Below are 72,089 nucleotides of genomic sequence, written 5' to 3' on the forward strand. Positions count from 1 at the left end.
CAGTCCCGAGCTGCCCCTCAGTCCCGAGCTGCCCCTCTGTCCCGAGCTGCCCCTCTGTCCCGAGCTGCCCCTCAGTCCCGAGCTGCCCCTCAGTCCCGAGCTGCCTCAGTCCCGAGCTGCCCCTCAGTCACGAGCTGCTCCTTTGTTATGTAGGGTTCTGGGTGAGGACTATTCGGCCATGGTCGGCGGTTAGGGTGGATTATCCATGGACGCTAAGGGGAGGAACATTGACATTTAGGAAGTGGGGTCCACGTCCGGAGCCGGAACCGCCACCATGGACAGGCCCACCCGGACCCTCCCTATGGTTTTGAGGTGCGTTCGGGAGTCGCAACTTAGGGGGGGGGGGGTTCTGTCACGCCTTGGTCTTAGTATTGTGTGTTTTAGTTTATTAGTTAGTCAGACCAGGGTGTGACATGGGGTTATTATGTATTGTATTTCCGTATTGGGGTTTGTAGTGTTTGGGTTGGTAGTTGATTAGGGGTGTGTGTTAATTAGGTTGGCTGCCTGAGGCGGTTCTCAATCAGAGTCAGGTGCTTCTCGTTGTCGCTGATTGGGAACCGTATTTAGGTAGCCTGTTTTTCGCCTTGTATTTCGTGGGTGATTGTTCCTGTCTCTGTGTAGGTTGCACCAGTCAGGCTGTATTAGGTTTCGTTCTGTTTTTTTGTTGTTTGTATTTATAGTTATTCGTGTATAGTTCGTTCGTTTTGTCTTCACATAATAAACATGAGTAACTTACACGCTGCATTTCGGTCCGACTCTCCTTCAACAACAAAAGAACGCTGTTACATCCCCCTTGGCGTTTTTCCTATTTTGTTGCATTACAACATGTCATTTAAATAGATTTTAATTTGGATTTCATGTAATGGACGAACACAAAATAGTCCAAATTGGTTTAATAAAATTTAAAAATAACTTGTTTCAAGATTTTCCAAGAAATTAAAAACAGGAATCTGGTAGGTTCATTTATATTCACCCCGTTGCTATTTATCACCTAAATAAGATCTGATGACACCAATTACCTTCAGAAGTCACATAATTAGTCAAATAAAGTCCAACAAAGCCCTTTGAAATTAATTTAATTCAGAGAGAGCGAGAGGGAGAGAGAAAGAGAGAGGGAGAGGGTGAGAGAGAGAGAGAGAGAGACACAGAGAGACAGAGAGAGAGAGACATAGAGAGACAGAGAGAGGAGAGAGGGAGGGAGAGGGAGAGGGAAAAGAGAGAGAAAGAGAGAGAGAGAGAAGGAGGGAGAGAGAGAGAGGGTGGTGAGACAGAGAGAGAGAGAGGGGTTTTAGGCTGGGTTTCTGTACATCACTTTGAGATATCAGCTGATGTACGAAGGGCTATATAAATAAATTTGATTTGAATTGACATAGAGAGACAGAGAGGGAGATGGAGAGGAGAGAGAGAGGGAGGGAGAGGGAGAGGGGAAAGAGAGAGAGAGGGAGAGGGAAAAGAGAGAGAGAGGGAGAGGGAGAGAGAGAGAGAGAGGGTGAGGGAGGGAGAGGGAGAGAGGGAGAGAGAGAGAGAGAGAGAGAGAGAGACAGATAAATTGTATCATTACAATGCCTTAAAGTTACTCAGAAAACATGTTACATTGTATCAGAAAGTCAACCAAGTTGTTACTATCGTAAATATGTTTTTTTTTACCAGAGAAATAGTGATGTTTCTCACAGGTCAGATGCAATCATTTAAAGACTTCATACTGGCAGTGTTCAAGATAAAACTATTATGACATCACACAACAGAACACTACAACTGGAACGACACTCTCAGAAACGGTTGCACACAAAGAAATGTTCAAACCACCTTTTAAAATACCCTGTTTCTTAATGAACATGTTTGTTATTTTGCGTGCCAGTTCAGTTACTGTCAGTCCCTCCCTGTTTCCACCAGTAACTCTGTGCAGAACTGTGAACTCTGGCTTCAAGTTATTACAAACATTTTGAGAATGACAATGAGAGAAGAGCGCTGCAATGTTTGTTCTTAGAAAAGCTGCAGTCATTTGCATCATACAAAGTTCTGGTGACAGAATGGGGAAGTGAGAGTTAATTAAAAAGAGACGTCTCTCTTTACTTGAATCTTTCTGGTCTGAACTGAAACAGGATACTTGGTTCAGTGTGTGTCAGCTAAATATGCATCTTCTACTGAACACTAATACATTGTATAGATAGAGAGACATGGGTCAGTCAGTACAATTATATAGACAGATGGGTCAGTCAGTATGATTGTATAACAGATGGGTCAGTCAGTATGATTGTATAACAGATGGGTCAGTCAGTATGATTGTATAACAGATGGGTCAGTCAGTATGATTGTATAACAGATGGGTCAGTCAGTATGATTGTATAACAGATGGGTCAGTCAGTATGATTGTATAACAGATGGGTCAGTCAGTATGATTGTATAACAGATGGGTCAGTCAGTATGATTGTATAACAGATGGGTCAGTCTGTATGATTGTATAACAGATGGGTCAGTCAGTATGATTGTATAACAGATGGGTCAGTCAGTATGATTGTATAACAGATGGGTCAGTCAGTATGATTGTATAACAGATGGGTCAGTCAGTATGATTGTATAACAGATGGGTCAGTCAGTATGATTGTAGAGCCAGATGGGTCAGTCAGTATGATTGTATAACAGATGGGTCAGTCAGTATGATTGTAGAGACAGATGGGTCAGTCTGTATGATTGTAGAGACAGAAGGGTCAGTCAGTCAGTATGATTGTAGAGACAGAAGGGTCAGTCAGTATGATTGTAGAGACAGATGGGTCAGTCAGTATGATTGTAGAGACAGATGGGTCAGTCAGTATGATTGTAGAGACAGATGGGTCAGTCTGTATGATTGTATAACAGATGGGTCAGTCAGTATGATTGTATAACAGATGGGTCAGTCAGTATGATTGTATAACAGATGGGTCAGTCAGTATGATTGTATAACAGATGGGTCAGTCAGTATGATTGTATAACAGATGGGTCAGTCAGTATGATTGTATAACAGATGGGTCAGTCAGTATGATTGTATAACAGATGGGTCAGTCAGTATGATTGCATAACAGATGGGTCAGTCAGTATGATTGTATAACAGATGGGTCAGTCTGTATGATTGTATAACAGATGGGTCAGTCAGTATGATTGTATATCAGGCCTACAGGAAGTCTTCTGTCATTTTGAATACAGAACATAATGGAATCATTTTTCTAGAATTTCTTGAAATTATTCTTTACAGTAAAAGGCTGTTTCTGCTGAGTGTGAGTAGAGATAGAGTAGAGAGATAGAGTCTACAGTAGTCTAATGAAGTTGGTGTGAGTGTGGGGAGAGATACAGAGTCTACAGTAGTCTAATGAAGTTGGTGTGAGTGTGGGGAGAGATACAGAGTCTACAGTAGTCTGTAGTCTACACATCCTAAAATCTGCAATTAAAAGTTGAAAGACACATAGTTGATTTCAATAATTACTTACAAACTAGTTGGTTATGATGTAGAGAACTTAATTTAATCTGAACAGTTGTTGTATTTGATGTAATGTATCATATAGTATATCGTCCACTTTAATATCCTTCCTTTGATATGCAAATCTCCAGTAAATGTATTCTGAGTATTTCAGAAAATAGCAGCGCTGCTGAACATCCTGGAGGAAACAGAGTTACAGAGAATTGAGGAAGAGGAACCTGAAGGGCAGCATGTTGGTTCTTAGAAAGATATTCAGAGTGAATGAAGGAATAGAGGGGGAGATTCCCCGTCAATTGGCAATGGGTCTGATGGACCAGCTCTCTGTATAAAAGACAGATCAGATCAGACCTCAGACATAGAACCAGAGCATCAGCTAGACTTCTGACACAGAACCAGACCAGAGCATCAGAGACCAGAGCATCAGAGACCAGAACATCAGAGACCAGAACATCAGAGACCAGAACATCAGAGACCAGAGCATCAGAGACCAGAGCATCAGAGACCAGAACATCAGAGACCAGAACATCAGAGACCAGAACATCAGAGACCAGAGCATCAGAGACCAGAGCATCAGAGACCAGAACATCAGAGACCAGAACATCAGAGACCAGAGCATCAGAGACCAGAGCATCAGAGACCAGCACATCATAGACCAGAACATCAGAGAACATCTCAGACAATACAATCTTCAGCATCTCAACCATCTCTGAACCATGAAGACCCTGACTGCTCTACTCCTCCTGGGACTGCTCTGCTCCCTCCATACGACGTCTGCAGGTGTGTGTGTGTGTGTGTGTGTGTGTGTGTGTGTGTGTGTGTGTGTGTGTGTGTGTGTGTGTGTGTGTGTGTGTGTGTGTGTGTGTGTGTGTGTGTGTGGCAATACTGTTTAATACGCTGTTGGAGACACACCTGGAGATCTTTATGTTAACTGTGGTTTGTTTACAGGTGTCATCGCGTTGGAAATGGCACCTGAATGCTGTATGACATTCAGCGCGAGGATCCCTCTTCAACATGTAGTTTCTCTCAGAACAACCTCCAGTAGCTGCCCTCGCAAAGCACTGATGTAAGTAAGCATAGTCTACTGTAAACTGTAAACATCTGGGCTAGCCTGGTCCCAGATCTGTTTGTGGCTTCACGTCAACTCCTTGTCATAACAAACACAACCAGGAGTGACAAGGAGTTGGTATGATAGCACAAACACACCTGGAACCAGGCTACATCCAGGCTACACTGTACAAGACAAGATGGAGCCGTTCATATCACAGATTGGATGTTCTGAGAGACAATTTGTTGTGTATCTGTTGCAGTTTCACCACAAAGAAAGGGAAGACATTTTGTGTTGACCCTTCTGAAGCCTGGGTCCAGAGTCATGTGACCAAGATTGAGAGCAGATCGACTACTGCCAAGACGACGATGATGTCATCAACCACCATCACCCCCTAACACCTCAACCCTTGTTGGTGCACTTTAAAGGGAATAGGTTGCCATTAGTGACGCAAACCTTGTCATGCATGTCTGTACCCTCTCTGAGATTGGTATGGATTAGGTTCAGTGTAATGTACTAGGTTATTATCCTATCTGAGATTGGTATGGATTAGGTTCAGTGTAATGTACTAGGTTTAGGATATACTAATTGTTTATTTTTCTATAACTGTAAACATATTTGACATGTAACTATTCAGTAACCTATTTTATATTTTATAAAGCCGTTGAAAACTTCAAACATCCTGTGAAAGAGTGGTTCATATGATTCAATTAATGTATAAATGGATATATATGGGTTGTAATTAGGTCTATTCTACTGGTATATATATTAATGGGTTGTAACTAGGTCTATTCTACTGGTATATATATTAATGGGTTGTAACTAGGTCTATTCTACTGGTATATATATTAATGGGTTGTAACTAGGTCTATTCTACTGGTATAGATATTAATGGGTTGTAATTAGGTCTATTCTACTGATATAGATATATATGGGTTGTAATTAGGTCTATTCTACTGGTATATATATTAATGGGTTGTAATTAGGTCTATTCTACTGGTATATATATTAATGGGTTGTAATTAGGTCTATTCTACTGATATAGATATATATGGGTTGTAATTAGGTCTATTCTACTGGTATATATATTAATGGGTTGTAATTAGGTCTATTCTACTGGTATATATATTAATGGGTTGTAACTAGGTCTATTCTACTGGTATATATATTAATGGGTTGTAATTAGGTCTATTCTACTGGTATATATATTAATGGGTTGTAATTAGGTCTATTCTACTGGTATATATATTAATGGGTTGTAACTAGGTCTATTCTACTGGTATATATATTAATGGGTTGTAACTAGGTCTATTCTACTGGTATATATATTAATGGGTTGTAATTAGGTCTATTCTACTGGTATATATATTAATGGGTTGTAACTAGGTCTATTCTACTGGTATATATATATTAATGGGTTGTAACTAGGTCTATTCTACTGGTATATATATATTAATGGGTTGTAACTAGGTCTATTCTACTGGTATAGATATAAATGGGTTGTAACTAGGTCTATTCTACTGGTATATATATTAATGGGTTGTAATTAGGTCTATTCTACTGGTATATATATATTAATGGGTTGTAACTAGGTCTATTCTACTGGTATAGATATAAATGGGTTGTAACTAGGTCTATTCTACTGGTATATATATTAATGGGTTGTAACTAGGTCTATTCTACTGGTATATATATTAATGGGTTGTAACTAGGTCTATTCTACTGGTATATATATTAATGGGTTGTAATTAGGTCTATTCTACTGGTATATATATTAATGGGTTGTAATTAGGTCTATTCTACTGGTATATATATTAATGGGTTGTAACTAGGTCTATTCTACTGGTATATATATTAATGGGTTGTAATTAGGTCTATTCTACTGGTATATATATTAATGGGTTGTAACTAGGTCTATTCTACTGGTATATATATTAATGGGTTGTAATTAGGTCTATTCTACTGGTATATATATTAATGGGTTGTAATTAGGTCTATTCTACTGGTATATATATTAATGGGTTGTAACTAGGTCTATTCTACTGGTATATATATTAATGGGTTGTAATTAGGTCTATTCTACTGGTATATATATTAATGGGTTGTAACTAGGTCTATTCTACTGGTATATATATTAATGGGTTGTAACTAGGTCTATTCTACTGGTATATATATTAATGGGTTGTAACTAGGTCTATTCTACTGATATAGATATTAATGGGTTGTAACTAGGTCTATTCTACTGATATAGATATTAAAGGTTTGTAACTAGGTCTATTCTACTGATATATATATTAATGGGTTGTATAACTAGGTCTATTCTACTGATATAGATATTAATGGGTTGTAACTAGGTCTATTCTACTGATATAGATATTAATGGGTTGTAACTAGGTCTATTCTACTGATATAGATATTAATGAGTGGTAACTAGGTCTATTCTACTATACTGATATAGATATTAATGGGTTGTAACTAGGTCTATTCTACTGTACTGATATAGATATTAATGGGTTGTAACTAGGTCTATTCTACTGATATAGATATTAATGGGTTGTAACTAGGTCTATTCTACTGTACTGATATAGATATTAATGGGTTGTAACTAGGTCTATTCTACTGTACTGATGTATATATTAATGGGTTGTAATTTGGTCTATTCTACTTATATAGATATTGATGGGTTGTAACTAGGTCTATTCTACTGATATAGATATATATTAATAGGTTGTGTACATGTTCTCAATCTGCAGCTGTTTAAATAAATCAAGTACTCTGAAGAATTCTCTGATATTCATTTCAGCATTCTTAATGTGTTGAGAATATACACTGAGTTCCCCAAAAATGAGGAACACCTATGTGATATTGAGTCTCCTTTTGTCCCTCAGAACAGCCTCAGTTAGTCAAGGCATGGACTCCACGAGGCATGGACTCCACGAGGCATGGACTCCACGAGGCATGGACTCCACGAGGCATGGACTCCACGAGGCATGGACTCCACGAGGCATGGACTCCACGAGGCATGGACTCCACAAGGCATGGACTCCACAAGGCATGGACTCCACAAGGCATGGACTCCACAGAGTCTCATGTGTTCCACAGTGATGCTTGACTGTTGTGTCAAGTTTTTATTTTGTTTATTTAACTTGGCAGTGAAGAACAAATTCTTATTTACAATGACAGCCTACCGGGGAACAGTGGGTTAACTGCCTTGTTCAGGGACAGAACGACAGATTGTTACCTTGTCAGCTCGGGGATTCGATCCAGCAACCTTTTGGTTACTAGTCCAACGCTCTAACCATTAGGCTACCTGCCACCCCTAAGTTGGCTGGATGTCCTTTGGGTGGTGGACAATTGTTGAGACATACGGAAAACTGTTGACCGTGAAATGTTCCTAATGTTTTGTACACTCAGTGTATGACTACCTCTGTCATACACCATTTCAAATCCCTCACATCGATCGCATCACAACTGACTGATGCCATCTACTGGAGCAAAACGGAACTAACTTCCAAGACATTTCATTTTTTTATTATGAACTGGTATAATGCTGTAATAACAGTGTGTTACTTTATGAACTGGTATAATGCTGTAATAACAGTGTGTTACTTTATGAACTGGTATAATGCTGTAATAACAGTGTGTTACTTTATGAACTGGTATAATGCTGTAATAACAGTGTGTTACTTTATGAACTGGTATAATGCTGTAGTAACAGTCTGTTACTTTATGAACTGGTATAATGCTGTAATAACAGTGTGTTACTTTATGAACTGGTATAATGCTGTAATAACAGTCTGTTACTTTATGAACTGGTATAATGCTGTAATAACAGTCTGTTACTTTATGAACTGGTATAATGCTGTAGTAACAGTCTGTTACTTTATGAACTGGTATAATGCTGTAGTAACAGTCTGTGTGTTACTTTATGAACTGGTATAATGCTGTAATAACAGTCTGTTACTTTATGAACTGGTATACTGCTGTAATAACAGTCTGTTACTTTATGAACTGGTATAATGCTGTAATAACAGTGTTACTTTATGAACTGGTATAATGCTGTAATAACAGTCTGTTACTTTATGAACTGGTATAATGCTGTAGTAACAGTCTGTGTGTTACTTTATGAACTGGTATAATGCTGTAATAACAGTCTGTTACTTTATGAACTGGTATACTGCTGTAATAACAGTCTGTTACTTTATGAACTGGTATAATGCTGTAATAACAGTGTTACTTTATGAACTGGTATAATGCTGTAATAACAGTCTGTTACTTTATGAACTGGTATACTGCTGTAATAACAGTCTGTTACTTTATGAACTGGTATAATGCTGTAATAACAGTCTGTTACTTTATGAACTGGTATAATGCTGTAATAACAGTCTGTTACTTTATGAACTGGTATAATGCTGTAATAACAGTCTGTTACTTTATGAACTGGTATAATGCTGTAATAACAGTGTGTTACTTTATGAACTGGTATAATGCTGTAATAACAGTCTGTTACTTTATGAACTGGTATAATGCTGTAATAACAGTCTGTTACTTTATGAACTGGTATAATGCTGTAATAACAGTCTGTTACTTTATGAACTGGTATAATGCTGTAATAACAGTCTGTTACTTTATGAACTGGTATAATGCTGTAATAACAGTCTGTTACTTTATGAACTGGTATAATGCTGTAATAACAGTCTGTGACTTTATGAACTGGTATAATGCTGTAATAACAGTCTGTTACTTTATGAACTGGTATAACGCTGTAATAACAGTCTGTGTGTTACTTTATGAACTGGTATAATGCTGTAATAACAGTCTGTTACTTTATGAACTGGTATAATGCTGTAATAACAGTCTGTTACTTTATGAACTGGTATAATGCTGTAATAACAGTGTTACTTTATGAACTGGTATAATGCTGTAATAACAGTGTTACTTTATGAACTGGTATAATGCTGTAATAACAGTCTGTGACTTTATGAACTGGTATAATGCTGTAATAACAGTCTGTGTGTTACTTTATGAACTGGTATAATGCTGTAATAACAGTGTTACTTTATGAACTGGTATAATGCTGTAGTAACAGTCTGTTACTTTATGAACTGGTATAACGCTGTAATAACAGTCTGTTACTTTATGAACTGGTATAATGCTGTAATAACAGTGTGTTACTTTATGAACTGGTATAATGCTGTAATAACAGTGTGTTACTTTATGAACTGGTATAATGCTGTAATAACAGTCTGTTACTTTATGAACTGGTATAATGCTGTAATAACAGTGTGTTACTTTATGAACTGGTATAATGCTGTAATAACAGTGTGTGTTATTTATTTTATTGAACCTTTATTGAACTTGTTTAACCTGTTTAATAACAGTGTGTTACTTTAGTGCTGGATCAGAACAGTTGTTCTCCAGGACCGAAGAGGAAGAGCCCTGGTATAGGTCAATAAAAACACAAGGATCATTCACATTTTTATTGGTTAGGTTATCCAGCTACCTTACCGTTCAAATAGTTAAAATTATTTGAAATATAAATCTTCAAGGATAAAAGCCAAACTAAAAGTGTAACTTCAAAAACAAAACAAAAAAATATTATTTCACGAATGAAAAAACAAACAAACTCAAAAGCACCTAAACTAAAATGTAAAGCACAAAACGTCAGACAAAACCAAAACAGTCCAATTTGTATCACTATACATATCATCATAATAATAATAATAATAAACATATTAATAAATGAATGTGTACAGCATCGATACAAAACATGTGCAGGAATAGATTAGACAGACTGGTGACACACATCATGATGGTTCTCACTCAACTGATCACTCTCTTCATCTATTTATTTAACTTCTTTTCTCTGGGATTTCCCAGGGCTTCTCCCAGGGGTGGTGGGTGGTGTATTCTGTCGTAAGTAAGGCTTATGATGACCACGACGACGGCGGGTCTAGACACCGAAGGTGTTCTCTCCGCTGTACGCCACGTATAAAAACCCGTCCTCGTCCTTCTCCTTCTCGTACAGCTGTCCCATGGTGATGCTGCAACGGGAGGTCACAACAAACACTTCATTTACAAATTTACAACGCATTACCAAAGATTTCAGACCCCTTCACTTTTTACACATTTTGTTACAGTCTTATTCTAACATGGATTAAATAAAAAAATTAAAATACTCATCAATCTACACACAATACCCCATAATGACATCACAATACCCCATAATGACATCACTATACCCCATAACGACATCACAATACCCCATAATGACATCACAATACCCTATAATACCACCAAGTAAAAACAGGTTTTAAGAAATGTATGAAAACGTATTTACATAAGTATTCAGATCCTTTACTATGAAACTCCAAACTGAGCTCAGGTGCATCCTGGTTACCTTAATCATCCTTGAGATGTTTCTACAACTTGATTGGAGTCCAACTGTGGTAAATTCAATTGATTGGACATGATTTGGAAAGGTACACACCTGTCTATATAAGGTCCTACAGTTGACAGTGAATGTCAGAGTGGAAGGACAATGATCTCTGCAGCACTCCACCAATCAGGCCTTTATGGTATGCTGTGTGGATGTTTTTCAATGCCAGTGACTAGGAGACGAGTCATGATTGAGGCAAAGATGAACGGAGCAAAGTACAGAGTGATCCTTGATGAAAAATTTCTCCAGAACACTCAAGACCTCAGTCTGGGCTGAAGGTTCACCTTTCAATGGGACAACGACCCTTAGCACACAGCCAAGACAAAGCAGGAGTAGCTTTGGGACAGGTGTCTGAATGTCCTTGAGTGGCCCAGCCAGAGCCTGGTCTTGAACCCGATCGAACACCTCTGGAGAGACCTGAAAATACCTGTGCAGCGATGCTCCCCATCCAACCTGACAGAGCTTAAGAGGATCTATAGAGAGGAATGGGAGAAACTCACCAAATACGGGTGTGCCAAGTTTGTAGAGTCAAACCCAAGAAGACTCGATGCTGTAATCTCTGCCAAAGGTGCTTCAACAAGTACTGAGTAAAGGGTCTGAATACTTAGGGAAATACTTTAAAAAAAGAAACATTTGCAAAAATTTCTAGCAAAACCTTTTAGCTTTGTCATTGTGGGGTATTGTGATGTCATTATGGGGTATTGTGATGTCATTATGGGGTATTGTGATGTCATTATGGGGTAGTGTGATGTCATTATGGGGTATTGTGATGTCATTATGGGGTATTGTGATGTCATTATGGGGTATTGTGATGTCATTATGGAGTATTGTGATGTCATTATGGGGTATTGTGATGTCATTATGGAGTATTGTGATGTCATTATGGGGTATTGTGATGTCATTGTGGGGTATTGTGATGTCATTATGGAGTATTGTGATGTCATTATGGGGTATTGTGATGTCATTATGGGGTATTGTGTGTAGCTTGAAGAGGAAAAAACTATTTTTTCAATTTTGGAATAAGGCTGTAAACGTAACAAACTGTGGAAAAAGGTCAAGGGGTCTGAATACTTTCTGAATGCTCTGGATTTGTGTATAACTCAAACTAAAGGATATCCTGTGGGAGCAGCAAGCCAGTTCTAACCCAGCAGCCACTAGTATCCATGGGCTCAGACCAGGACCCAACCCAGCAGCCACTAGTATCCGTGGGTTCAGACCAGGACCCAACCCAGCAGCCACTAGTATCCGTGGGTTCAGACCAGGACCCAACCCAGCAGCCACTAGTATCCGTGGGTTCAGACCAGGACCCAACCCAGCAGCCACTAGTATCCGTGGGTTCAGACCAGGACCCAACCCAGCAGCCACTAGTATCCATGGGCTCAGACCAGGACCCAACCCAGCAGCCACTAGTATCCATGGGTTCAGACCAGGACCCAACCCAGCAGCCACTAGTATCCGTGGGTTCAGACCAGGACCCAACCCAGCAGCCACTAGTATACGAGGGTTCAGACCAGGACCCAACCCAGCAGCCACTAGTATCCGTGGGTTCAGACCAGGACCCAACCCAGCAGCCACTAGTATCCGTGGGTTCAGACCAGGACCCAACCCAGCAGCCACTAGTATCCGTGGGTTCAGACCAGGACCCAACCCAGCAGCCACTAGTATCCGTGGGTTCAGACCAGGACCCAACCCAGCAGCCACTAGTATCCGTGGGTTCAGACCAGGACCCAACCCAGCAGCCACTAGTATCCGTGGGTTCAGACCAGGACCCAACCCAGCAGCCACTAGTATCCGTGGGTTCAGACCAGGACCCAACCCAGCAGCCACTAGTATCCGTGGGTTCAGACCAGGACCCAACCCAGCAGCCACTAGTATCCGTGGGTTCAGACCAGGACCCAACCCAGCAGCCACTAGTATCCGTGGGTTCAGACCAGGACCCAACCCAGCAGCCACTAGTATCCGTGGGTTCAGACCAGGACCCAACCCAGCAGCCACTAGTATCCGTGGGTTCAGACCAGGACCCAACCCAGCAGCCACTAGTATCCATGGGCTCAGACCAGGACCCAACCCAGCAGCCACTAGTATACGAGGGTTCAGACCAGGACCCAACCCAGCAGCCACTAGTATCCGTGGGTTCAGACCAGGACCCAACCCAGCAGCCACTAGTATCCGTGGGTTCAGACCAGGACCCAACCCAGCAGCCACTAGTATACGAGGGTTCAGACCAGGACCCAACCCAGCAGCCACTAGTATCCGTGGGTTCAGACCAGGACTCAACCCAGCAGCCACTAGTATCCGTGGGTACTATGCTAGAAGCATGTGTTTCAGACATAAGGAAGTGGATGGCTGCAAACTTTCTACTTTTAAACTCGGACAAAACAGAGATGCTTGTTCTAGGTCCCAAGAAACAAAGAGATCTTCTGTTGAATCTGACAATTAATCTTAAAGGTTGTACAGTCGTCTCAAATAAAACTGTGAAGGACCTCGCGTTACTCTGGACCCTGATCTCTCTTTTGAAGAACATATCAAGACGATTTCAAGGACAGCTTTTTTCCATCTACGTAACATTGCAAAAATCAGAAACTTTCTGTCCAAAAATTATGCAGAAAAATTAATCCATGCTTTTGTCACTTCTAGGTTAGACTACTGCAATGCTCTACTTTCCGGCTACCCGGATAAAGCACTAAATAAACTTCAGTTAGTGCTAAATACGGCTGCTAGAATCCTGACTAGAACCAAAAAATTTGATCATATTACTCCAGTGCTAGCCTCCCTACACTGGCTTCCTGTCAAAGCAAGGGCTGATTTCAAGGTTTTACTGCTAACCTACAAAGCATTACATGGGCTTGCTCCTACCTATCTCTCTGATTTGGTCCTGCCGTACATACCTACACAGACTCTACGGTCACAAGACGCAGGCCTCCTAATTGTCCCTAGAATTTCTAAGCAAACAGCTGGAGGCAGGGCTTTCTCCTATAGAGCTCCATTTTTATGGAACGGTCTGCCTACCCATGTCAGAGACGCAAACTCGGTCTCAACCTTTAAGTCTTTACTGAAGACTCATCTCTTCAGTGGGTCATATGATTGAGTGTAGTCTGGCCCAGGAGTGGGAAGGTGAACGGAAAGGCTCTGGAGCAACGAACCACCCTTGCTGTCTCTGCCTGGCCGGTTCCCCTCTTTCCACTGGGATTCTCTGCCTCTAACCCTATTACAGGGGCTGAGTCACTGGCTTACTGGGGCTCTCTCATGCCGTCCCTGGAAGGGGTGCGTCACCTGAGTGGGTTGATTCACTGATGTGGTCATCCTGTCTGGGTTGGCACCCCCCTTGGGTTGTGCCATGGCGGAGATCTTTGCGGGCTATACTCAGCTTTGTCTCAGGATGGTAAGTTGGTGGTTGAAGATATCCCTCTAGTGGTGTGGGGGCTGTGCTTTGGCAAAGTGGGTGAGGTTATATCCTTCCTGTTTGGCCCTGTCCGGGGTGTCCTCGGGTGGGGCCACAGTGTCTCCTGACCCCTCCTGTCTCAGCCTTCAGTATTTATGCTGCAGTAGTTTATGTGTCGGGGGCTGGGGTCAGTTTGTTATATCTGGAGTATTTCTCCTGTCCAATTCGGTGTCCTGTGTGAATCTAAGTGTGCATTCTCTAATTCTCTCCTTCTCTCTCGGAGGACCTGAGCCCTAGGACCATGCCCCAGGACTACCTGACATGATGACTCCTTGCTGTCCCCAGTCCACCTGGCCGTGCTGCTGCTCCAGTTTCAACTGTTCTACCTTATTATTATTCGACCATGCTGGTCATTTATGAACATTTGAACATCTTGGCCATGTTCTGTTATAATTTCCACCCGGCATAGCCGGCAGAGGACTGGCCACCCCACATATGCTCTCTCTAATTCTCTTTCTTTCTCTCTCTCGGAGGACCTGAGCCCTAGGACCATGCCCCAGGACTACCTGACATGTTGACTCCTTGCTGTCCCCAGTCCACCTGGCCGTGCTGCTGCTCCAGTTTCAACTGTTCTGACTTATTATTATTCGACCATGCTGGTCATTTATGAACATTTGAACATCTTGGCCATGTTCTGTTATAATCTCTACCCGGCACAGCCAGAAGAGGACTGGCCACCCCACATAGCCTGGTTCCTCTCTAGGTTTCTTCCTAGGTTTTGGCCTTTCTAGGGAGTTTTTCCTAACCACCGTGCTTCTACACCTGCATTGCTTGCTGTTTGGGGTTTTAGGCTGGGTTTCTGTACAGCACTTTGAGATATCAGCTGATGTACGAAGGGCTATATAAATAAATTTGATTTGATTTGGTTCAGACCAGGACCCAACCCAGCAGCCACTAGTATCCGTGGGTTCAGACCAGGACCCAACCCAGCAGCCACTAGTATCCATGGTTTCAGACCAGGACCCAACCCAGCAGCCACTAGTATCCGTGGGTTCAGACCAGGACCCAACCCAACAGCCACTAGTATCCGTGGGTTCAGACCAGGACCCAACCCAGCAGCCACTAGGATCCGTGGGTTCAGACCAGGACCCAACCCAGCAGCCACTAGTATCCGTGGGTTCAGACCAGGACCCAACCCAGCAGCCACTAGTATCCGTGGGTTCAGACCAGGACCCAACCCAGCAGCCACTAGTATCCGTGGGTTCAGACCAGGACCCAACCCAGCAGCCACTAGTATCCGTGGGTTCAGACCAGGACCCAACCCAGCAGCCACTAGTATCCGTGGGTTCAGACCAGGACCCAACCCAGCAGCCACTAGTATCTGTGGGTTCAGACCAGGACCCAACCCAGCAGCCACTAGTATCCGTGGGTTCAGACCAGGACCCAACCCAGCAGCCACTAGGATCCGTGGGTTCAGACCAGGACCCAACCCAGCAGCCACTAGTATCCGTGGGTTCAGACCAGGACCCAACCCAGCAGCCACTAGTATCCGTGGGTTCAGACCAGGACCCAACCCAGCAGCCACTAGTATCCGTGGGTTCAGACCAGGACCCAACCCAGCAGCCACTAGTATCCGTGGGTTCAGACCAGGACCCAACCCAGCAGCCACTAGTATCCGTGGGTTCAGACCAGGACCCAACCCAGCAGCCACTAGTATCCGTGGGTTCAGACCAGGACCCAACCCAGCAGCCACTAGTATCCGTGGGTTCAGACCAGGACCCAACCCAGCAGCCACTAGTATCCGTGGGTTCAGACCAGGACCCAACCCAGCAGCCACTAGTATCCGTGGGTTCAGACCAGGACCCAACCCAGCAGCCACTAGTATCCGTGGGTTCAGACCAGGACCCAACCCAGCAGCCACTAGTATCCGTGGGTTCAGACCAGGACCCAACCCAGCAGCCACTAGTATCCGTGGGTTCAGACCAGGACCCAACCCAGCAGCCACTAGTATCCGTGGGTTCAGACCAGGACCCAACCCAGCAGCCACTAGTATCCGTGGGTTCAGACCAGGACCCAACCCAGCAGCCACTAGTATCCGTGGGTTCAGACCAGGACCCAACCCAGCAGCCACTAGTATCCGTGGGTTCAGACCAGGACCCAACCCAGCAGCCACTAGTATCCGTGGGTTCAGACCAGGACCCAACCCAGCAGCCACTAGTATCCGTGGGTTCAGACCAGGACCCAACCCAGCAGCCACTAGTATCCGTGGGTTCAGACCAGGACCCAACCCAGCAGCCACTAGTATCCGTGGGTTCAGACCAGGACCCAACCCAGCAGCCACTAGTATCCGTGGGTTCAGACCAGGACCCAACCCAGCAGCCACTAGTATCCGTGGGTTCAGACCAGGACCCAACCCAGCAGCCACTAGTATCCGTGGGTTCAGACCAGGACCCAACCCAGCAGCCACTAGTATCCGTGGGTTCAGACCAGGACCCAACCCAGCAGCCACTAGTATCCGTGGGTTCAGACCAGGACCCAACCCAGCAGCCACTAGTATCCGTGGGTTCAGACCAGGACCCAACCCAGCAGCCACTAGTATCCGTGGGTTCAGACCAGGACCCAACCCAGCAGCCACTAGTATCCATGGGTTCAGACCAGGACCCAACCCAGCAGCCACTAGTAGTCAGATCCTAGTATCCGTGGGTTCAGACCAGGACCCAACCCAGCAGACCACAACCCAGCAGTATCCGTGGGTTCAGACCAGGATCCAACCCAGCAGCCACTAGTATCCATGGGCTCAGACCAGGACCCAACCCAGCAGCCACTAGTATCCGTGGGTTCAGACCAGGACCCAACCCAGCAGCCACTAGTATCCGTGGGTTCAGACCAGGACCCAACCCAGCAGCCACTAGTATCCATGGGCTCAGACCAGGACCCAACCCAGCAGCCACTAGTATACGAGGTTCAGACCAGGACCCAACCCAGCAGCCACTAGTATCCGTGGGTTCAGACCAGGACCCAACCCAGCAGCCACTAGTATCCGTGGGTTCAGACCAGGACCCAACCCAGCAGCCACTAGTATCCGTGGGTTCAGACCAGGACCCAACCCAGCAGCCACTAGTATCAGTGGGTTCAGACCAGGACCCAACCCAGCAGCCACTAGTATCCGTGGGTTCAGACCAGGACCCAACCCAGCAGCCACTAGTATCCGTGGGTTCAGACCAGGACCCAACCCAGCAGCCACTAGTATCCATGGGCTCAGACCAGGACCCAACCCAGCAGCCACTAGTATCCGTGGGTTCAGACCAGGACCCAACCCAGCAGCCACTAGTATCAGTGGGTTCAGACCAGGACCCAACCCAGCAGCCACTAGTATCCGTGGGTTCAGACCAGGACCCAACCCAGCAGCCACTAGTATCCGTGGGTTCAGACCAGGACCCAACCCAGCAGCCACTAGTATCCGTGGGTTCAGACCAGGACCCAACCCAGCAGCCACTAGTATCCGTGGGTTCAGACCAGGACCCAACCCAGCAGCCACTAGTATCCGTGGGTTCAGACCAGGACCCAACCCAGCAGCCACTAGTATCCGTGGGTTCAGACCAGGACCCAACCCAGCAGCCACTAGTATCCATGGGCTCAGACCAGGACCCAACCCAGCAGCCACTAGTATCCATGGGTTCAGACCAGGACCCAACCCAGCAGCCACTAGTATCCGTGGGTTCAGACCAGGACCCAACCCAGCAGCCACTAGTATCCGTGGGTTCAGACCAGGACCCAACCCAGCAGCCACTAGTATCCGTGGGTTCAGACCAGGACCCAACCCAGCAGCCACTAGTATCAGTGGGTTCAGACCCAACCCAGCACCAGGACCCAACCCAGCAGCCACTAGTATCCGTGGGTTCAGACCAGGACCCAACCCAGCAGCCACTAGTATCCGTGGGTTCAGACCAGGACCCAACCCAGCAGCCACTAGTATCCATGGGCTCAGACCAGGACCCAACCCAGCAGCCACTAGTATCCGTGGGTTCAGACCAGGACCCAACCCAGCAGCCACTAGTATCAGTGGGTTCAGACCAGGACCCAACCCAGCAGCCACTAGTATCCGTGGGTTCAGACCAGGACCCAACCCAGCAGCCACTAGTATCCGTGGGTTCAGACCAGGACCCAACCCAGCAGCCACTAGTATCCGTGGGTTCAGACCAGGACCCAACCCAGCAGCCACTAGTATCCGTGGGTTCAGACCAGGACCCAACCCAGCAGCCACTAGTATCCGTGGGTTCAGACCAGGACCCAACCCAGCAGCCACTAGTATCCGTGGGTTCAGACCAGGACCCAACCCAGCAGCCACTAGTATCCGTGGGTTCAGACCAGGACCCAACCCAGCAGCCACTAGTATCCGTGGGTTCAGACCAGGACCCAACCCAGCAGCCACTAGTATCAGTGGGTTCAGACCAGGACCCAACCCAGCAGCCACTAGTATCCGTGGGTTCAGACCAGGACCCAACCCAGCAGCCACTAGTATCCGTGGGTTCAGACCAGGACCCAACCCAGCAGCCACTAGTATCCGTGGGTTCAGACCAGGACCCAACCCAGCAGCCACTAGTATCCGTGGGTTCAGACCAGGACCCAACCCAGCAGCCACTAGTATCCGTGGGTTCAGACCAGGACCTGGATGCTGTGTCTTATTGAGGAAGAGGTCAAACTATGAACCCAGGAGGAGCGGGCCCTTTAGAGCAGCTTGTCTATATCTATATATCTAGTTAACCTGGTTAACCCACCAGCATGTCTATATCTATACCTCATGTCCCTGGTTAACCTGGTTAACCCACCAGCATGTCTATATCTATAACTCATGTCCCTGGTTAACCAGGTTAACCCACCAGCGTGTCTATATCTATATATCTAGTTAACCTGGTTAACCCACCAGCGTGTCTATATCTATAACTCATGTCCCTGGTTAACCCACCAGTGTGTCTATATCTATACCTCATGTCCCTGGTTAACCCACCAGCGTGTCTATATCTATATATCTAGTTAACCTGGTTAACCCACCAGCGTGTCTATATCTATAACTCATGTCCCTGGTTAACCCACCAGTGTGTCTATATCTATACCTCCTGTCCCTGGTTAACCTGGTTAACCCACCAGCGTGTCTATATCTATAACTCATGTCCCTGGTTAACCCACCAGTGTGTCTATATCTATACCTCCTGTCCCTGGTTAACCTGGTTAACCCACCAGTGTGTCTATATCTATAACTCATGTCCCTAGTTAACCCACCAGTGTGTCTATATCTATAACTCCTGTCCCTAGTTAACCTGGTTAACCCACCAGTGTGTCTATATCTATAACTCATGTCCCTAGTTAACCTGGTTAACCCACCAGTGTGTCTATATCTATACCTCCTGTCCCTGGTTAACCTGGTTAACCCACCAGTGTGTCTATATCTATAACTCATGTCCCTAGTTAACCCACCAGTGTGTCTATATCTATACCTCATGTCCCTTGTTAACCCACCAGTGTGTCTATATCTATAACTCATGTCCCTAGTTAACCCACCAGTGTGTCTATATCTATAACTCATGTCCCTAGTTAACCCACCAGTGTGTCTATATCTATAACTCCTGTCCCTAGTTAACCTGGTTAACTCACCAGTGTGTCTATATCTATACCTCATGTCCCTGGTTAACTCACCAGGGTGTCTATATCTATAACTCATGTCCCTGGTTAACTCACCAGTGTGTCTATATCTATACCTCATGTCCCTGGTTAACCCACCAGCGTGTCTATATCTATATATCTAGTTAACCTGGTTAACCCACCAGTGTGTCTATATCTATAACTCCTGTCCCTGGTTAACCCACCAGTGTGTCTATATCTATAACTCATGTCCCTGGTTAACCCACCAGTGTGTCTATATCTATAACTCATGTCCCTGGTTAACCCACCAGCGTGTCTATATCTATAACTCATGTCCCTGGTTAACCCACCAGTGTGTCTATATCTATACCTCCTGTCCCTGGTTAACCCACCAGTGTGTCTATATCTATAACTCATGTCCCTGGTTAACCCACCAGTGTGTCTATATCTATAACTCATGTCCCTGGTTAACCCACCAGTGTGTCTATATCTATAACTCATGTCCCTGGTTAACCTGGTTAACCCACCAGCGTGTCTATATCTATAACTCCTGTCCCTGGTTAACCCACCAGTGTGTCTATATCTATAACTCATGTCCCTGGTTAACCTGGTTAACCCACCAGCGTGTCTATATCTATAACTCATGTCCCTGGTTAACCCACCAGGGTGTCTATATCTATACCTCCTGTCCCTAGTTAACCTGGTTAACCCACCAGTGTGTCTATATCTATAACTCCTGTCCCTGGTTAACCCACCAGTGTGTCTATATCTATAACTCATGTCCCTGGTTAACCCACCAGCGTGTCTATATCTATAACTCATGTCCCTGGTTAACCCACCAGTGTGTCTATATCTATACCTCCTGTCCCTGGTTAACCCACCAGTGTGTCTATATCTATAACTCATGTCCCTGGTTAACCCACCAGTGTGTCTATATCTATAACTCATGTCCCTGGTTAACCCACCAGTGTGTCTATATCTATAACTCATGTCCCTGGTTAACCCACCAGTGTGTCTATATCTATAACTCCTGTCCCTGGTTAACCCACCAGCGTGTCTATATCTATAACTCCTGTCCCTGGTTAACCCACCAGTGTGTCTATATCTATACCTCCTGTCCCTGGTTAACCCACCAGTGTGTCTATATCTATAACTCATGTCCCTGGTTAACCCACCAGTGTGTCTATATCTATACCTCCTGTCCCTGGTTAACCCACCAGTGTGTCTATATCTATACCTCCTGTCCCTGGTTAACCTGGTTAACCCACCAGCGTGTCTATATCTATACCTCCTGTCCCTAGTTAACCTGGTTAACCCACCAGTGTGTCTATATCTATAACTCATGTCCCTGGTTAACCCACCAGTGTGTCTATATCTATAACTCATGTCCCTGGTTAACCCACCAGCGTGTCTATATCAATACCTCCTGTCCCTGGTTAACCTGGTTAACCCACCAGTGTGTCTATATCTATACCTCCTGTCCCTGGTTAACCTGGTTAACCCACCAGTGTGTCTATATCTATACCTCCTGTCCCTGGTTAACCTGGTTAACCCACCAGTGTGTCTATATCTATAACTCATGTCCCTGGTTAACCCACCAGTGTGTCTATATCTATAACTCATGTCCCTGGTTAACCCACCAGCTTGTCTATATCTATAACTCATGTCCCTAGTTAACCTGGTTAACCCACCAGTGTGTCTATATCTATAACTCATGTCCCTAGTTAACCTGGTTAACCCACCAGTGTGTCTATATCTATACCTCCTGTCCCTGGTTAACCTGGTTAACCCACCAGTGTGTCTATATCTATAACTCATGTCCCTAGTTAACCCACCAGTGTGTCTATATCTATAACTCATGTCCCTAGTTAACCCACCAGTGTGTCTATATCTATAACTCCTGTCCCTAGTTAACCTGGTTAACCCACCAGTGTGTCTATATCTATAACTCATGTCCCTAGTTAACCCACCAGTGTGTCTATATCTATAACTCCTGTCCCTAGTTAACCTGGTTAACCCACCAGTGTGTCTATATCTATAACTCATGTCCCTGGTTAACCAGGTTAACCCACCAGCATGTCTATATCTATACCTCATGTCCCTGGTTAACCCACCAGTGTGTCTATATCTATACCTCCTGTCCCTGGTTAACCTGGTTAACCCACCAGCGTGTCTATATCTATACCTCATGTCCCTGGTTAACCCACCAGCATGTCTATATCTATACCTCATGTCCCTGGTTAACCTGGTTAACCCACCAGCGTGTCTATATCTATACCTCATGTCCCTGGTTAACCCACCAGCGTGTCTATATCTATACCTCATGTCCCTGGTTAACCTGGTTAACCCACCAGCGTGTCTATATCTATAACTCATGTCCCTGGTTAACCAGGTTAACCCACCAGCATGTCTATATCTATACCTCATGTCCCTGGTTAACCTGGTTAACCCACCAGCGTGTCTATATCTATACCTCATGTCCCTGGTTAACCTGGTTAACCCACCAGCGTGTCTATATCTATAACTCATGTCCCTGGTTAACCCACCAGCGTGTCTATATCTATACCTCATGTCCCTGGTTAACCCACCAGTGTGTCTATATCTATACCTCCTGTCCCTGGTTAACCTGGTTAACCCACCAGCCTGACTATATCTATAACTCATGTCCCTAGTTAACCTGGTTAACCCACCAGTGTGTCTATATCTATACCTCCTGTCCCTGGTTAACCTGGTTAACCCACCAGCGTGTCTATATCTATACCTCCTGTCCCTAGTTAACCTGGTTAACCCACCAGTGTGTCTATATCTATAACTCATGTCCCTGGTTAACCCACCAGCGTGTCTATATCTATACCTCATGTCCCTGGTTAACCCACCAGCATGTCTATATCTATACCTCATGTCCCTGGTTAACCTGGTTAACCCACCAGCGTGTCTATATCTATACCTCATGTCCCTGGTTAACCCACCAGCGTGTCTATATCTATACCTCATGTCCCTGGTTAACCTGGTTAACCCACCAGCGTGTCTATATCTATAACTCATGTCCCTGGTTAACCAGGTTAACCCACCAGCATGTCTATATCTATACCTCATGTCCCTGGTTAACCTGGTTAACCCACCAGCGTGTCTATATCTATTATCTATACCTCATGTCCCTGGTTAACCTGGTTAACCCACCAGCGTGTCTATATCTATAACTCATGTCCCTGGTTAACCCACCAGCGTGTCTATATCTATACCTCATGTCCCTGGTTAACCCACCAGTGTGTCTATATCTATACCTCCTGTCCCTGGTTAACCTGGTTAACCCACCAGCCTGACTATATCTATACCTCCTGTCCCTGGTTAACCTAGTTAACCCACCAGTGTGTCTATATCTATAACTCATGTCCCTGGTTAACCCACCAGCGTGTCTATATCTATACCTCATGTCCCTAGTTAACCTGGTTAACCCACCAGTGTGTCTATATCTATACCTCATGTCCCTAGTTAACCTGGTTAACTCACCAGTGTGTCTATATCTATACCTCATGTCCCTGGTTAACCCACCAGTGTGTCTATATCTATACCTCCTGTCCCTGGTTAACCTGGTTAACCCACCAGCGTGTCTATATCTATACCTCATGTCCCTGGTTAACCCACCAGCGTGTCTATATCTATACCTCATGTCCCTAGTTAACCTGGTTAACCCACCAGTGTGTCTATATCTATACCTCCTGTCCCTGGTTAACCTGGTTAACCCACCAGCGTGTCTATATCTATACCTCCTGTCCCTGGTTTACCTGGTTAACCCACCAGTGTGTCTATATCTATAACGCATGTCCCTAGTTAACCTGGTTAACTCACCAGTGTGTCTATATCTATACCTCATGTCCCTGGTTAACCCACCAGTGTGTCTATATCTATACCTCCTGTCCCTGGTTAACCTGGTTAACCCACCAGCGTGTCTATATCTATACCTCATGTCCCTGGTTAACCCACCAGTGTGTCTATATCTATACCTCCTGTCCCTGGTTAACCTGGTTAACCCACCAGCGTGTCTATATCTATACCTCATGTCCCTGGTTAACCCACCAGCGTGTCTATATCTATACCTCCTGTCCCTGGTTTACCTGGTTAACCCACCAGTGTGTCTATATCTATAACTCATGTCCCTAGTTAACCTGGTTAACTCACCAGTGTGTCTATATCTATACCTCATGTCCCTGGTTAACCCACCAGTGTGTCTATATCTATACCTCCTGTCCCTGGTTAACCTGGTTAACCCACCAGCGTGTCTATATCTATACCTCATGTCCCTGGTTAACCCACCAGTGTGTCTATATCTATACCTCCTGTCCCTGGTTAACCCACCAGTGTGTCTATATCTATACCTCCTGTCCCTGGTTAACCTGGTTAACCCACCAGCGTGTCTATATCTATACCTCATGTCCCTGGTTAACCCACCAGCATGTCTATATCTATACCTCATGTCCCTGGTTAACCTGGTTAACCCACCAGCGTGTCTATATCTATACCTCATGTCCCTGGTTAACCCACCAGCGTGTCTATATCTATACCTCATGTCCCTGGTTAACCTGGTTAACCCACCAGCGTGTCTATATCTATAACTCATGTCCCTGGTTAACCAGGTTAACCCACCAGCATGTCTATATCTATACCTCATGTCCCTGGTTAACCTGGTTAACCCACCAGCGTGTCTATATCTATACCTCATGTCCCTGGTTAACCTGGTTAACCCACCAGCGTGTCTATATCTATAACTCATGTCCCTGGTTAACCCACCAGCGTGTCTATATCTATACCTCATGTCCCTGGTTAACCCACCAGTGTGTCTATATCTATACCTCCTGTCCCTGGTTAACCTGGTTAACCCACCAGCCTGACTATATCTATAACTCATGTCCCTAGTTAACCTGGTTAACCCACCAGTGTGTCTATATCTATACCTCCTGTCCCTGGTTAACCTGGTTAACCCACCAGCGTGTCTATATCTATACCTCCTGTCCCTAGTTAACCTGGTTAACCCACCAGTGTGTCTATATCTATAACTCATGTCCCTGGTTAACCCACCAGCGTGTCTATATCTATACCTCATGTCCCTGGTTAACCCACCAGCGTGTCTATATCTATACCTCATGTCCCTGGTTAACCCACCAGCGTGTCTATATCTATACCTCATGTCCCTGGTTAACCTGGTTAACCCACCAGCGTGTCTATATCTATAACTCATGTCCCTGGTTAACCAGGTTAACCCACCAGCATGTCTATATCTATACCTCATGTCCCTGGTTAACCTGGTTAACCCACCAGCGTGTCTATATCTATTATCTATACCTCATGTCCCTGGTTAACCTGGTTAACCCACCAGCGTGTCTATATCTATAACTCATGTCCCTGGTTAACCCACCAGCGTGTCTATATCTATACCTCATGTCCCTGGTTAACCCACCAGTGTGTCTATATCTATACCTCCTGTCCCTGGTTAACCTGGTTAACCCACCAGCCTGACTATATCTATACCTCCTGTCCCTGGTTAACCTAGTTAACCCACCAGTGTGTCTATATCTATAACTCATGTCCCTGGTTAACCCACCAGCGTGTCTATATCTATACCTCATGTCCCTAGTTAACCTGGTTAACCCACCAGTGTGTCTATATCTATACCTCATGTCCCTAGTTAACCTGGTTAACTCACCAGTGTGTCTATATCTATACCTCATGTCCCTGGTTAACCCACCAGTGTGTCTATATCTATACCTCCTGTCCCTGGTTAACCTGGTTAACCCACCAGCGTGTCTATATCTATACCTCATGTCCCTGGTTAACCCACCAGCGTGTCTATATCTATACCTCATGTCCCTAGTTAACCTGGTTAACCCACCAGTGTGTCTATATCTATACCTCCTGTCCCTGGTTAACCTGGTTAACCCACCAGCGTGTCTATATCTATACCTCCTGTCCCTGGTTTACCTGGTTAACCCACCAGTGTGTCTATATCTATAACGCATGTCCCTAGTTAACCTGGTTAACTCACCAGTGTGTCTATATCTATACCTCATGTCCCTGGTTAACCCACCAGTGTGTCTATATCTATACCTCCTGTCCCTGGTTAACCTGGTTAACCCACCAGCGTGTCTATATCTATACCTCATGTCCCTGGTTAACCCACCAGTGTGTCTATATCTATACCTCCTGTCCCTGGTTAACCTGGTTAACCCACCAGCGTGTCTATATCTATACCTCATGTCCCTGGTTAACCCACCAGCGTGTCTATATCTATACCTCATGTCCCTGGTTAACCCACCAGTGTGTCTATATCTATACCTCCTGTCCCTGGTTAACCTGGTTAACCCACCAGCGTGTCTATATCTATACCTCATGTCCCTGGTTAACCCACCAGCGTGTCTATATCTATACCTCCTGTCCCTGGTTTACCTGGTTAACCCACCAGTGTGTCTATATCTATAACTCATGTCCCTAGTTAACCTGGTTAACTCACCAGTGTGTCTATATCTATACCTCATGTCCCTGGTTAACCCACCAGTGTGTCTATATCTATACCTCCTGTCCCTGGTTAACCTGGTTAACCCACCAGCGTGTCTATATCTATACCTCATGTCCCTGGTTAACCCACCAGTGTGTCTATATCTATACCTCCTGTCCCTGGTTAACCTGGTTAACCCACCAGCGTGTCTATATCTATACCTCATGTCCCTGGTTAACCCACCAGTGTGTCTATATCTATACCTCATGTCCCTAGTTAACCTGGTTAACCCACCAGTGTGTCTATATCTATACCTTCTGTCCCTAGTTAACCTGGTTAACCCACCAGTGTGTCTATATCTATAACTCATGTCCCTAGTTAACCTGGTTAACCCACCAGTGTGTCTATATCTATACCTCCTGTCCCTGGTTAACCCACCAGTGTGACTATATCTATACCTCCTGTCCCTGGTTAACCCACCAGCGTGTCTATATCTATACCTCATGTCCCTAGTTAACCTGGTTAACCCACCAGTGTGTCTATATCTATACCTCCTGTCCCTGGTTAACCTGGTTAACCCACCAGTGTGTCTATATCTATACCTCCTGTCCCTAGTTAACCTGGTTAACCCACCAGTGTGTCTATATCTATACCTCATGTCCCTAGTTAACCTGGTTAACCCACCAGTGTGTCTATATCTATACCTCCTGTCCCTGGTTAACCTGGTAAACCCACCAGTGTGTCTATATCTATACCTCATGTCCCTAGTTAACCTGGTTAACCCACCAGTGTGTCTATATCTATACCTCATGTCCCTGGTTAACCCACCAGTGTGTCTATATCTATACCTCCTGTCCCTGGTTAACCTGGTTAACCCACCAGCGTGTCTATATCTATACCTCATGTCCCTGGTTAACCCACCAGCGTGTCTATATCTATACCTCCTGTCCCTGGTTTACCTGGTTAACCCACCAGTGTGTCTATATCTATAACTCATGTCCCTAGTTAACCTGGTTAACTCACCAGTGTGTCTATATCTATACCTCATGTCCCTGGTTAACCCACCAGTGTGTCTATATCTATACCTCCTGTCCCTGGTTAACCTGGTTAACCCACCAGCGTGTCTATATCTATACCTCATGTCCCTGGTTAACCCACCAGTGTGTCTATATCTATACCTCCTGTCCCTGGTTAACCTGGTTAACCCACCAGCGTGTCTATATCTATACCTCATGTCCCTGGTTAACCCACCAGTGTGTCTATATCTATACCTCATGTCCCTAGTTAACCTGGTTAACCCACCAGTGTGTCTATATCTATACCTTCTGTCCCTAGTTAACCTGGTTAACCCACCAGTGTGTCTATATCTATAACTCATGTCCCTAGTTAACCTGGTTAACCCACCAGTGTGTCTATATCTATACCTCCTGTCCCTGGTTAACCCACCAGTGTGACTATATCTATACCTCCTGTCCCTGGTTAACCCACCAGCGTGTCTATATCTATACCTCATGTCCCTAGTTAACCTGGTTAACCCACCAGTGTGTCTATATCTATACCTCCTGTCCCTGGTTAACCTGGTTAACCCACCAGTGTGTCTATATCTATACCTCCTGTCCCTAGTTAACCTGGTTAACCCACCAGTGTGTCTATATCTATACCTCATGTCCCTAGTTAACCTGGTTAACCCACCAGTGTGTCTATATCTATACCTCCTGTCCCTGGTTAACCTGGTAAACCCACCAGTGTGTCTATATCTATACCTCATGTCCCTAGTTAACCTGGTTAACCCACCAGTGTGTCTATATCTATACCTCCTGTCCCTGGTTAACCTGGTTAACCCACCAGTGTGTCTATATCTATACCTCCTGTCCCTGGTTAACCTGGTTAACCCACCAGTTTGTCTATATCTATACCTCCTGTCCCTGGTTAACCTGGTTAACCCACCAGTGTGTCTATATCTATAACTCATGTCCCTAGTTAACCTGGTTAACCCACCAGTGTGTCTATATCTATACCTCCTGTCCCTGGTTAACCTGGTAAACCCACCAGTGTGTCTATATCTATACCTCATGTCCCTAGTTAACCTGGTTAACCCACCAGTGTGTCTATATCTATACCTCCTGTCCCTGGTTAACCCACCAGCGTGTCTATATCTATAACTCATGTCCCTAGTTAACCTGGTTAACCCACCAGCGTGTCTATATCTATAACTCATGTCCCTAGTTAACCTGGTTAACCCACCAGTGTGTCTATATCTATACCTCCTGTCCCTGGTTAACCTGGTTAACCCACCAGTGTGTCTATATCTATACCTCCTGTCCCTGGTTAACCTGGTTAACCCACCAGTGTGTCTATATCTATACCTCCTGTCCCTGGTTAACCTGGTTAACCCACCAGTGTGTCTATATCTATACCTCCTGTCCCTGGTTAACCTGGTTAACCCACCAGTGTGTCTATATCTATACCTCCTGTCCCTGGTTAACCTGGTTAACCCACCAGTGTGTCTATATCTATAACTCATGTCCCTAGTTAACCTGGTTAACCCACCAGTGTGTCTATATCTATACCTCCTGTCCCTGGTTAACCTGGTAAACCCACCAGTGTGTCTATATCTATACCTCATGTCCCTAGTTAACCTGGTTAACCCACCAGTGTGTCTATATCTATACCTCCTGTCCCTGGTTAACCCACCAGCGTGTCTATATCTATAACTCATGTCCCTAGTTAACCTGGTTAACCCACCAGCGTGTCTATATCTATAACTCATGTCCCTAGTTAACCTGGTTAACCCACCAGTGTGTCTATATCTATACCTCCTGTCCCTGGTTAACCTGGTTAACCCACCAGTGTGTCTATATCTATAACTCATGTCCCTGGTTAACCCACCAGTGTGTCTATATCTATACCTCATGTCCCTGGTTAACCTGGTTAACCCACCAGTGTGTCTATATCTATACCTCCTGTCCCTGGTTAACCTGGTAAAACCTAGCCTCCAGTATATTTGTGCTGTATGGTCAGTGTCTGACAACATCAGTGGCTAAAAGCAGTGTTTTATCTATTTAACTTGGGGAAATATCGTTTTCTAAGGTGCCATTTCTGAGTGCTTAGAGTTTCCGACCTGGACTGAGGCACGGTCTTATCGACGAAGAGGAAGATGGCCTTCTCCGAGGGCAGCTGGATGCGTTTCCTGATGATCCACATGAACTGGGCCACCGTGATGTCAGAGGGGACCAAATACTTCCTCTTGTCGATGTCCACAATCTGAGACCCAGACACCTTCTCCACGATCACCTACAAAACAGACAACACAGAGTCATGTCATATTGGATGTTTGTAAGTGTTCACGTAAATTGCCCTCCTGGAACAATAAAGAGCGACTGAATTGAAAGATATGACAGCGTAGGGATGTGCATCTTTCCCTTTCAAGACGATTCGATACACATGTAGATACAGGGACTCCAACACCATAGAGGAACCATATATATCTAGATACAAGGACTCCAACACCATAGAGGAACCATATATATCTAGATACAGGGACTCCAACACCATAGAGGAACCATATGGATCTAGATACAGGGACTCCAACACCATAGAGGAACCATATATCTAGATACAGGGACTCCAACACCATAGAGGAACCATATGGATCTAGATACAGGGACTCCAACACCATAGAGGAACCATATGGATCTAGATACAGGGACTCCAACACCATAGAGGAACCATATGGATCTAGATACAGGGACTCCAACACCATAGAGGAACCATATGGATCTAGATACAGGGACTCCAAGAACGTATGTTGTCGAAACGTATTTAAAAAAAATTAAAGCTGAAATGGCTTGAGTCGATAAGTATTCAACCCCTTTACTGGCTCGCCTAAATAAGGTTCAGGAGGAACAATGGGTTTAACAAGTCACATAAGAAGTTGCATGGACTCATTCTGTGTGCAATAATAGTGTTTAACATGATTTTTGAATGACTACCTCATCGCTGTACCCCACACATACAATTATCTGTACGGTCCCTCAGTAGAGCAGTGGATTTGAAACACAGATGCAACTACAAAGACCAGGGATGTTTTCCAATACCTAACAAAGAAGGGCACCTATTGGTAGATGGGGGTAAAAACATATATTTTTTTAAATCAGACTATTGAATATCCCGTTGAGCATGGTGAAGTTATCAATAACACATTAGATGGTGTATCAATACACCCAGAGATACAGAGATACAGAGATACAGTCACTACATAGATACAGTCACTACAGAGATACAGTCACTACAGAGATACAGAGATACAGTCACTACAGAGATACAGTCACTACAGAGATACAGTCACTACAGAGATACAGAGATACAGTCACTACATAGATACAGTCACTACAGAGATACAGTCACTACAGAGATACAGAGATACAGTCACTACAGAAATACAGTCACTACAGAGATACAGAGATACAGTCACTACAGAGATACAGTCACTACAGAGATACAGTCACTACAGAGATACAGAGATACAGTCACTACAGAAATACAGTCACTACAGAGATACAGAGATACAGTCACTACAGAAATACAGTCACTACAGAGATACAGAGATACAGTCACTACAGAGATACAGTCACTACAGAAATACAGTCACTACAGAGATACAGAGATACAGTCACTACAGAAATACAGTCACTACAGAGATACAGAGATACAGTCACTACAGAGATACAGTCACTACAGAGATACAGTCACTACAGAAATACATTCACTACAGAGATACAGGCGTCCTTCCTAACGCAGTTGCTGGAGAGGAAATACATTTCCCAGGGATTTCAACACGAGGCCAATAGGGACTTTAAAACAGCTACGGAGTTTAATGGCTGTGATAGGAGAACACTGAGGATGGATCAACAACATTGTAGTTACTCCACAATACTAATCTAATTGATAGAATGAAAAGAAGGAAGTCTTGTACAGAATAAAAAATATTCCAAAACATGCATCCTGTTTGCAACAAGGTGCTAAACTAATACTGCAACACCTGTGCCAAAGACACTTACTATTTGTCCTGATTACAAATGGTTATGTTTGGAGCGAATCCAATACAACACACTACCGAGTACCAGACTGAACCAGACCACTCTCCATATTTACAAGCATAGTGGTGGCTGCATCATGTTTGCTTGTCATCCTTAAGGACTAGGGAGCTATTCAGGATAAAAAGAAACAGATGGAGCTAAGCACAGGCAAAATCCTAGAGGACAACCTGGTTCAGTCTGCTTACTAGACACTGGGGGGGGGGGGTTGCTTTCCACTAGATACTGGGGGGTTGCTTTCCACTAGATACTGGGAGATGAATTCACCATTCAGCAGGATAATAACCTAAAACACAAGGCCAAATCTACACTGGGGGGTTGCTTTCCACTAGATACTGGGAGATGAATTCACCATTCAGCAGGATAATAACCTAAAACACAAGGCCAAATCTACACTGGGGGCTGCTTTCCACTAGACACTGGGGAGGGGGGGGGGGGTTGCTTACCAGGAGGAGAGGGAACGTGAGGGGGGGAGGACGTGCGTAGTTGAGGTACAGTTTTGACAAAATCATCCTGAAAATGGCAAAAGAAAAATGGTTGTCTGGCGATGATCAACAACCAATTTGACAGAGCTTGAAGAATTTTGAAAGAATAAATGGGCAAATATTGTACAATCCAGGTGTGCAATGATCTCAGTCCAGGGGTCTGAAGGCACTGCATGTCTTTATTTCCTTTAAATTAAATTTAAAAACACGTTTTCACTTTGTCATTACGGTGTGTAGATGGGTGAGATTTAAAAAAATATATTCTTTCCATTTTGAATTCAAGCTGTAACAAGAAAACGTGGAATAAATCAAGGGGTATGAATACTTTCTGAAGGCTCTGTGCATGCAATTTGACACGAATGATGAGCTGCATTTTCAGAAGATAGAAATAATATAATATGATGCAAAAAGTTTTAAACCGGCGATTCCTAATGTTTTCTGACCGATGCTATGCTACATTTGGATCGGTTTGGGGTCCACTTGTGTCACGACTTCCTCAAAAGTCGGTCCCTCTCCTTGTTCGGCCGGCCTTCGAGCCACCGCCGATCCACTTTTCATTTTCCATTTGTTCTGTCTTTGTCTTAATCACACCTGGCTTCACTCAATCAATGACTTGTTTATTATTTAACCCTCTGTTCCCCCATGTTTTGTTTGTGAGTGACTGTTTATTGTAATTCGCTCCGTCTTTGTGGGCTCGTGATGTCACTTTGTACATTTGTCTTTTTTGAGTAAAGTACGTTGGTTACTCATATCTGCTGTCCTGCGCCTGACTCTCTACACCAGCTACACCCAGGGCCTTTACAACTGGCTTCTTAAACATTTGAATTGGGGACCGATGTGCAACCATTACAGCCTGATGAGACAGGCATTAAAAAAAAATCACTGTTACATTGTAATAAATATGTTATAACGATGCGTGAAACACTTCTATAAAGTTATTTTAACAAAAAAATCCCGCTGTACCTAATATCATTAATAACCATTAGACATAGGAGTTAGCATAGCAGGGCTCAGGGCTAAATGGACATTCCTTCGGTCCCTACAGAGTTCGGTAAATCATTTTCTGTACCTTACCTGAAATAATGTGCCTCTCGGGCAATTCAGACTGATTTGAGGAGCCTTTTTACTGAAGAATGTGCTTAGTTTGTATTATAGTGTTTTCGTTATATATCTGTTTTGCATTTCATATTGATGTGTTTATTTTCATCTGTAAAAGAGGCATTGGTCTCAGCATGACTCCCTGTCAAAATAAAAGGTACAACAACACATCCAACACCCAGTGAAAACCCGTCTCACTCACCGGAACCCTATCTGGGTACTTGCTGCGTATTTTGGCCGACTCTATACACCGATGTTCTGTTGAGAAGAAGAGATGGATTGAGAGATGTTGTGAAGGGTGTTACACTGTAATACAACATGTTTCAACCCCTCCTAGCTACCGGGAGGGTAGGCGTTATGCTCCAGCCTTTACTCTAAACCAGCTGATTCAGCTAATCAAGAACCTTAAGAGCCACTCAGATTAGTAGAATAGGCCGGTGGGTTGCCCCCCTGACCTACTCAGTTCACCAAAGAGCAGGGTTGTGTCCCAAAATCCCCCCCCCCTCCCCCATTCCCTGCGTAGTGCACTACTTTTAACCAAGGCTCTGGTCAAAAGTAGTGCACTATATAGGGAATAGGGTTCCATTTGGAACTCAATCTCTTGGGTGGCTGTGACAGGAGGATCAACATTTGACAAGAGGTCACATGACGTTGCCTGACCGAGATCCACAGGCATCAGCAGCAGCTGTTGGACACCAGATGCACTCTGGGTAATCACTAGCAAAAGCTGCCAATTCACTGGGCTAAATATGTCAATATTTCCCCTAGGCTACTTCTCTATGTGTCAATCTAACACATAAGCCATACAGGTGTGGCCTATATCCAAATTATGTAACAAAAGGGAAAAGAGAACTCTGGAATAGACTTTTGTTAAAATATATAAATAATTTTTGCCATGTTACGTAAGAATATTTCAGCCATATATCGTTGTAATGTTATCACAATAATACCCCAATGTTCAGGGGATATGCCATGCGTCAGGAGCAAAGGATTGAGACAACATTTTGACAACTGTTTGTTAGAACAGAATAGGCCTAGTTCTAATTGACATGATATATTTACTTTCAATATCATATCAGTTGTCATGTCAATAGGAACGACATGTCCGGAATCGAGGTGATTCAAATTGAAAACGCATAGCACATTTAACCAGTAAAACAACCAATCCATTAGCAATATGTGACTAATGTCTTAAGTGACGTCGACATACAATTTAGATTAACTTCGTAGTGTTATTTTGTAGCCAAAGGACTCAACAACATCTGAGCGGCGAGGCCACTACAGTCAGCTGATGTTAGTGCAGAAAAGTAGCCAATCATATACAGCAAATGCCATTTAAAAAAAGAAGAATACAGAGGAGATACATATTTGTTCCTATTTTGACAATTGTGTTATCTGCCTGTTATGAAACAAGTAACCCCCTTTACCCAGGGAATGATCCTCTTTGAACATCCACTTCATGGTGGCTGATTCCAGGAGAGTTTGCTCGATGCGCGGTAAAATCGTAGAGGGTTGGTGAGGAATCAGACAGTGACAACAACAACAAAAAGATTGCTAATGCTGTATTCCTAAAACTCAAAACAATGTAAAAATGTTGACCAAGAACGTCAACAATGTAGCAAAACAAGTCTCAGTCGGCCTCAGCGATGCCGTCACTATGGGACTGTACCATCGCATCGCAGGGGACGGAGACTGATTCGAGTGGGTGCGGTTCAGGGACACACATGCTGCGCAGATTATCAGATCTTTACAACGCCTCGGTGTTTAACGTTTGCGTGTTTAACGTCCAATCACCAATCCACACGATAAAGACGTAGCTAACAGTCTGCTATAACCTAGAGCAGGTCTGTGCAGAGTTTGTATCTCTGGAACATATCTAGGATCTCAGTCTACTTTCGTTCTTTTTTTTTTTTAAAGGTACTTGCTGTTCTGGATCATTCCAACTCGACTTTACCCCTTTGAATTGACATTTAAAATGGTTAATGTTAGGGTAATGGCTCTGGTTAAGTTTTAGGGTAAGGGTTAGGATTTAGGGTATGGAAGTCCCAAAGATCACCGGATAGCACTATCTTTTTAAAAACATGACAGTCTGGTCTAGTTTATGACAGATGAGCAAGTGATTTGATGAGCAGGCTGATGAGCAAGTGATTTGTCCTAGAAACTCCATTATATCTCCATAAATCCTCTCTATTTTCTACCCCTTTCGTGGGATAAAGTATGACATTGATTCACATAGGAATATCATAGATATGTTGTTTGGGCGGCATCCCACTAGAGAGTTACATACGGAATCATACATAAGACTAATTGAAATAGGATCCCAGTGGACACACTCCTCCTTATTCTGGGCCTTCAAAGTAGGCTTCGGTAACAGCACTATGGGACTGTACCATCAGCTGGTCATTTATTCATTCACTCTCACCCCACCCTCCTTTATTCAGTCACTCTCACCCCCTCCTTTATTCAGTCACTCTCACCCCCCTCCTTTATTCAGTCACTCTCACCCCCCTCCTTTATTCAGTCACTCTCACCCCCCTCCTTTATTCAGTCACTCTCACCCCCCTCCTTTATTCAGTCACTCTCAACCCCCTCCTTTATTCAGTCACTCTCACCCCCTCCTTTATTCAGTCACTCTCCCCCTCCTTTATTCAGTCACTCTCCCCCTCTCCTTTATTCAGTCACTCTCACCCCCTCCTTTTTTTAGTCACTTTCACCCCCTCCTTTATTCAGTCACTCTCACCCCCTCCTTTATTCAGTCACTCTCACCCCCTCCTTTATTCAGTCACTCTCACCCCCTCCTTTATTCAGTCACTCTCACCCCCTCCTTTATTCAGTCACTCTCACCCCCGCTCCTTTATTCAGTCACTCTCACCCCCTCCTTTATTCAGTCACTCTCACCCCCTCCTTTATTCAGTCACTCTCACCCCCCTCCTTTATTCAGTCACTCTCCCCCTCCTTTATTCAGTCACTCTCACCCCGCTCCTTTATTCAGTCACTCTCACCCCCCTCCTTTATTCAGTCACTCTCACCCCCGCTCCTTTATTCAGTCACTCTCACCCCCTCCTTTATTCAGTCACTCTCACCCCCTCCTTTATTCAGTCACTCTCACCCCCCTCCTTTATTCAGTCACTCTCACCCCCTCCTTTATTCAGTCACTCTCACCCCCTCCTTTATTCAGTCACTCTCACTCCCCCTCCTTTATTCAGTCACTCTCACCCCCGCTCCTTTATTCAGTCACTCTCACCCCCTCCTTTATTCAGTCACTCTCACCCCCTCCTTTATTCAGTCACTCTCCCCCTCCTTTATTCAGTCACTCTCACCCCCTCCTTCAGGCAACAGAGAATCTGTAGTTGGACGGTTTGAAGAAGTTTAATCCGTGCTCTGATTGGAGTGTTATTGCCATGTGAAAGTCAAACCCAGTTCTATTATTTATTTATTATTTATTGTTTTATTATAAGTATGTACTAATAGTATTGGCTGTATAACATATACAGGTATTCAGATATCAGCAGTGCTTTAGTACATGGTGGTACAGAATGAGGATAATACAACACACAACAGTAATCTACTGCTATTATTATTATACAGTAACTTTACAGTGTAGTGTGTGTAGTTGACTTGCCAGCCTCTGTAACAATCGCAGTCACCAGGTTTTCCAGAAATCCAGGTTGGATTTCCTACTTATACCATCCTGATACCCAGAATCTTCCAGCTGGGATTTCTGGAAAACTTCAGCATTTTTGGGGGGAAAGTTTCCAGAACCAGCACTTTGACATAATCCAAACTGTATTCTCGTGAACGAGCCTGATCATGCGATAGCTCACCATTCTGTTTCATCTCAAGGAGGCCCTGAGATCAGGTTGGTTCTATGAGGTTATCAAAACTGTGTATGCACCCACAGGAGGTTGGTGGCACCTCAATTGGGGAGGATGGGCTCGTGGTAATGACTGGAGAGGAATCTTTGGAATGGTACCAAATACCATCTAACGCGTGGTTTCCATGGTTTCCAGGTGTTTGATGCCGTTCCATTTGCTCCGTTCCGGTCATCATTATGAGCAGCAGTCTCCTGTGATATGGACGTTGAGTTGATGTCAAATGGCAAACCCATTATCAACCAATCAGGAGTTCTGGAAAACCTGGGATTTTGGGGAAAGTTACTAGAATTTTACAACCCTGGTTTTGTTGATGTCAAACAGTTTCCCCTTTACTATCCTCAGCCTTCAGCTGGTTATCAGAGGGAGGGGTTATCAGCCTTCAGCTGGTTATCAGGGAGGAGGGGTTATCAGCTTTCAGCTGGTTATCAGGGAGGAGGGGTTATCAGCTTTCAGCTGGTTATCAGAGGGAGGGGTTATCAGCTTTCAGCTGGTTATCAGGGAGGAGGGGTTATCAGCTTTCAGCTGGTTATCAGGGAGGAGGGGTTATCAGCTTTCAGCTGGTTATCAGGGAGGAGGGGTTATCAGCTTTCAGCTGGTTATCAGAGGGAGGGGTTACCAGCCTTCAGCTGGTTATCAGGGAGGAGGAGTTATCAGCTTTCAGCTGGTTATCAGGGAGGAGGGGTTATCAGCTTTCAGCTGGTTATCAGAGGAGGGGTTACCAGCCTTCAGCTGGTTATCAGGGAGGAGGAGTTATCAGCTTTCAGCTGGTTATCAGGGAGGAGGGGTTATCAGCTTTCAGCTGGTTATCAGAGGAGGGGTTATCAGCTTTCAGCTGGTTATCAGGGAGGAGGGGTTATCAGCTTTCAGCTGGTTATCAGAGGGAGGGGTTACCAGCCTTCAGCTGGTTATCAGAGGGAGGGGTTATCAGCTTTCAGCTGGTTATCAGAGGGAGGAGGGGTTATCAGCCTTCAGCTGGTTATCAGGGAGGAGGAGTTATCAGCTTTCAGCTGGTTATCAGGGAGGAGGGGTTATCAGCTTTCAGCTGGTTATCAGGGAGGAGGGGTTATCAGCTTTCAGCTGGTTATCAGAGGGAGGGGTTATCGGCTTTCAGCTGGTTATCAGAGGGAGGGGTTATCAGCTTTCAGCTGGTTATCAGAGGGAGGGGTTATCAGCTTTCAGCTGGTTATCAGGGAGGAGGAGTTATCAGCTTTCAGCTGGTTATCAGGGAGGGGTTATCAGCTTTCAGCTGGTTATCAGAGGGAGGGGTTATCAGCTTTCAGCTGGTTATCAGGGAGGAGGGGTTATCAGCTTTCAGCTGGTTATCAGGGAGGAGGGGTTACCAGCTTTCAGCTGGTTATCAGAGGGAGGGGTTAACAGCCTTCAGCTGGTTATCAGAGGGAGGGGTTAACAGCCTTCAGCTGGTTATCAGAGGGAGGGGTTATCAGCTTTCAGCTGGTTATCAGGGAGGAGGGGTTATCAGCTTTCAGCTGGTTATCAGAGGGAGGGGTTATCAGCCTTCAGCTGGTTATCAGGGAGGAGGGTTACCAGCCTTCAGCTGGTTATCAGGGAGGAGGGGTTACCAGCCTTCAGCTGGTTATCAGAGGGAGCGGTTATCAGCTTTCAGCTGGTTATCAGGGAGGAGGGGTCATCAGGGAGGAAGGGTTATCAGCTTTCAGCTCGTTATCAGGGAGGAGGGGTTATCAGCCTTCAGCTGGTTACCAGGGAGGAGGGGTTACCAGCCTTCAGCTGGTTATCAGGGAGGAGGGGTTACCAGCCTTCACCTGGTTATCAGGGAGGAGGGGTTACCAGCCTTCAGCTGGTTGTCAGGGAGGATGGGTTATCAGCCTTCAGCTGGTTGTCAGGGAGGAGGGGTTACCAGCCTTCAGCTGGTTATCAGGGAGGAGGGGTTACCAGCCTTCACCTGGTTATCAGGGAGGAGGGTTACCAGCCTTCACCTGGTTGTCATGGAGGAGGGGTTACCAGACTTCACCTGGTTATCAGGGAGGAGGGGTTACCAGCCTTCACCTGGTTGTCATGGAGGAGGGGTTACCAGCCTTCACCTGGTTATCAGGGAGGAGGGGTTACCAGCCTTCACCTGGTTGTCATGGAGGAGGGGTTACCAGCCTTCACCTGGTTATCAGGGAGGAGGGGTTACCAGCCTTCAGCTGGTTATCAGAGGGAGCGGTTATCAGCTTTCAGCTGGTTATCAGGGAGGAGGTGTTACCAGCCTTCAGCTGGTTGTCATGGAGGAGGGGTTCCCAACAATACAACTAAAAACAAATGTTTGTGTGTCCTCCTCCCATGAGTTGTTTTTAATTTTAATCCATTTTTTAAAGGGAAGGGAGTTCCATGCAATCATGGCTCTGTATAAAACCGTGTATTGCCTTGAATTAGTTCTGGACTTGGGGACTGTGAAGAGACCCCTGGTGGCATGTCTTTGTGGGGTATGTATGGGGTGTCTCTGCTGGATGTTATTTGATTACGCAAACAATCTGGAATGTTCATTCCAGTAGTATTTATCATTAAAACAAATAGAAGAGAAGCAGTTCATCTCTTGTCAACCCTCAACCAGGAAAGACTGGGATGCATGTTGCTGATGTTAGTTCTGTACGTGTAGTTCAGGGCAAGGCGTTCAGGGCAAGGCGTTCAGGGCAAGGCGTTCAGGGCAAGGCGTTCAGGGCAAGGCGTTCAGGGCAAGGCGTGCTGCTCTGTTTGGAGACAGCTGTTCTCTCTTAGAAAATAGGGCTCCAAAACCGTTCTTCAACTGTCCACATAGGAGAACCCTTTTTGGTTCTAGGTGAAAACCATTTTTGGTTCCAGGTATCTAAAGGTTCTTCCTGAAGCTTTATTCACGATCCCGGGTGGGGAGTATCAAGAGGTTATTGGAACCAAAAAGTTCTACCTGTAACCAACAAGCGTTCTTCAAAGGGTTCTCCTTTGGTTCAAAATGGTTTTTAGTTTCTAGATAGCACCTTTAAGAGGGTAGCTTTGCTATTCCTCCTTTGCTCCACCTGACCATATTACCGGACAGTAATCAACATGAGACAAGACCAGAGTCTGAACGACTAGTGCAGTTTATTGATGTTTCAAAAACGCAGAACATCTTTTTATAACAGACATACCTCTCCCCATCTTCACGACAACTCTGTCAATTTGACTTGACCATAATAACTGACCATCCACTGTTATACTTAAGCAATGAGGCGCGAGGGGGATGTGGTTTATGGACAATTTACGACGGCTAAGGGCTGTTCTTAAGCACGACGCAACGCAGAGTTCTTGGATACAGCCTTTAGCCGTGGAATATTGGCCATTTACCACAACCCCCAAGGTGCCTTATTGCTATTATAAACTGGTTACCAACGTAATTAGAAGAGTCCAAATAAATGTTTTGTTATATCCGTGGTATACCACGGCTGTTAGCCAATCAGCATTCAGGGCTCGAAGCACCCAGTTTATAAGTATGAATTTAGCTTCCTCAACTTGCTCAATGGTCACAACCCTTTATACACAACTACAGCTGAGGTTTAGGTCTTAGAGAATGTTTTTATTATTAAACACCTGATACTGATGTGTAAAGTGTGGAATCATCTGCATACGTAGTGATTCTAGCTTTGTGTTTAAGACCAGTGGCAAATCATTTGTAAAAATAGAGAAGAGTAACTGGCCCAAGGCAACTACCCTGAGGGACACCGCACTTTACATATCTGATGTTAGAGAAGCTTCCACTGAAGGACACTCTCTGGATTCTATTGGAGAAATAATTATCCAAGGGTCATCAGCCTTCAGCTGGTTGTCAGGGGGAGGGGTCATCAGCTGGTTGTCAGGGGGAGGAGTCATCAGCTGGTTGTCAGGGGGAGTCATCAGCTGGTTGCCAGGGGGGAGGGGTCATCAGCCTTCAGCTGGTTGCCAGGGGAGGGGTCATCAGCCTTCAGCTGGTTGCCAGGGGGAGGGGTCATCAGCCTTCAGCTGGTTGCCAGGGGGAGGGGTCATCAGCCTTCAGCTGGTTGCCAGGGGGAGGGGTCATCAGCCTTCAGCTGGTTGCCAGGGGGAGGGGTCATCAGCCTTCAGCTGGTTGTCAGGGGGAGGGGTCATCAGCCTTCAGCTGGTTGTCAGGGGGAGGGGTCATCAGCCTTCAGCTGGTTGTCAGGGGACGGGTCATCAGCCTTCAGCTGGTTGTCAGGGGGACGGGTCATCAGCCTTCAGCTGGTTGTCAGGGGGACGGGTCATCAGCCTTCAGCTGGTTGTCAGGGGGACGGGTCATCAGCCTTCAGCTGGTTGTCAGGGGGACGGGTCATCAGCCTTCAGCTGGTTGTCAGGGGGAGGGGTTTCCCCAAGTGGTGTCCGGTGGTGATGCCGTGGGGGCGGGTGCTCTGCTCCGCCCTGACCTCAGGCCGCAGCACGAAGCCTCCGGGGAAGGTCAGGTCAAACATCTCGCTGGGGGCAAAGGTCAGGGGTCGCTCGACCAGCAGGGTCTTCAGCCTGGCCCTCCAGCCATCCAGCATGGCTGTCCGAGTCGCGGGGGGGTTGTGTCCCGGACACCAGAACACCTGGGGGGCTAGCACCTGAAATCCACAGAAGTGAAGCACGCCATTCTGGAAGGATGGAGGGACGTGGAGGAGAGAGGAGAGGAGTCTGGGTCAAATACATGTAGCAAATACTTGAACTGCGCTTGGTTTAGTTTGCACAATATGCTACAATGGAACCAATAAAATAAACCCCAAAAAAATGCAAACCCAAAACGAAATGAAACACATTGGAAATACTTGGTATTTGGAGATAACCTTGAAGCATAAAAATGTATGAGGAAACTCATTTTGAGACACACAAGTATCCCCAAAGCCACTTGATTGTCTTCTCAATCTATGAGAAGCAAATACAGCAAAATATTTTTTGGGGGGGTGTCACATCTTAACTCTTCCCCCTTGGCTGTCATCCTGCGTTACCTGTAGGGGCCACAGTGTGACGTTAATGTCTCCGTTGAGGCCGTCAGGGGCGGTACATAGTCTGCATAGACCCAGTGCTGAACGACAACATGGCTTTCTTGTCCTGTAAAATGATAAAGAGTATGAAGTGTAACTCCCAACAGCAGGGTAGCCTAGTGGTTAGAGTGGAGGGCGGCAGCGTAGCCTAGTGGTTAGAGTGGAGGGGCGGCAGCGTAGCCTAGTGGTTAGAGTGGAGGGGCGGCAGCGTAGCCTAGTGGTTAGAGTGGAGGGGCGGCAGGGTAGACTAGTGGTTAGAGTGGAGGGGCGGTAGGTAGCCTAGTGGTTAGAGTGGAGGGCGGCAGGGTAGCCTAGTGGTTAGAGTGGAGGGGCGGCAGGGTAGCCTAGTGGTTAGAGTGGAGGGCGGCAGCGTAGCCTAGTGGTTAGAGTGGAGCGGCGGCAGCGTAGCCTAGTGGTTAGAGTGGAGGGGCGGCAGGGTAGCCTAGTGGTTAGAGTGGAGGGCGGCAGCGTAGCCTAGTGGTTAGAGTGGAGGGGCGGCAGGGTGGCCTAGTGGTTAGAGTGGAGGGGCGGCAGGGTAGCCTAGTGGTTAGAGTGGAGGGGCGGCAGCGTAGCCTAGTGGTTAGAGTGGAGGGGCGGCAGGGTAGCCTAGTGGTTAGAGTGGAGGGGCGGCAGGGTAGCCTAGTGGTTAGAGTGGAGGGCGGCAGCGTAGCCAAGTGGTTAGAGTGGAGGGCGGCAGGGTAGACTAGTGGTTAGAGTGGAGGGCGGCAGGGTAGCCTAGTGGTTAGAGTGGAGGGGCGGCAGCGTAGCCTAGTGGTTAGAGTGGAGGGCGGCAGCGTAGCCTAGTGGTTAGAGTGGAGGGGCGGCAGGGTAGACTAGTGGTTAGAGTGGAGGGGCGGCAGGGTAGCCTAGTGGTTAGAGTGGAGGGCGGCAGCGTAGCCTAGTGGTTAGAGTGGAGGGCGGCAGCGTAGCCTAGTGGTTAGAGTGGAGGGCGGCAGGGTAGCCTAGTGGTTAGAGTGGAGGGCGGCAGCGTAGCCTAGTGGTTAGAGTGGAGGGGCGGCAGCGTAGCCTAGTGGTTAGAGTGGAGGGGGCGGCAGCGTAGCCTAGTGGTTAGAGTGGAGGGGCGGCAGCGTAGCCTAGTGGTTAGAGTGGGGGGCGGCAGCGTAGCCTAGTGGTTAGAGTGGAGGGCGGCAGCGTAGCCTAGTGGTTAGAGTGGAGGGCGGCAGCGTAGCCTAGTGGTTAGAGTGGAGGGCGGCAGCGTAGCCTAGTGGTTAGAGTGGAGGGGCGGCAGCGTAGCCTAGTGGTTAGAGTGGAGGGCGGCAGCGTAGCCTAGTGGTTAGAGTGGAGGGGCGGCAGCGTAGCCTAGTGGTTAGAGTGGAGGGGCGGCAGCGTAGCCTAGTGGTTAGAGTGGAGGGCGGCAGCGTAGCCTAGTGGTTAGAGTGGAGGGGCGGCAGCGTAGCCTAGTGGTTAGAGCGGAGGGGCGGCAGCGTAGCCTAGTGGTTAGAGCGTTGGACTAGTAACCGAAAGGTTGCAAGTTCAAACCCCGAGCTGACAAGGTACAAATCTGTCGTTCTGCCCCTGAACAGGCCGTTGACCCACTGTTCCTAGGCCGTCATTGAAAATAAGAATTTGTTCTTAACTGACTTGCCAAGTAAAATAAAGAGGTACAATTAAAAGACAGAGGCCCTATTCATTCCACCAAAACACCATTTACCCTTAACCTCGAAGCAATATAGCCTGAACTGAATGAGAGCAGTGTGTCATTTCATAAGGTAGATATTATGTAGGGTGTCCAAACAAAAACACATCATTTGACCAATGGGTAAAACACTATATGAATTGTGTAGGTAATGCTCAAACAAAAACCAATGGTCCAAACCTCATGTCTCTGTCATAATCTGTTCAAAATGTTTTTTTGTTACCCTTGTAGGATGTTTTATACCCATGTAGGATGGACAAAATCAGGGTGATTCAATCAATGGAGGCCAGAGAAAAAAAGTAGTGAAAAATCAGGAAAAGAACGTTAGGTCAGCTAGACTAGAGGATGTTAGAGAAAAGCATTAGGTCAGCTAGACTAGACGATGTTAGAGAATAGCATTAGGTCAGCTAGACTAGAGGATGTTAGAGAATAGCATTAGGTCAGCTAGACTAGACGAAGTTAGAGAATAGCATTGTGTCAGCTAGATTAGACGATGTTATAGAATAGCATTGTGTCAACTAGACTAGACAATGTTAGAGAATAGCATTGTGTCAGCTAGACTAGACGATGTTAGAGAATAGCATTGTGTCAGCTAGACTAGACAATGTTAGAGAATAGCATTGTGTCAGCTAGACTAGAGGATGTTAGAGAATAGCATTAGGTCAGCTAGACTAGACGATGTTAGAGAATAGCATTGTGTCAGCTAGACTAGACGATGTTAGAGAATAGCACTAGGTCAGCTAGACTAGACGATGTTAGAGAATAGCATTAGGTCAGCTCGACTAGACGATGTTAGAGAATAGCATTAGGTCAGCTAGACTAGACGAAGTTAGAGAATAGCATTGTGTCAGCTAGACTAGACGTGCTCATTCAGGCTGGCGCACGTTCAATCTGTGTAATCTAGAACATCCTACTGTCACACAGTAACGCAAACTAGCGGTATATTAACGTGAACAAAACGGAATCAGGAAATGAATGCATCTGTCCATTGCTATTCAATTGCAGGTCCCGACTTCATTCCGCTTTGATTAACCATTCAGAACATGAAGAATCATATTTGTCTTGGTAAAATGTATTTTATAGCATATGGAAGTTACATTTCATCACCAATGTGCGTGTTTACCCACTTTGGGCAGAGTGGTGGACCCCTACATTATGGCTATTTTAAACTGTGTAGGGTAGTAGGGGTAACTAGCTGTAAATTCACATAAAGACCACAAGATGTCACCAAATTATTTTCGCAACACTTTCTCAGGCTGTCACTGTTCTTGCTGAACAAAAAAAATGTCCTCAATGTCACCATAATTTTGAGACAATTCAACAAAACGATTGTGGTAAATTGATCTAATTTTTTTGAAATGTTGAAAAAGTTGTAGATATATTCCAATGAAGTTAGATCTCTGTTTATATATATATATATATGTAAGAAAGCCTTAAATAATCAATTTTTTTAGAGAGAAAAATGTAGATAATTTTTTTGTAAAGTAGTAAAGTAATAAGATGTTGGTTGAGTGTGTTGGGGGCTAGTTACCCCTTGATGGTTATGAATGTGGTTCTACCTGACATTTAGACAATGACTAGCCCAGTTAGCGCTAGTTTATGCTAACTTGCTAGCTAGCAAATTCACTAGCCGTTAATGCTAGCCAGCTAGCAAATTCACTAGCCGTTAATGCTAGCCAGCTAGCAAATTCACTAGCCGTTAATGCTAGCCAGCTAGCAAATTCACTAGCCGTTAATGCTAGCCAGCTAGCAAATTCACTAACCCGTTAATGCTAGCCAGCTAGCAAATTCACTAGCCGTTAATGCTTGCTAGCTAGCAAATTCACTAGCCGTTAATGCTAGCCAGCTAGCAAATTCACTAGCCGTTAATGCTAGCCAGCTAGCAAATTCACTAGCCGTTAATGCTAGCCAGCTAGCAAATTCACTAGCCGTTAATGCTAGCCAGCTAGCAAATTCACTAGCCGTTAATGCTAGCCAGCTAGCAAATTCACTAGCCGTTAATGCTAGCCAGCTAGCAAATTCACTAGCCGTTAATGCTAGCCAGCTAGCAAATTCACTAGCCGTTAATGCTAGCCAGCTAGCAAATTCACTAGCCGTTAATGCTAGCCAGCTAGCAAATTCACTAGCCGTTAATGCTAGCCAGCTAGCAAATTCACTAGCCGTTAATGCTAGCCAGCTAGCAAATTCACTAGCCGTTAATGCTAGCCAGCTAGCTAGTTAGCATAAACTACTAGGAGTTCTAGCTGGCAAACTTACTACCAGATTGTCTGAGGTAAAATACATAAACAAAGATAACGTAACTTAATTTCAGTTGTAAATGTTTCCACTAGTGACTGATAGCTTTACAGGTAATGCACCTTTATAGACTTATAGCTATTTTATACAGCATTTTATGTCATATAGCCAGCTATCTACGTTTTGAACAGAGAGCTTTTCAATTGGCATCTCTACCCTTGTTTTCAGTCACAAGTGGGGACTTGATTAGGTGGGAGCATTGCATTTACATCAAAACCTCCTGATCCGGGCCCATACATGGCATGAACTCTTCCTGCTCATTGTCAATGGGTATGACACCTAACACAGGCCACTGGAACTAAAGACATGAAACAGAAGGGTCAAAAGGTCAAACCTTGAATATTCCATTGTTGTACATCTTCTGCAGCGAGAAGGCAAAGCCTTGAGTCAGAACTCTGTCTATCCAGCCCTTCATGATGGCTGGAACGCTGAACCAGTACATAGGGAACTGATGAGGAGAGAGAGGTGGTTGACACTCCATCTACAACAATCCAATCACTGTTAAGACTATGATGGGGAGTGTAGGCTTAAATACTTTGGGGAGAAAGGTGGAGAATTTAAAACGCAGCAGGGCACAGTCGAAGAAGAGACAGAGAGAGAGAGGTTGGGGGAGGGGAGGGAGACAGAAAGAGAGAGAGGGAAAGAGAGAGTGAAAGAGAGAAAAAGAGGGAAAAGAGAGAGGGGGAAAGAGAGAGAGAGCGGGATTGGTAAGAGTGTGTGACCTCTGACCTGGAAGATGACGAGCTCCGCCGCCTCCACTTTCCGCTGCTCAGCTATGATGTCATCACTGAGTCGACCCTCCTTCCAGGCATGCATGGTCTCCTCTCCGTACTTGAAGTGCTCCGGGTTCTTCACCTCACCTGGCAAAGGGACAGAACAGCAGCAACGTCAAGCGTGTGTGTAGTTTGTTTGGCACGTGTGTTGGCGTGTGTGAGCGTGTGTGTGTGTAGTTTGTTGGCACGTGTGTTGGCGTGTGTGAGCATGTGTGTGTTGGCGTGTGTGTGTGTAGTTTGTTGGCGTGTGTGAGCATGTGTGTGTGTACCTATAATATCCTCCATGGTGGCGGAGGCTCTGAAGTTCATGGCGTAAAGGTCAGACACAACAACCTTGTAGCCCTGCTGTCTGAGGGCTTCCACGGCAACATCCTTCGCTGCCGAGTTAAAGGAACCCCCCACTCTGATGGGCGTACACAATCAGCACTGTCTTCTGAGCTGGTACACACACACACACACACACACACACACACACGTATGATAAGGTGGTGGATGGATCAGTCATAATTGTTTCCCTAAAACAACACTACACATCAAGTTACATTTCATTATGAATGTGTTGTCATCTGGTTTATAACTCAATCAAAAAGGGTTCCAAAGGGGTTCTGTGGCTGTCGCCGTAGGAGAACCCTTTTTGGTTACAGGTAGAACCCTTTTTGAACCCAAAAGAGTTCCACCCGGAACCAAAAGGGTTCTTCTTGAAACCAAAAATGGTTCCACCTGGATCCAAAAAGGGTTCTACCCTGAACACAAAATGTTTTTGTTTTTTTCAAAAGGGTTATTCTATGAGAACAGCTGAAAACCCCCTTTTGGTTCTAGATAGCACCTTCTTTTCTAAGAACGTATTACTGTTTTATTACTGTGACAGTGTTCCACATGGCACCCCATTCCCTTTATCGTGCACTACTGTGGACCAGGGTAGTGCACTACTGAGGACCAGGGTAGTGTACTACTGTTGACCAGGGTCCAATAGGGTAGTGTACTACTGTTGACCAGGGTCCAATAGGGTAGTGTACTACTGTTGACCAGGGTCCAATAGGGTAGTGTACTACTGTTGACCAGGGTCCAATAGGGTAGTGTACTACTGTTGACCAGGGTCCAATAGGGTAGTGTACTACTGTTGACCAGGGTCCAATAGGGTAGTGTACTACTGTTGACCAGGGTCCAATAGGGTAGTGTACTACTGTTGACCAGGGTCCATAGGGTAGTGCACTACTGTTGACCAGGGTCCATAGGGTAGTGCACTACTGTTGACCAGGGTCCATAGGGTAGTGCACTACTGTTGACCAGGGTCCATAGGGTAGTGCACTACTGTTGACCAGGGTAGTGCACTACTGTTGACCAGGGTCCATAGGGTAGTGCACTACTGTTGACCAGGGTAGTGCACTACTGTTGACCAGGGTCCAATAGGGTAGTGCACTACTGTTGCCCAGGGTCCATAGGGTCGTGCACTACTGTTGACCAGGGTCCAATAGGGTACTGCACTACTGTTGCCCAGGGTCCATAGGGTAGTGCACTACTGTTGACCAGGGTCCAATAGGGTACTGCACTACTGTTGACCAGGGTCCATAGGGTAGTGCACTACTGTTGACCAGGGTCCATAGGGTAGTGCACTACTGTTGACCAGGGTCCAATAGGGTAGTGCACTACTGTTGACCAGGGTCCATAGGGTAGTGCACTACTGTTGACCAGGGTAGTGCACTACTGTTGACCAGGGTCCAATAGGGTAGTGCACTACTGTTGCCCAGGGTCCATAGGGTCGTGCACTACTGTTGCCCAGGGTCCAATAGGGTAGTGCACTACTGTTGCCCAGGGTCCATAGGGTAGTGTACTACTGTTGACCAGGGTCCAATAGGGTAGTGCACTACTGTTGCCCAGGGTCCATAGGGTAGTACTACTGTTGACCAGGGTCCATAGGGTAGTGCACTACTGTTGACCAGGGTCCATAGGGTAGTGCACTACTGTTGACCAGGGTCCATAGGGTAGTGCACTACTGTTGACCAGGGTCGTGCACTACTGTTGCCCAGGGTCCATAGGGTCGTGCACTACTGTTGACCAGGGTCCAATAGGGTAGTGCACTACTGTTGCCCAGGGTCCATAGGGTAGTGTACTACTGTTGCCCAGGGTCCATAGGGTAGTGTACTACTGTTGACCAGGGTCCAATAGGGTAGTGCACTACTGTATTTGACCCCTCTGAAAAACATGACTTAGTACTTGGTGGCAAAACCCTTGTTGGCAATCAGAGAGGTCAGACGTTTCTTGTAGTTGGCCACCAGGTTTGCACACATCTCAGGAGGGATTTTGTCCCACTCCTCTTTGCAGATCTTCTCCAAGTCATTAAGGTTTCGAGCCTGACGTTCTGAAACTCGAACCTTCAGCTCCCTCCACAGATTTTCTATGGGATTATGGTCTCGAGGCTGGCTCGGCCACTCCAGGACCTTAATGTGCTTCTTCTTGAGCCACTCCTTTGTTGCCTTGGCTGTGTGTTTTGGGTCATTGTCATGCTGGAATACCCATCCACGACCCATTCTCAATGCCCTGGCCGAGGAAAGAGGTTCTCACCCAAGATTTGACGGTATATGGCCCCATCCATCGTCCCTTTGATGCGGTGAAGTTGTCCTGTTCCCTTAGCAGAAAAACACCCCCCAAAGCATAATGTTTCCATCTCCATGGCGGAGATCTTTGTGGGCTATACTCGGCCTTGTCTCAGGATGGTAAGTTGGTGGTTGAAGATATCCCTCTAGTGGTGTGGGGGCTGTGCTTTGGCAAAGTGGGTGGGGTAAGATCCTGCCTGTTTGGCCCTGTCTGGGGGTATCATCGGATGGGGTCACAGTGTCTCCTGACCCTCCTGTCTCCCTCCAGTATTTATGCTGCAGTAGTTTGTGTGTCAGGGGGCTGGGGTCAGTTATATATCTGGAGTACTTCTCCTGTCTTATCCGGTGTCCTGTGTGAATTTAAGTATGCTCTCTCTAATTCTCTTTCTTTTCTCTCTCTCAGAGGACCTGAGCCCTAGGACCATGCCTCAGGACTACCTGGCATAATGACTCCTTGCTGTCCCCAGTCCACCTGGCCATGCTGCTGCTCCAGTTAACTGTTTTGCCTGCGGCTATGGAATCCTGACCTGTTCACCGGACGTGCTACCTCTCCCAGACATGCTGTTTTCAACTCCCTAGAGACAGCAGGAGTGGTAGAGATACTCTGAATGATCGGCTATGAAAAGCCAGCTGACATTTACTCCTGAGGTGCTGACTTGCTGCACCCTCTACAACTACTGTGATCATTCATATCTGACCCTGCTGGTCATTTATGAACATTTGAATATCTTGGCCACGTTCTGCTATAATCTCCACCCGGCACAGCCAGAAGAGGACTGGTCACCCCTCATAGCCTGGTTCCTCTCTTGGTTTCTTCCTAGGTTTTGGCCTTTCTAGGGAGTTCTAGGGTGAGATCTTGCATGGAACCCCATGCTGAGGGAGATTGACAGTTCTTTTGTGTTTAATAATCGCACCAACTGTTGTCACCTTCTCACCAAGCTGCTTGGCGATGGTTTTGTAGCCCAATCCAGCCTTGTGTAGGTCTACAATCTTGTCCCTGACATACTTGGAGAGCTCTTTGGTCTTGGCCATGGTGGAGAATTTGGAATCTGATTGATTGATTGCTTCTGTGGACAGGTGTCTTATACAGGTAACAAACAGATGAGGAGCACTCCCTTTAAGAGTGTGCTCCTAATCTCAGCTCGTTACCTTTATAAAAGACACCGGAGACCCAGAAATCTTTCTGATTGAGAGATGGTTAAATACATATTTCCCTCATTAAAATGCAAATCAATTTATAACATTTTTGACATGCATTTTTCTTGATATTTTTGTTGTTATTCTGTCTCTCACTGTTCAAATAAACACACCATTAAAATTATAGACGGATCATTTCTTTGTCAGTGGGCAAAAGTACAAAATCAGCAAGGGATAAAATACTTTCCCTCACTGTAGATCGCCAGGGGCTCACTTCAAGACCATCTGTAAATAAAAAAAACTAGAAAATAGGAGGATGTTTGAAATGATTTATACTTTTGATAATTAAGTATTATTATTTTTTTGTTTAGCAATTAATTACTTATACTTTTGATACTTGAGTATATTTAAAACAAAATACTTTACAACTTTTTCAAGTAGTATTTTAGTGGGGACATTTCAATTTTACTTGACTCATTTTCTATGAAGGTATATTTGAATGTTTCCACAACTGACAATACATCCATTGTGTTTGTTAAACTACAACGGAACTATTGTATAAAGCTGTCCAAGTTCAATAATGCTGATCACAATAATCTGCTTTAATTAATAAAAAAACGGAGTGGTTTTGTCATTATAGCGTTTGCATAAATCTTACGCAGTAGAGCAACACGAAGTACTAAGGCATCAGCACAAAATCACACCACTTGTTGGCTATTTACTCAAACACTGGACAAATGCATGACAACTTTCAAATTCAGCTGAACAAGCCAGCAGGATAATGAAATATAAACCAAAGAACCTGAAAGCAGAGATATTGTCAATGCACTAATATCTCACGGTTGAGACTTACCCATGACGCGAGTTTATGATCGGTCCTTCCTCAGATCTGGATGCTCCCTCTTCTGCAACTCGAGGGGAAAAGCTGCGTCTTTGTATGGTGCCGCAGCGCGCTGCTCTTATCACTATGAAACCGCCCGCTGATATTCGCGTGAGAAACATTGTGTGATTGAAACTGAGATTGAGCGGTTACACAACACCAGAATCTCGAGTCACACGTACACAAAGAAGAAAACAAGAAAGAAAAAAACGTCCTGTAGCCTCGACAGCCATGGGACCATGGGGCCGACCAAAGTCTATCCAGGCGTGTTTTAACGTCGGGAAATGTTACAGCCAGTTTACCGGTTGAGAGAATGATTTGTTTACTACCTTTGGCTTTAGGAAAAGTGTTTTGTGACATTTTTTGTCTGTATCAGACCATTCATATGGGTACCATGAGTTTATCCGATTTAAGCGCTGCGATGCGTGAAGAAACATTGGCAAGTCATAAATCACCACTCTTTGACATGTAAAAGTTGTTCCAACACGGGACTCCCTAAAACACGGTACTTCGCCGGAAGTGAATTTTTGTAGCATGTTAGGAAAGAATTTCGCAAACGTTAATTCTTTTCCTAACCTTAACCTAATTTTCCGAACATGATACGTTTCTTCTCCAAACCCGCGGCGTAAATTCTTCTAACCTGCTACGAAAAAACCCAAAAAACTTTCGGTTGTAGCTGTATCAAAGTGGCGTGTTTTCAGACCGTCCCCCTATTGTGCTGCGTGCCGCCTCAGTATTTGCTTTAGGTGCGGTCCCGTGCGGAATGCGCCATGACAGGACGAGTCTCAAAACCAAGACTTCACTGGTCTGACCAGTCTTCGGACTGTTTTGAATGTCACTTGCACACTTTTGTCAACCCTCACTGGAACGACAGACAGACAGACGTTGGGACAGCTGCAATTCTAATTCAACCATAGATCAAGACACACAGGTGTCCCACGAACATCAGAAACTTTGACCTATAGAGTCAATGTATTATTTTATGTAAACAGCAAATTGCAGGCCAAGTTTCTGCACAGTAATCCATTCTACAATGTGTCATAATGGGCTCAGTTTCCTGGTCAATAGTAGTACCACTATATAGGGCTCTGGTCTATAGTAGTACCACTATATAGGGCTCTGGTCTATAGTAGTACCACTATATAGGGCTCTGGTCTATAGTAGTACCACTATATAGGGAATAGGGCTCTGGTCTATAGTAGTACCACTATATAGGGAATAGGGCATTGGTCTATAGTAGTACCACTATATAGGGAATAGGGCTCTGGTCTATAGTAGTACCACTATATAGGGAATAGGGCTCTGGTCTATAGTAGTACCACCATATAGGGAATAGGGCTCTCTGGTCTATAGTAGTACCACTATATAGGGAATAGGGCTCTGGTCTATAGTAGTGTACTATATAGGGAATAGGGCTCTGGTCTATAGTAGTACCACTATATAGGGAATTGGGCTCTGGTCTATAGTAGTACCACTATATAGGGAATAGGGCACTGGTCTATAGTAGTACCACTATATAGCGAATAGGGCTCTGGTCTATAGTAGTACCACTATATAGGGAATAGGGCTCTGGTCTATAGTAGTACCACTATATAGGGAATAGGGCTCTGGTCTATAGTAGTACCACTATATAGGGAATAGGGCTCTGGTCTATAGTAGTACCACTATATAGGGAATAGGGCTCTGGTCTATAGTAGTACCACTATATAGGGAATAGGGCTCTGGTCTATAGTAGTACCACTATATAGGGAATAGGGCTCTGGTCTATAGTAGTACCACTATATAGGGAATAGGGCTCTGGTCTATAGTAGTACCATTATACAGGGAATTGGGCTCTGGTCTATTGTAGTACCACTATATAGGGAATGGGACTCATGTCTATAGTAGTGTACTATATAGGGAATAGGGCTCTGGTCTATAGCAATACCACTATATAGGGAATAGGGCTCTGGTCTATAGTACTACCACTATATAGGGAATAGGGCTCTGGTCTATAGTAGTACCATTATACAGGGAATTGGGCTCTGGTCTATTGTAGTACCACTATATAGGGAATAGGACTCTGGTCTATAGTAGTGTACTATATAGGGAATAGGGCTCTGGTCTATAGTAATACCACTATATAGGGAATAGGGCTCTGGTCTATAGTACTACCACTATATAGGGAATAGGGCTCTGGTCTATAGTGCTACCACTATATAGGGAATAGGGCTCTGGTCTATAGTACTACCACTATATAGGGAATAGGGCTCTGGTCTATAGTACTACCACTATATAGGGAATAGGGCTCTGGTCTATAGTAGTGTACTATATAGGGAATAGGGCTCTGGTCTATAGTACTACCACTATATAGGGAATAGGGCTCTGGTCTATAGTAGTACCATTATACAGGGAATTGGGCTCTGGTCTGTAGTAGTACCACTATGTAGGGAATAGGGCTCTGGTCTATAGTAGTACCACTATATAGGGAATAGGGCTCTGGTCTATAGTAGTACCACTATATAGGGAATAGGGCTCTGGTCTATAGTAGTACCACAATATAGGAATAGGGCTCTGGTCTATAGTAGTACCACTATATAGGGAATAGGGCTCTGGTCTATAGTAGTACCACTATATAGGGAATAGGGCTCTGGTCTATAGTAGTACCACTATATAGGGAATAGGGCTCTGGTCTATAGTAGTACCACAATATAGGGAATAGGGCTCTGGTCTATAGTACTACCAATATATAGGGAATAGGGCTCTGGTCTATAGTACTACCACTATATAGGGAATAGGGCTCTGGTCTATAGTGCTACCACTATATAGGGAATAGGGCTCTGGTCTATAGTACTACCACTATATAGGGAATAGGGCTCTGGTCTATAGTACTACCACTATATAGGGAATAGGGCTCTGGTCTATAGTAGTGTACTATATAGGGAATAGGGCTCTGGTCTATAGTACTACCACTATATAGGGAATAGGGCTCTGGTCTATAGTAGTACCATTATACAGGGAATTGGGCTCTGGTCTGTAGTAGTACCACTATGTAGGGAATAGGGCTCTGGTCTATAGTACTACCACTATATAGGGAATAGGGCTCTGGTCTATAGTACTACCACTATATAGGGAATAGGGCCCTGGTCTATAGTACTACCACTATATAGGGAATAGGGCTCTGGTCTATAGTACTACCACTATATAGGGAATAGGGCTCTGGTCTATAGTACTACCACTATATAAGGAATAGGGCTCTGGTCTATAGTAGTGTACTATATAGGGAATAGGGCTCTGGTCTATAGTAGTACCATTATACAGGGAATTGGGCTCTGGTCTGTAGTAGTACCACTATGTAGAATACACTGTAGTTTTAATAGGGCTCTGGTCTATAGTACTACCACTATATAGGGAATAGGGCTCTGGTCTATAGTACTACCACTATATAGGGAATAGGGCCCTGATCTATAGTACTACCACTATATAGGGAATAGGGCTCTGGTCTATAGTACTACCACTATATAGGGAATAGGGCTCTGGTCTATAGTAGTGTACTATATAGGGAATAGGGCTCTGGTCTATAGTACTACCACTATAGAGGGAATAGGGCTCTGGTCTATAGTACTACCACTATATAGGGAATAGGGCTCTGGTTTATAGTAGTACCACTTTATAGGGAATAGGGCTCTGGTCTATAGTAGTACCACTATATAGGGAATAGGGCTCTGGTCTATAGTACTACCACTATATAGGGAATATGTCTCTGGTCTATAGTAGTACCACTATATAGGGAATAGGGCTCTGGTCTATTGTAGTGTAATATATAGGGAATATGTCTCTGGTCTATAGTAGTACCACTATATAGGGAATAGGGCTCTGGTCTATAGTACTACCACTATATAGGGAATAGGGCTCTGGTCTATAGTAGTACCACTATATAGGGAATAGGGCTCTGGTCTATAGTAGTGTACTATATAGGGAATAGGGCTCTGGTCTATAGTAGTACCACTATATAGGGAATAGGGCTCTGGTCTATAGTAGTACCACTATATAGGGAATAGGGCTCTGGTCTATAGTAGTACCACTATATAGGGAATAGGGCTCTGGTCTATAGTAGTGTACTATATAGGGAATAGGGCTCTGGTCTATAGTAGTACCACTATATAGGGAATAGGGCTCTGGTCTATAGTAGTACCACTATATAGGGAATAGGGCTCTGGTCTATAGTAGTACCACTATATAGGGAATAGGGCTCTGGTCTATAGTAGTACCACTATATAGGGAATAGGGCTCTGGTCTATAGTAGTACCACTATATAGGGAATAGGGCTCTGGTCTATAGTACTACCACTATATAGGGAATAGGGCTCTGGTCTATAGTAGTACCACTATATAGGGAATAGGACTCTGGTCTATAGTAGTACCACTATATAGGGAATAGGGCTCTGGTCTATAGTAGTACCACTATGTAGGGAATAGGGCTCTGGTCTATAGTACTACCACTATATAGGGAATAGGGCTCTGGTCTATAGTAGTACCACTATATAGGGAATAGGGCACCATTTGGGATGCATTCAGATGCTCATGTAGAATGGATGGATTATGTATTAGAATGTAAACCTCCAGGTTAATATACTAACACACATGAGTACAACCCTGGACCACGCGATACTTCAGCCTAAAGCGTCACAGAATACACTGGTTTTACTAGCCTGCTCCCAGAATACACTGGTTTTACGAGCCTGCTCCCAGAATACACTGGTTTTACTAGCCTGCTCCCAGAATACACTGGTTTTACTAGCCTGCTCCCAGAACCTGTGTGCTGTTGCCAACGCCCATTGCCTGTGGTCAAAACAAACATGTTTGGCAAGGAGTCACCTGGACAAGGAGTCACCTGGAGGGACCTAGAGGTGGCGTTATGGCACAGACTGTGACTCAGGCTATTGTTGTATCAACGTACGGCACAGTACTGTTGTACTGCACTTCTGAATGTCCAAGCTGTTTGCTTAGTCGCCTCCAACTGTTGTTCTTGGGGAAAATGACGTCATGGCTTTAGAAGCTTCTGATAGGCTAATTGACATCATTTGAGCCAACCTTCAAACTCAGTGCCTCTTTGCTTGACATCATGGGATAATCAAAAGAAATCAAGCCAAGACCTCTGACCTCAGATGAACGCGGTACCTTCAGGCGTTTGGATACTTCCTGGCCTTGGTGACAAACCAGTCATTGTCCTCTGGTAATCAATCCAGAATCAATTTGTTCACTAATGTTTACTCTCCTGTCAAGTGGACTTGACACAACATTGCCATTGTAGCTGATACAGTTGAAGTGGGAAGTTTACATACACCTTCGCCAAATATATTTAAACTCAGTTTTTTCATAATTCCTGACATTTAATCCTAAGAACAATTCCCTGTTTTAGGTCAGTTAGGATCACCACTTTATTTTAAGAATGTGAAATGTCATAATAATAGTAGAGAGAATGATTTATTTCAGCTTTTATTTATTTCATCACATTCCCAGTGGGTCAGAAGTTTACATACACTCAATTAGTATTTGGTAGCATTGCCTTTAAATGGTTTCACTTGGGTCAAACGTTTCGGTAGTCTTCCACAAGCTTCCCACAATAGTTGGGTGAATTTAGGCACATTCCTCCTGACAGAGCTGGTGTAACTGAGACAGGTTTGTAGGCCTCCTTGCTCGCTCATGCTTTTTCTTCAGCTTGCAAGCCTCCCCTTTTCCTCCAAACATAACGATGGTCATTATGGCCAAACTGTTCTGCCTGTGATTATTATTATTTGACCATGCTGGTCATTTATGAACATTTGAACATCTTGGCCATGTTCTGTTATAATCTCTACCCGGCACAGCCAGAAGAGGACTGGCCACCCCTCATAGCCTGGTTCCTCTCTAGGTTTCTTCCTAGGTTTTGGCCTTTCTAGGGAGTTTTTACTAGCCACCATGCTTCTACACCTGCATTGCTTGCTGTTTGGGGTTTTAGGCTGGGTTTCTGTACAGCACTTTGAGATATCAGCTGATGTAAAGAAGGGCTATATAAATACATTTGATTTGATTTAGTGTGTTATGAAGGGAATAGGGCTCTGGTCTATTGTAGTACCACTATATAGGGAATAGGGCTCTGGTCTATAGTAGTACCACTATATAGGGAATAGGGCTCTGGTCTATTGTAGTACCACTATATAGGGAATAGGGCTCTGGTCTATAGTAGTACCACTATATAGGGAATAGGGCTCTGGTCTATTGTAGTACCACTATATAGGGAATAGGGCTCTGGTCTATAGTACTACCACTATATAGGGAATAGGGCTCTGGTCTATAGTAGTACCACTATATAGGGAATAGGGCTCTGGTAGTAGTACCACTCTATAGTAGTACCACTATATAGGGAATAGGGCTCTGGTCTATAGTACTACCACTATATAGGGAATAGGGGGCTACCACTGGTCTATAGTACTACCACTATATAGGGAATAGGGCTCTGGTCTATAGTAGTACCACTATATAGGGAATAGGGCTCTGGTCTATAGTAGTACCACTAGGGAATATAGGGAATAGGGCTCTGGTCTATTAGTAGTGCCACTATATAGGGAATAGGGATTTGGTCTATAGTAGTGCCACTATATAGGGAATAGGGCTCTGGTCTATTGTAGTGCCACTATATAGGGAATAGGGATTTGGTCTATAGTAGTGCCACTATATAGGGAATAGGGCTCTGGTCTATAGTACTACCACTATATAGGGAATAGGGATTTGGTCTATAGTAGTGCCACTATATAGGGAATAGGGCTCTGGTCTATAGTAGTACCACTATATAGGGAATAGGGCTCTGGTCTATAGTAGTACCACTATATAGGGAATAGGGCTCTGGTCTATAGTAGTACCACTATATAGGGAATAGGGCTCTGGTCTATAGTAGTACCACTATATAGGGAATAGGGCTCTGGTCTATAGTACTACCACTATATAGGGAATAGGGCTCTGGTCTATAGTACTACCACTATATAGGGAATAGGGCTCTAGGTCTATAGTAGTACCACTATATAGGGAATAGGGCTCTGGTCTATAGTAGTACCACTATATAGGGAATTGGGCTCTGGTCTATAGTAGTACCACTATATAGGGAATAGGGCTCTGGTCTATAGTAGTACCACTATATAGGGAATAGGGCTCTGGTCTATAGTAGTACCACTATATAGGGAATAGGGCTCCTGGTCTATAGTAGTACCACTATATAGGGAATAGGGCTCTGGTCTATAGTAGTACCACTATATAGGGAATAGGGCTCTGGTCTATAGTACTACCACTATATAGGGAATAGGGCTCTGGTCTATAGTAGTACCACTATATAGGGAATAGGACTCTGGTCTATAGTAGTACCACTATATAGGGAATAGGGCTCTGGTCTATAGTAGTACCACTATATAGGAATACTCTGGTCTATAGTAGGGAATAGGGCTCTGGTCTATAGTAGTACCACTATATAGGGAATAGGGCTCTGGTCTATAGTAGTACCACTATATAGGGAATAGGGCACCATTTGGGATGCATTCAGATGTTCATGTAGAATGGATGGATTATGTATTAGAATGTAAACCTCCAGGTTAATATACTAACACACATGAGTACAACCCTGGACCACGCGATACTTCAGCCTAAAGCGTCACAGAATACACTGGTTTTACTAGCCTGCTCCCAGAACCTGTGTGCTATTGCCAACGCCCATTGCCTGTGGTCAAAACAAACATGTTTGGCAAGGAGTCACCTGGACTGAGTCACCTGGACAAGGAGTCACCTGGACAAGGAGTCATGTTTGGACAAGGAGTCACCTGGACAAGGAGTCACCTGGAGGGACCTAGAGGTGGCGTTATGGCACAGACTGTGACTCAGGCTATTGTTGTATCAACGTACGGCACAGTACTGTTGTACTGCACTTCTGAATGTCCAAGCTGTTTGCTTAGTCGCCTCCAACTGTTGTTCTTGGGGAAAATGACGTCATGGCTTTAGAAGCTTCTGATAGGCTAATTGACATCATTTGAGCCAACCTTCAAACTCAGTGCCTCTTTGCTTGACATCATGGGATAATCAAAAGAAATCAAGCCAAGACCTCTGACCTCAGATGAACGCGGTACCTTCAGGCGTTTGGATACTTCCTGGCCTTGGTGACAAACCAGTCATTGTCCTCTGGTAATCAATCCAGAATCAATTTGTTCACTAATGTTTACTCTCCTGTCAAGTGGACTTGACACAACATTGCCATTGTAGCTGATACAGTTGAAGTGGGAAGTTTACATACACCTTCGCCAAATATATTTAAACTCAGTTTTTTCATAATTCCTGACATTTAATCCTAAGAAAAATTCCCTGTCTTAGGTCAGTTAGGATCACCACTTTATTTTAAGAATGTGAAATGTCATAATAATAGTAGAGAGAATGATTTATTTCAGCTTTTACTTATTTCATCACATTCCCAGTGGGTCAGAAGTTTACATACACTCAATTAGTATTTGGTAGCATTGCCTTTAAATGGTTTCACTTGGGTCAAACGTTTCGGGTAGTCTTCCACAAGCTTCCCACAATAGTTGGGTGAATTTAGGCACATTCCTCCTGACAGAGCTGGTGTAACTGAGACAGGTTTGTAGGCCTCCTTGCTCGCTCATGCTTTTTCTTCAGCTTGCAAGCCTCCCCCTTTTTCCTCCAAACATAACGATGGTCATTATGGCCAAACTGTTCTGCCTGTGATTATTATTATTTGACCATGCTGGTCATTTATGAACATTTGAACATCTTGGCCATGTTCTGTTATAATCTCTACCCGGCACAGCCAGAAGAGGACTGGCCACCCCTCATAGCCTGGTTCCTCTCTAGGTTTCTTCCTAGGTTTTGGCCTTTCTAGGGAGTTTTTACTAGCCACCATGCTTCTACACCTGCATTGCTTGCTGTTTGGGGTTTTAGGCTGGGTTTCTGTACAGCACTTTGAGATATCAGCTGATGTAAAGAAGGGCTATATAAATACATTTGATTTGATTTAGTGTGTTATGAAGGGAATAGGGCTCTGGTCTATTGTAGTACCACTATATAGGGAATAGGGCTCTGGTCTATAGTAGTACCACTATATAGGGAATAGGGCTCTGGTCTATTGTAGTACCACTATATAGGGAATAGGGCTCTGGTCTATAGTAGTACCACTATATAGGGAATAGGGCTCTGGTCTATTGTAGTACCACTATATAGGGAATAGGGCTCTGGTCTATAGTACTACCACTATATAGGGAATAGGGCTCTGATCTATAGTAGTACCACTATATAGGGAATAGGGCTCTGGTCTATAGTAGTACCACTATATAGGGAATAGGGCTCTGGTCTATAGTACTACCACTATATAGGGAATAGGGCTCTGGTCTATAGTACTACCACTATATAGGGAATAGGGCTCTGGTCTATAGTAGTACCACTATATAGGAATAGGGCTCTGGTCTATAGTAGTACCAGGGCTCTGGTCTATAGTAGGGAATAGGGAATAGGGCTCTGGTCTATTGTAGTGCCACTATATAGGGAATAGGGATTTGGTCTATAGTAGTGCCACTATATAGGGAATAGGGCTCTGGTCTATTGTAGTGCCACTATATAGGGAATAGGGATTTGGTCTATAGTAGTGCCACTATATAGGGAATAGGGCTCTGGTCTATTGTAGTACCACTATATAGGGAATAGGGATTTGGTCTATAGTAGTGCCACTATATAGGGAATAGGGCTCTGGTCTATAGTAGTACCACTATATAGGGAATAGGGCTCTGGTCTATAGTAGTACCACTATATAGGGAATAGGGCTCTGGTCTATAGTAGTACCACTATATAGGGAATAGGGCTCTGGTCTATAGTAGTACCACTATATAGGGAATAGGGCTCTGGTCTATAGTACTACCACTATATAGGGAATAGGGCTCTGGTCTTTAGTACTACCACTATATAGGGAATAGGGCTCTGGTCTATAGTAGTGCACTATATAGGGAATAGGGCTCTGGTCTATAGTACTACCACTATATAGGGAATAGGGCTCTGGTCTATAGTACTACCACTATATAGGGAATAGGGCTCTGGTCTATAGTACTACCACTATATAGGGAATAGGGCTCTGGTCTATAGTACTACCACTATATAGGGAATAGGGCTCTGGTCTATAGTACTACCACTATATAGGGAATAGGGCTCTGGTCTATAGTACTACCACTATATAGGGAATAGGGCTCTGGTCTATAGTACTACCACTATATAGGGAATAGGGCTCTGGTCTATAGTACTACCACTATATAGGGAATAGGGCTCTGGTCTATAGTACTACCACTATATAGGGAATAGGGCTCTGGTCTATAGTAGTACCACTATATAAGGAATAGGGCTCTGGTCTATAGTAGTGTACTATATAGGGAATAGGGCTCTGGTCTATAGTACTACCACTATATAAAGAATAGGGCTCTGGTCTATAGTACTACCACTATATAGGGAATAGGGCTCTGGTCTATAGTACTACCACTATATAGGGAATAGGGCTCTGGTCTATAGTACTACCACTATATAGGGAATAGGGCTCTGGTCTATAGTACTACCACTATATAAGGAATAGGGCTCTGGTCTATAGTAGTACCACTATATAGGGAATTGGGCTCTGGTCTATAGTAGTACCACTATATAGGGAATAGGGCACTGGTCTATAGTAGTACCACTATATAGGGAATAGGGCTCTGGTCTATAGTACTACCACTATATAGGGAATAGGGCTCTGGTCTATAGTAGTGCACTATATAGGGAATAGGGCTCTGGTCTATAGTAGTACCACTATATAGGGAATAGGACTCTGGTCTATAGTAGTGTACTATATAGGGAATAGGGCTCTGGTCTATAGTAGTGCACTATATAGGGAATAGGGCTCTGGTCTATAGTAGTACCACTATATAGGGAATAGGGCTCTGGTCTATAGTACTACCACTATATAGGGAATAGGGCTCTGGTCTATAGTAGTGCACTATATAGGGAATAGGGCTCTGGTCTATAGTAGTACCACTATATAGGGAATAGGACTCTGGTCTATAGTAGTGTACTATATAGGGAATAGGGCTCTGGTCTATAGTAGTGCACTATATAGGGAATAGGGCTCTGGTCTATAGTAGTACCACTATATAGGGAATAGGACTCTGGTCTATAGTAGTGTACTATATAGGGAATAGGGCTCTGGTCTATAGTAGTACCACTATATAGGGAATAGGGCTCTGGTCTATAGTAGTACCACTATATAGGGAATAGGGCACCATTTGGGATGCATTCAGATGTTCATGTAGAATGGATGGATTATGTATTAGAATGTAAACCTCCAGGTTAATATACTAACACACATGAGTACAACCCTGGACCACGCGATACTTCAGCCTAAAGCGACACAGAATACACTGGTTTTACTAGCCTGCTCCCAGAACCTGTGTGCTATTGCCAACGCCCATTGCCTGTGGTCAAAACAAACATGTTTGGCAAGGAGTCACCTGGACAAGGAGTCACCTGGACAAGGAGTCACCTGGACAAGGAGTCACCTGGACAAGGAGTCACCTGGACAAGGAGTCACCTGGAGGGACCTAGAGGTGGCGTTATGGCACAGACTGTGACTCAGGCTATTGTTGTATCAATGTACTGCACAGTACTGTTGTACTGCACTTCTGAATGTCCAAGCTGTTTGCTTAGTCGTCTCCAACTGTTGTTCTTGGGGGAAAATGACGTCATGGCTTTAGAAGCTTCTGATAGGCTAATTGACATCATTTGAGCCAACCTTCAAACTCAGTGCCTCTTTGCTTGACATCATGGGATAATCAAAAGAAATCAAGCCAAGACCTCTGACCTCAGATGAACGCGGTACCTTCAGGCGTTTGGATACTTCCTGGCCTTGGTGACAAACCAGTCATTGTCCTCTGGTAATCAATCCAGAATCAATTTGTTCACTAATGTTTACTCTCCTGTCAAGTGGACTTGACACAACATTGCCATTGTAGCTGATACAGTTGAAGTGGGAAGTTTACATACACCTTCGCCAAATATATTTAAACTCAGTTTTTTCATAATTCCTGACATTTAATCCTAAGAAAAATTCCCTGTCTTAGGTCAGTTAGGATCACCACTTTATTTTAAGAATGTGAAATGTCAGAATAATAGTAGAGAGAATGATTTATTTCAGCTTTTACTTATTTCATCACATTCCCAGTGGGTCAGAAGTTTACATACACTCAATTAGTATTTGGTAGCATTGCCTTTAAATGGTTTCACTTGGGTCAAACGTTTCGGGAGTCTTCCACAAGCTTCCCACAATAGTTGGGTGAATTTTGGCACATTCCTCCTGACAGAGCTGGTGTAACTGAGACAGGTTTGTAGGCCTCCTTGCTCGCTCATGCTTTTTCACCATCCCAGCACGTTTGGGATGGTGTTCTTCAGCTTGCAAGCCTCCCCTTTTTCCTCCAAACATAACGATGGTCATTATGGCCAAACTGTTCTGCCTGTGATTATTATTATTTGACCATGCTGGTCATTTATGAACATTTGAACATCTTGGCCATGTTCTGTTATAATCTCCACCCGGCACAGCCAGAAGAGGACTGGCCACCCCTCATAGCCTGGTTCCTCTCTAGGTTTCTTCCTAGGTTTTGGCCTTTCTAGGGAGTTTTTACTAGCCACCATGCTTCTACACCTGCATTGCTTGCTGTTTGGGGTTTAGGCTGGGTTTCTGTACAGCACTTTGAGATATCAGCTGATGTAAAGAAGGGCTATATAAATACATTTGATTTGATTTAGTGTGTTATGAAGGGAATAGGGCTCTGGTCTATTGTAGTACCACTATATAGGGAATAGGGCTCTGGTCTATTGTAGTACCACTATATAGGGAATATGGCTCTGGTCTATAGTAGTGCACTATATAGTGAATAGGGTGCCATTTGGCATTCCCTCCTGCACTCAATCTTCATCACATGACTCTGGACCCGGGGATCTCATGACAGACAATTGGTTCTTTGTTCAGAATTCCTGGATTTGGGGAGTAGTTACCTCAGTACAATAGAACACTAGATTTGGGGCCAAGTTACCTTAGTACAATATAACAATAGACTTGGGCCCTTGTTAGTCCAGTACAATAGCTTTGGGGCCTAGTTAGTCCAGAACAATAGATTTGGGGCCTAGTTACCCAAGTACAATAGAACAATAGATGTGGGGCCCAGTTAGTCCAGTACAATAGATGTGGGGCCTAGTTAGTCCAGTACAATAGATGTGGGGCCTAGTTAGTCCAGTACAATAGATGTGGGGCCTAGTTAGTCCAGTACAATAGAACAATAGATTTTGGGCCTAGCTAGTCCAGTACAATAGATGTGGGGCCTAGTTAGTCCAGTACAATAGATGTGGGGCCTAGTTAGTCCAGTACAATATAACAATAGCTGTGGGGCCTAGTTAGTCCAGTACAATTGAACAATAGATGTGGGGCCTAGTTAGTCCAGTACAATAGCTGTGGGGCCTAGTTAGTCCAGTACAATAGATTTGGGGCCTAGTTAGTCCTCTACAATAGAACAATAGATTTGGGGCCTAGTTAGTCCTCTACAATAGAACAATATATTGGGGGCCTAGTTAGTCCAGTACAATAGATTTGGGGCCTAGTTAGTCCTCTACAATAGAACAATAGATTTGGGGCCTAGTTAGTCCTCTACAATAGAACAATCGATTTAAGGCCTAGTTAGTCCAGTACAATAGAACAATAGATTTGGGGCCTAGTTAGTCCAGTACAATAGAACAATAGATTTGGGGCCTAGCTAGTCCTCTACAATAGAACAATATATTGGGGGCCTAGTTAGTCCAGTACAATAGATTTGGGGCCTAGTTAGTCCAGTACAATAGGACAATAGATTTGGGGCCTAGTTAGACCAGTACAATAGAACAATAGATGTTGGGCCTAGTTAGTCCAGTACAATAGATGTGGGGCCTAGTTAGTCCAGTACAATGGATGTGGGGCCTAGTTAGTCCTCTACAATAGAACAATAGATTTGGGGCCAAGTTAGTCCTCTACAATAGAACAATAGATTTGGGGCCTAGTTAGTCCAGTACAATAGTTGTGGGGCCTAGTTAGTCCAGTACAATAGAACAATAGATTTTGGGCCTAGTTAGTCCAGTACAATAGATGTGGGGCCTAGTTAGTCCAGTACAATAGATGTGGGGCCTAGTTAGTCCAGTACAATATAACAATAGCTGTGGGGCCTATTTAGTCCACTACAATAGATGTGGTGCCTAGTTAGTCCAGTACAATAGAACAATAGATTTTGGGCCTAGTTAGTCCAGTACAATAGATATGGGGCCTAGTTAGTCCAGTACAATAGATGTGGGGCCTAGTTAGTCCAGTACAATAGAACAATAGATTTTGGGCCTAGTTAGTCCAGTACAATAGATGTGGGGCCTAGTTAGTCCAGTACAATAGATTTGGGGCCTAGTTAGTCCTCTACAATATAACAATAGATTTGGGGCCTAGTTAGTCCTCTACAATAGAACAATATATTGGGGGCCTAGTTAGTCCAGTACAATAGATTTGGGGCCTAGTTAGTCCTCTACAATAGAACAATAGATTTGGGGCCAAGTTAGTCCTCTACAATAGAACAATAGATTTGGGGCCTAGTTAGTCCTCTACAATAGAACAACAGATTTGGGGCCTAGTTAGTCCTCTACAATAGAACAATAGATTTGGGGCCTAGTTTGTCCAGTACAATAGAACAATAGATTTGGGGCCAAGTTAGTCCAGTACAATTGAACAATAGATTTAGGGCCTAGTTACCCCAGTACAATAGAACAATAGATTTGGGCCCTAGTTAGTCCAGTACAATATAACAATATATTTGGGGCCTCGTTAGTCCTCTACAATAGAACAATATATTGGGGGCCTAGTTAGTCCAGTACAATAGATTTGGGGCCTAGTTAGTCCTCTACAATAGAACAATAGATTTGGGGCCAAGTTAGTCCTCTACAATAAAACAATATATTTGGGGCCTAGTTAGTCCTCTACAATAGAACAATAGATTTGTGGCCTAGTTAGTCCTCTACAATAGAACAATCGATTTAAGGCCTAGTTAGTCCAGTACAATAGAACAATAGATTTGAGGCCTAGTTAGTCCAGTACAATATAACGATAGATTTAGGGCCTAGTTACCCCAGTACAATAGAACAATAGATTTGGGGCCTAGTTCCCACAGTACAATATAACAATATATTTGGGGCCTCGTTAGTCCTCTACAATAGAACAATAGATTGGGGGCCTAGTTAGTCCAGTACAATAGGACAATAGATTTGGGGCCTAGTTAGACCAGTACAACATAACAATAGATGTGGGGCCTAGTTACCCCAGTACAATAGAACAATAGATTTGGGGCCTAGTTAGTCCAGTACAATATAACAATAGATTTGGGGCCTAGTTACCCCAGTACAATATAACAATAGATTTGGGGGCTAGTTAGTCCTCTACAATAGAACAATAGATTTGGGGCCTAGTTAGTCCAGTACAATATAACAATAGATTTGGGGCCTAGTTACCCCAGTACAATAGAACAATAGATTTGGGGCCTAGTTAGTCCAGTACAATAGAACAATAGATTTGGGGCCTAGTTAGTCCAGTACAATATAACAATAGATTTGGGGCCTAGTTACCCCAGTACAATATAACAATAGATTTGGGGCTAGTTAGTCCTCTACAATATAACAATAGATTTGGGGCCTAGTTAGTCCAGTACAATATAACCTAAATACGTTGTCTCTATGGCATGGAAATGATGATGAGATAATTGGAAACATGATTTCACTGGTTATGCCACAGTGGTATCTATTGTTTTTAGATACTGTATAAGGTTAACAACTTTTATCTGTCTCAGTCTAACAGAACATCCTTGGTGTCCTGAGACATATGGATACTGGGCCACTTGGTGTCAACTCGGGGTATGAGAGGCAGAGAGGTTTGAAACGTCTTTGTGAAAGGTAGCAGGACTTGCAATTACATATCCATCCAGCAGATGGCAGCAGTGGCTGTAGCAGATATATAGGAATACATGGCGTTCAGAAAGTGTTCATATTCCGGCCATAACACAACGTACTGTGGAAGAAGCCGGAATACAAATTTGATCAACTTGAGATTTTGTGTCACTGGCCCACACACAATACCTCATAATGTCAAAGTGGAATTATGTTTTTAGTATTTTTCTTCTGTGATTAATAAAATAAATAAAAATCTGAAATGTCACTAAATATTCAAGCCCTTTTTATGGCAATTCTAAATAAGTTCAGGAGTAAACATTTTGCTTAACAAATCACGTCATATAAATTGCATCGATTCACTCTGTGTGCAAAAATATAGTGTTTAACATAAGTTTTGAATGACTGCCTCATCTCTGTGCTCCATACATACCATTATGTGACAGGGTAGCCTAGTGGTTAGAGCGTTGGACTAGTAACTAGTAAAGGTTGCAAGTTCAAAACCCGAACTGTCAAGGTACAAATCTGTCGTTCTGCCCCTGAACAGGCAGTTAACCCACTGTTCCCAGGCCGTCATTGAAAATAAGAATTTGTTCTTAACTGACTTGCCTGGTTAAATAAAGGTAAAAAAAGAAAAAATCTTTACAAGTCCTTCAGTTGAGCAGTGGATTTCAAACACAGATTCACCCACAAAGACCAGGGAGGTTTTCCAATGCCTCGCAAAGAAGGGCACTTATTGGTAAATGGGTAAAAAACAAACTAACCAAAAAACATACATTCAATATCCCCTTTGAGCCTGGTGCAGTTATTAATTACACGTTGGACGATGAATAAAAACACAAAGTCACAACAGAAGATACAGGTGTCCTTCCCAATTCATTTGCAATGGGGCCAGTGGTGTGTCTTTAAAGCAGTTACAGAGTTTAATGTCTGTGACAGGAGAACACTGAGGATGGGATCAACAACATTGTAGTTACTCCACATTATGAAACTAACTGACAGAATGAAAAGAAGGAAGCCTGTACAGAATACAAACATGCAACCTGTTTGCAACAAGAAACCAAAGTAAAACGGTGAAAAAAATGAGGCAAAGAAATGAGTTTTGTCCTGAATACAAAGTGTTTAATGGCTGTGATAGGAGAAAACTGTGGCAAAGAAATGAGTTATGTCCTGAATACAAAGTGTTTAATGGCTATTCCCACAGCACATGGCCAACAGCAGAGCCTGGACCTGCTAGAGCAGTACTGCCAGACCTGGGCCCTGGCAGTAAACTCCAAAAATATGAAAATCATGATTTATAGAGTATAGAGTACTGCACACACTTCAATTACTAAAGTTGAAACTGGACACCTGAGTGAGGCAGTGAACTGAGAGAGAAAGTACGCAGGGCGTCTACACCCTTACAAAAAACACATTCAAATTGACATACCTAGTAAACTTTGACTAAAACAAATTCAATGAGTCATTCAACCAATTTAACTTTATGGTAGCGAGGTGTGGGGTCCACTTGCAAAACAAGATTTAGGGCAATATCCACTAATAATAAGAACTAAAAAAAAAAGGAATTGAGTTTTGGAAACATCTAAAATTCACTAACCTGTTCTACTAACACACTGAAGCCTCAGTCCCTTCATCCAGCTGGTCCTGGGGTTGAGTTCACTAACCTGTTCTACTAACACACTGAAGCCTCAGTCCCTTCATCCAGCTGGTCCTGGGGCTGAGTTCACAAACCTGTTCTACTAACACACTGAAGCCTCAGTCCCTTCATCCAGCTGGTCCTGGGGCTGAGTTCACAAACCTGTTCTACTAACACACTGAAGCCTCAGTCCCTTCATCCAGCTGGTCCTGGGGCTTTGTTCACAAACCTGTTCTACTAACACACTGAAGCCTTAGTCCCCTCATCCAGCTGGTCCTGGGGCTGAGTTCACAAACCTGTTCTACTAACACACTGAAGCCTCAGTCCCCTCATCCAGCTGGTCCTGGAGCTGAGTTCACTAACCTGTTCTACTAACACACTGAAGCCTCAGTCCCCTAATCCAGCAGGTCCTGGGGCTGAGTTCACTAACCTGTTCTACTAACACACTGAAGCCTCAGTCCCCTAATCCAGCAGGTCCTGGGGCTGAGTTCACTAACCTGTTCTACTAACACACTGAAGCCTCAGTCCCCTCATCCAGCTGGTCCTGGGGCTGAGTTCACTAACCTGTTCTACTAACACACTGAAGCCTCAGTCCCCTCATCCAGCTGGTCCTGGGGCTGAGTTCACTAACCTGTTCTACTAACACACTGAAGCCTCAGTCCCCTCATCCAGCTGGTCCTGGGGCTGAGTTCACTAACCTGTTCTACTAACACACTGAAGCCTCAGTCCCCTCATACAGCTGGTCCTGGGGCTGAGTTCACTAACCTGTTCTACTAACACACTGAAGCCTTAGTCCCCTAATCCAGCAGGTCCTGTGGCTGAGTTCACAAACCTGTTCTACTAACACACTGAAGCCTTAGTCCCCTCATCCAGCTGGTCCTGGGGCTGAGTTCACAAACCTGTTCTACTAACACACTGAAGCCTCAGTCCCCTCATCCAGCTGGTCCTGGGGCTGAGTTCACTAACCTGTTCTACTAACACACTGAAGCCTCAGTCCCCTCATACAGCTGGTCCTGGGGCTGAGTTCACTAACCTGTTCTACTAACACACTGAAGCCTCAGTCCCCTCATCCAGCTGGTCCTGGGGCTGAGTTCACTAACCTGTTCTACTAACACACTGAAGCCTCCGGACTCTCATCCAGCTGGTCCTGGGGCTGAGTTCACAAACCTGTTCTACTAACACACTGAAGCCTCAGTCCCCTCATCCAGCTGGTCCTGGGGCTGAGTTCACAAACCTGTTCTACTAACACACTGAAGCCTCAGTCCCCTCATCCAGCTGGTCCTGGGGCTGAGTTCACAAACCTGTTCTACTAACACACTGAAGCCTCAGTCCCCTCATACAGCTGGTCCTGGGGCTGAGTTCACTAACCTGTTCTACTAACACACTGAAACCTCAGTCCACTCATCCAGCTGGTCCTGGGGCTGAGTTCACAAACCTGTTCTACTAACACACTGAAGCCTCAGGACCAGAACATCCAATCAATCAGAATAAACCAAAATACAACACAGTCAAAATGAAACTACATCGCTTGTTGGGGAATACAATCACAAAGTATAAAACAGTGTTACCTGGCCCAAAATCAACAGTACACCATGGCTAGCTATTTGACCTTTGAAAACCCTTGACAATGTACCCGCAAAACACCAGTCTTAACATCATCAGTGAAGAGACGACTCTGGGATGCTGGCCTTCTAGGCAGTGTTCCTCTGTCCAGTCTCAACGTCAACATTGAAGAGGCGACTCTGGGATGCTGGCCTTCTAGGCAGAGTTCCTCTGTCCAGACTCAATGTCAACAGTGAAGAGGCGACTCTGGGATGCTGGCCTTCTAGGCAGAGTTCCTCTGTCCAGACTCAATGTCAACAGTGAAGAGGCGACTCTGGGATGCTGGCCTTCTAGGCAGAGTTCCTCTGTCCAGTCTCAATGTCAACAGTGAAGAGGCGACTCTGAGATGCTGGCCTTCTAGGCAGTGTTCCTCTATCCGGTCTCAACATCAACAGTGAAGAGGCGACTCTGGGATGCTGGTCTTCTAGGCAGTGTTCCTCTATCCAGTCTCAATGTCAACAGTGAAGAGGCGACTCTGGGATGCTGGCCTTCTAGGCAGAGTTCCTCTGTCTAGTCTCAACGTCAACAGTGAAGAGGCGACTCTGGGATGCTGGCCTTCTAGGCAGAGTTCCTCTGTCTAGTCTCAACGTCAACAGTGAAGAGGAGACTCCGGGATGCTGGCCTTCTAGGCAGAGTTCCTCTGTCCAGTCTCAACGTCAACAGTGAAGAGGCGACTCTGGGATGCTGGCCTTCTAGGCTGAGTTCCTCTGTCCAGTCTCAATGTCAACAGTGAAGAGGCGACTCTGGGATGCTGGCCTTCTAGGCAGAGTTCCTCTGTCCAGTGTCTGTATTCTTTTGCCCATCTTAATCTTTTATTTTTTTGGCCTGTCTGAGATATGGCTTTTTCTTTGTAACTCTGCCGAGAAGGCCAACATCTCGTAGACGCCTCTTCACTGTTGACGTTGAGACTGGTGTTTTGCAGGTACTTTTTAACGAAACTGCCAGTTGAGGACTTGTGAGGCGTCTGTTTCTCAAACTAGACACTCAAATGCACTTGTCCTCTTGCTCAGTTGTGCACCAGAGCCTCCCACTCCTCTTTCTATTCTGGTTAGGGCCAGCCTTTTAAAATGATAAACTTGGATTAGCTAACACAATGTGCTATTGGAACACAGGAGTGATGGTTGCTGATAATGGGCCTCTGTACGCCTATGTAGATATTTCGTTTCCAGCTGCAAAAGTCATTTACAACATTAACAATGTCTATACTGTATTTCTGATCAATTTCATGCTATTTTAACAGACAAAAATGTGTTTTTCTTTCAAAAACAAGAACATTTCTAAGTGACCCCAAACTCTTTAATGGTAGTGTACATTGTCACGTCATGCCAATAAAGCACATTGAATTGAGAGAGACAGAGGGGAGAGAGAGAGACACAGAGACACACAGAGACAGAGACAGAGAGAGAGAGACGGAGAGAGAGAGAGAGACAGAGAGAGAGATTACACAGATCCACAAAGAATTCGAAAACAAATCCAATTTTGAAAAACTCCCATATCTACTGGGTGAAATTCC

The 72,089-nt window shown here is 44.7% G+C and overlaps 1 protein-coding gene and 1 pseudogene across 1 annotated transcript; both read right to left on the reverse strand.

The window, feature by feature from the left end:
- Positions 1-10,174: 10,174 nt before the first annotated feature.
- On the reverse strand, positions 10,175-34,819 carry LOC135538072 (gamma-aminobutyric acid receptor-associated protein-like 2). Its single transcript, XM_064964061.1, has 4 exons — positions 34,554-34,819; positions 33,329-33,384; positions 29,569-29,741; positions 10,175-10,540 (listed from the first exon to the last, which is right to left on the reverse strand). The coding sequence occupies exons 1-4, from the start codon at positions 34,585-34,587 to the stop codon at positions 10,450-10,452; spliced, it is 354 nt and encodes a 117-aa protein (XP_064820133.1). The 5' UTR covers positions 34,588-34,819; the 3' UTR covers positions 10,175-10,449.
- Positions 34,820-41,290: 6,471 nt separating this feature from the next.
- On the reverse strand, positions 41,291-50,334 carry LOC135538074 (NAD(P)H dehydrogenase [quinone] 1-like; annotated as a pseudogene).
- Positions 50,335-72,089: the final 21,755 nt, after the last annotated feature.

The sequence above is a fragment of the Oncorhynchus masou genome, unplaced genomic scaffold, assembly GCF_036934945.1.
Source record: "Oncorhynchus masou masou isolate Uvic2021 unplaced genomic scaffold, UVic_Omas_1.1 unplaced_scaffold_900, whole genome shotgun sequence".
NCBI lineage: Eukaryota > Metazoa > Chordata > Actinopteri > Salmoniformes > Salmonidae > Oncorhynchus > Oncorhynchus masou.

Coding starts and splice junctions, on each gene's coding strand:
- LOC135538072 (XM_064964061.1), bottom strand. CDS start 34,587: ATGAAGTGGATGTTCAAAGAGGATCATTCCCTGG. Junction 33,385..34,553: donor CAAAGAGGATCATTCCCTGG/GTAAAGGGGGTT, acceptor TCTTCTCAACAG/AACATCGGTGTATAGAGTCG. Junction 29,742..33,328: donor AGTACCCAGATAGGGTTCCG/GTGAGTGAGACG, acceptor TCTGTTTTGTAG/GTGATCGTGGAGAAGGTGTC.